The sequence below is a fragment of the Anolis sagrei genome, chromosome Y (genome assembly GCF_037176765.1).
Source record: "Anolis sagrei isolate rAnoSag1 chromosome Y, rAnoSag1.mat, whole genome shotgun sequence".
Classification (NCBI taxonomy): Eukaryota; Metazoa; Chordata; class Lepidosauria; order Squamata; family Dactyloidae; genus Anolis; species Anolis sagrei.
The window spans coordinates 62215513-62287341 of record NC_090035.1 but is presented as its reverse complement, the minus strand read 5'-3'; the positions used below and the strand labels follow the sequence as shown (position 1 = coordinate 62287341).

Here is a 71829-nt window from a genome sequence, read left to right as displayed (position 1 = left end):
AAAATTGTTACAACCACTGACTCCGGCCTCTGTGGCCCATTTCGCTTCAGCCTTTTATCTATAACACAGTGTATTTTGCTTTTGTGTTCACCCAAAGTTGTTACAACCACTTACTCCGGCCTCTGTGGCCCATTTCGCTCCAACCTTTCCTTATAACACAGTGTATTTGCTTTTGTGTTCAATCAAAATTGTTACAACCACTGTCTCCAGCCTCTGTGGCCCGTTTCGCTCCAGCCTTTCCTTATAACACAGTGTATTTTGCGTTTGTGTTCACTCAAAGTTGTTACAACCACTGACTCCAGCCTGTGTGGCCCATTTCGCTCCAGCCTTTCCTTATAACACAGTGTATTTTTCTTTTTTGTTCACTCAAAGTTGTTACAACCACTGACTCCGGCCTCTGTGGTCCATTTCGCTCCATCCGTTCCTTTTAACACAGTGTATTTGCTTTTGTGTTCACTCAAAGTTGTTACAACCACTGACTCCTGCCTCTGTGGCCCATTTCGCTCCAGCCGTTCCTTATAATACAGTGTATTTTGCTTTTGTGTTCACTCAAAGTTGTTACAACCACTGACTCCGGCCTCTGTGGCCCATTTCGCTCCATCCTTTCCTTATAACACAGTATATTTTGCTTTTGTGTTCACTGAAAGTTGTTACAACCACTGACTCCGGCCTCTGTGGCCCATTTCGCTCCAGCCTTTCCTTATAACACAGTGTATTTTGCTTTGGTGTTCACTCAGTGTTACGATCACTGACTCCGGTCTCTGTGGCCCTTTTCGCTCCAGCCTTTCCTTATAACACAGTATATTTTGCTTTTGTGTTCACTCAAAGTTGTTACAACCACTGACTCCTGCCTCTGTGGCCCATTTCGCTCCAGCCTTTGCTTATAACACAGTGTATTTTGCTTTTGTGTTCACTCAAAGTTGTTACAACCACTGACTCCTGCCTCTGTGGCCCATTTCGCTCCAGCCTTTCATTATAACACAGTGTATTTTGCTTTTGTGTACACTCAAAGTTGTTACAACCACTGACCCCGGCCTCTGTGGCCCATTTCGCTCCAGCTTTTCCTTATAAGACAGTCCATTTGCTTTTTTGTTCACTCAAAGTTGTTACAACCACTGACTCCAGCCTCTGTGGCCCGTTTTGCTCCAGAGTTTCCTAATAACACAGTGTATTTTGCTTTTGTGTTCACCCAAAGTTGTTACAACCACTGACTCCGGCCTCTGTGGCCCATTTCACTCCATCCTTTCCTTATAACACAGTGTATTTTGCTTTTGTGTTCACTCAAAGTTGTTACAACCACTGACTCCAGCCTCTGTGGCCCATTTCGCTCCAGCCTTTCCTTATAACACAGTGTATTTTGCTTTTGTGTTCACCCAATGTTGTTACAACCACTGACTCCAGCCTGTGTGGCCCATTTCGCTCCAGCTTTTCCTTATAAGACAGTCCATTTGCTTTTTTGTTCACTCAAAGTTGTTACAACCACTGACTCCAGCCTCTGTGGCCCGTTTTGCTCCAGAGTTTCCTAATAACACAGTGTATTTTGCTTTTGTGTTCACCCAAAGTTGTTACAACCACTGACTCCGGCCTCTGTGGCCCATTTCACTCCATCCTTTCCTTATAACACAGTGTATTTTGCTTTTGTGTTCACTCAAAGTTGTTACAACCACTGACTCCAGCCTCTGTGGCCCATTTCGCTCCAGCCTTTCCTTATAACACAGTGTATTTTGCTTTTGTGTTCACCCAATGTTGTTACAACCACTGACTCCAGCCTGTGTGGCCCGTTTTGCTCCAGCCTTTCCTTATAACACAGTGTATTTTGCTTTTGTGTTCACTCAAAGTTGTTACAACCACTGACTCCAGCCTGTGTGGCCCATTTCGCTCCAGCCTTTCTTTATAACACAGTGTATTTTGCTTTTGTGTTCACTCAAAGTTGTTACAACCACTGACTCCGGCCTCTGTGGCCCATTTCGCTCCAGCCGTTCCTTATAACACAGTGTATTTGCTTTTGTGTTCACTCAAAGTTGTTACAACCACTGACTCCCGTCTCTGTGGCCCATTTCGCTCCAGCCTTTCCTTATAACACAGTGTATTTTGCTTTTGTGTTCACTCAAAGTTGTTACAACCACTGACTCCGGCCTCTATGGCCCATTTCGCTCCAGCTTTTCCTTATAAGACAGTCCATTTGCTTTTTTGTTCACTCAAAGTTGTTACAACCACTGACTCCAGCCTCTGTGGCCCGTTTTGCTCCAGAGTTTCCTAATAACACAGTGTATTTTGCTTTTGTGTTCACCCAAAGTTGTTACAACCACTGACTCCGGCCTCTGTGGCCCATTTCACTCCATCCTTTCCTTATAACACAGTGTATTTTGCTTTTGTGTTCACTCAAAGTTGTTACAACCACTGACTCCAGCCTCTGTGGCCCATTTCGCTCCAGCCTTTCCTTATAACACAGTGTATTTTGCTTTTGTGTTCACCCAATGTTGTTACAACCACTGACTCCAGCCTGTGTGGCCCATTTCGCTCCAGCTTTTCCTTATAAGACAGTCCATTTGCTTTTTTGTTCACTCAAAGTTGTTACAACCACTGACTCCAGCCTCTGTGGCCCGTTTTGCTCCAGAGTTTCCTAATAACACAGTGTATTTTGCTTTTGTGTTCACCCAAAGTTGTTACAACCACTGACTCCGGCCTCTGTGGCCCATTTCACTCCATCCTTTCCTTATAACACAGTGTATTTTGCTTTTGTGTTCACTCAAAGTTGTTACAACCACTGACTCCAGCCTCTGTGGCCCATTTCGCTCCAGCCTTTCCTTATAACACAGTGTATTTTGCTTTTGTGTTCACCCAATGTTGTTACAACCACTGACTCCAGCCTGTGTGGCCCGTTTTGCTCCAGCCTTTCCTTATAACACAGTGTATTTTGCTTTTGTGTTCACTCAAAGTTGTTACAACCACTGACTCCAGCCTGTGTGGCCCATTTCGCTCCAGCCTTTCTTTATAACACAGTGTATTTTGCTTTTGTGTTCACTCAAAGTTGTTACAACCACTGACTCCGGCCTCTGTGGCCCATTTCGCTCCAGCCGTTCCTTATAACACAGTGTATTTGCTTTTGTGTTCACTCAAAGTTGTTACAACCACTGACTCCTGCCTCTGTGGCCCATTTCGCTCCAGCCGTTCCTTATAATACAGTGTATTTTGCTTTTGTGTTCACTCAAAGTTGTTACAACCACTGACTCCGGCCTCTGTGGCCCTTTTCGCTCCAGCCTTTCCTTATAACACAGTGTATTTTGCTTTTCTATTCACTCAAAGTTGTTACAACCACTGACTCCGGCCTCTGTGGCCCATTTGGCTCCAGCCTTTCCTTATAACACAGTGTATTTTGCTTTGGTGTTCACTCAGTGTTACGATCACTGACTCCGGTCTCTGTGGCCCATTTCGCTCCAGCCTTTCCTTATAACACAGTATATTTTGCTTTTGTGTTCACTCAAAGTTGTTACAACCACTGACTCCCGCCTCTGTTGCCCATTTCGCTCCAGCCTTACCTTATAACATAGTGTATTTTGCTTTTGTGTTCACTCAAAGTTGTTACAACCACTGACTCCGGCCTCTGTGGCCCATTTCGCTCCAGCCGTTCCTTATAACAAGGTGTATTTTGCTTTTGTGTTCACTCAAAGTTGTTACAACCACTGACTCCGGCCTCTGTGGCCCATTTTGCTCCAGCCTTTCCTTATAACACAGTGTATTTTGCTTTTGTGTTCACTCAAAGTTGTTACAACCACTGACTCCAGCTTCTGTGGCCCATTTCGCTCCAGTCTTTCATTATAACACAGTGTATTTTGCGTTTGTGTTCACTCAACGTTGTTACAACCACAGATTCCAGCCTCTGTGGCCCGTTTCGCTTAAGCCTTTCCTTATAACACAGTGTATTTTCCTTTTGTGTTCACTCAAAGTAGTTACAACCACTGACTCCGGCCTCTGTGGTCCATTTCGCTCCAGCCGTTCCTTATAACACAGTGTATTTGCTTTTGTGTTCACTCAAAGTTGTTACAACCACTGACTCCTGCCTCTGTGGCCCATTTCGCTCCAGCCGTTCCTTATAATACAGTGTATTTTGCTTTTGTGTTCACTCAGAGTTGTTACAACCACAGACTCCGGCCTATGTGGCCCATTTCGCTCCAGCCTTTCCTTATAACACAGTGTATTTGCTTTTGTGTTCAATCAAAATTGTTACAACCACTGACTCCGGCCTCTGTGGCCCATTTCGCTCCAGCCTTTCCTTATAACACAGTGTATTTGCTTTTGTGTTCAATCAAAATTGTTGCAATCACTGACTCCGGCCTCTGTGGCCCATTTCGCTCCATCGTTCCCTATAACACAGTGTATTTTGCTTTTGTGTTCACTCAAAGTTGTTACATCCACTGAGTCCTGCCTCTGTGGACCATTTCGCTTCAGCCTTTCCTTATAACACAGTGTATTTTGCTTTTGTGTTCACTCAAAGTTGTTACAACCACTGACTCCCGTCTCTGTGGCCCATTTCGCTCCAGCCTTTCCTTATAACACAGTGTATTTTGCTTTTGTGTACACTCAAAGTTGTTACAACCACTGACTGTGGCCTCTGTGGCCCATTTCGCTTCAGCCTTTTCTCTGTAACACAGTGTATTTTGCTTTTGTGTTCACCCAAAGTTGTTACAACCACTTACTCCAGCCTCTGTGGCCCATTTCGCTCCAGCCTTTCCTTATAACACAGTGTATTTGCTTTTGTGTTCAATCAAAATAGTTACAACCACTGACTCCGGCCTCTGTGGCCCGTTTCACTCCAGCCTTTCCTTATAACACAGTGTATTTTGCTTTTGTGTTCATTCAAAGTTTTTACAACCACTGACTCCTGCCTCTGTGGCCCATTTGGCTCCAGCCTTTCCTTATAACACAGTGTATTTTGCTTTTGTGTTCACTCAAAGTTGTTACAACCACTGACTCCGGCCTCTGTGGCCCGTTTCGCTCCAGCCTTTCCTTATAACACAGTGTATTTGCTTTTGTGTTCACTCAAAATTGTTACAACCACTGACTCCGGCCTCTGTGGCCCATTTCGCTTCAGCCTTTTATCTATAACACAGTGTATTTTGCTTTTGTGTTCCCTCAAAGTTATTACAACAATTGACTCCGGTTTCTGTGGCCCGTTTCGCTCCATCCTTTCCTTATAACACAGTGTATTTTGCTTTTGTGTTCACTCAAGGTTGTTACAACCACTGACTCCGGCCTCTGTGGTCCATTTCGCTCCAGCCGTTCCTTATAACACAGTGTATTTGCTTTTGTGTTCACTCAAAGTTGTTACAACCACTGACTCCTGCCTCTGTGGCCCATTTCGCTCCAGCCGTTCCTTATAATACAGTGTATTTTGCTTTTGTGTTCACTCAAAGTTGTTACAACCACTGACTCCGGCCTCTGTGGCCCATTTCGCTCCAGCCTTTCCTTATAACACAGTGTATTTTGCTTTTCTGTTCACTCAAAGTTGTTACAACCACTGACTCCTGCCTCTGTGGGCCATTTCGCTCCTGCCATTCCTTATAACACAGTGTATTTTGCTTTTGTGTTCACTCAAAGTTGTTACAACCACTGACTCCAGCCTCTGTGGCCCATTTCACTCCAGCCTTTCCTTATAACACAGTGTATTTGGCTTTTGTGTTCACTCAAAGTTGTTACAACCACTGACTCTGGCCTCTGTGGCCCATTTCGCTTCAGCCTTTTCTCTGTAATACAGTGTATTTTGCTTTTGTGTTCACCCAAAGTTGTTACCACCACTGACTCCGGCCTCTGTGGCCCATTTCGCTCCAGCCTTTCCTTATAACAGAGTGTATTTGCTTTTGTGTTCAATCAAAATTGTTACAACCACTGACTCCGGCCTCTGTGGCCCGTTTCGCTCCAGCCTTTTCTCTATAACACAGTGTATTTTGCTTTTGTGTTCACTCAAAGTTATTACAACCATTGACCCTGTCCTCTGTGGCTCTTTTCGCTCCATCCTTTCCTTATAACATAGTGTATTTTGCTTTTGTGTTCACTCAAAGTTGTTACAACTACTGACTCCTGCCTCTGTGGCCCATTTCGCTCGAGCCGTTCCTTATAACACAGTGTATTTTGCTTTTGTGTTCACTCAAAGTTGTTACAACCACTGACTCCGGCCTCTGTGGCCCATTTCGCTCCAGCCTTTCATTATAACACAGGGTATTTTGCTTTTGTGTACACTCAAAGTTGTTACAACCACTGACTCCGGCCTCTGTGGCCCATTTTGCTCCAGCCTTTCCTTATAACACAGTGTATTTTGCTTTTCTATTCACTCAAAGTTGTTACAACCACTGACTCCGGCCTCTGTGGCCCAATTGGCTCCAGCCTTTCCTTATAACACAGTGTATTTTGCTTTTGTGTTCACTCAAAGTGTTACGATCACTGACTCCGGTCTCTGTGGCCCATTTCGCTCCAGCCTTTCCTTATAACACAGTATATTTTGCTTTTGTGTTCACTCAAAGTTGTTACAACCACTGACTCCCGTCTCTGTGGCCCATTTCGCTCCAGCCTTTCCTTATAACAGAGTGCATTTTGCTTTTGTGTTCACTCAAAGTTGTTACAACCACTGACTCCTGCCTCTGTGGCCCATTTCGCTCCAGCCATTCCTTATAACACAGTGTATTTTGCTTTTGTGTTCACTCAAAGTTGTTACAACCACTGACTCCGGCCTCTGTGGCCCATTTTGCTCCAGCCTTTCCTTATAACACAGTGTATTTTGCTTTTGTGTTCACTCAAAGTTGTTACAACCACAGACTCCAGCCTCTGTGGCCCATTTCGCTCCAGTCTTTCATTATAACACAGTGTATTTTGCGTTTGTGTACACTCAAAGTTGTTACAACCACTGACTCCGGCCTCTGTGGCCCATTTCGCTCCAGCCTTTCCTTATAACACAGTGTATTTTGCTTTTCTATTCACTCAAAGTTGTTACAACCACGGACTCCCGCCTCTGTGGCCCATTTCGCTCCAGCCTTTCATTATAACATAGTGTATTTTGCTTTTGTGTTCACTCAAAGTTCTTACAACCACTGACTCCTGCCTCTGTGGCCCATTTCGCTCCAGCCGTTCCTTATAACACAGTGTATTTTGCTTTTTTGTTCACTCAAACTTGTTACAACCACTGACTCCGGCCTCTGTGGCCCATTTCGCTCCAGCCTTTCCTTATAACACAGTGTATTTTGCTTTTGTGTTCACTCAAAGTTGTTACAACCACTGACTGTGGCCTCTGTGGCCCATTTCGCTTCAGCCTTTTCTCTGTAACACAGTGCATTTGGCTTTTGTGTTCACCCAAAGTTGTTACAACCACTGACTCCTGCCTCTGTGGCCCATTTCGCTCCAGCCTTTCCTTATAACACAGTGTATTTTGCTTTTGTGTTCACTCAAAGTTGTTACAACCACTGACTCCTGCCTCTGTGGCCCATTTCGCTCCAGCCTTTCATTATAACACAGTGTATTTTGCTTTTGTGTACACTCAAAGTTGTTACAACCACTGACTCCGGCCTCTGTGGCCCATTTCGCTCCAGCCTTTCCTTATAACACAGTGTATTTTGCTTTTCTATTCACTCAAAGTTGTTACAACCACTGACTCCGGCCTCTGTGGCCCATTTGGCTCCAGCCTTTCCTTTTAAAACATTGTATTTTGCTTTTGTGTTCACTCAAAGTTGTTACGATCACTGGCTCCGGCCTCTGTGGCCCATTTCGCTCCAGCCTTTCCTTATAACACAGTATATTTTGCTTTTGTGTTCACTCAAATTTGTTACAACCACTGACTCCCGCCTCTGTGGCCCATTTTGCTCCAGCCTTTCCTTATAACATAGTGTATTTTGCTTTTGTGTTCACTCAAAGTGGTTACAACCACTGACTCCGGCCTCTATGGCCCATTTCGCTCCAGCTTTTCCTTATAAGACAGTCGATTTGCTTTTTTGTTCACTCAAAGTTTTTAAAACCACTGACTCCAGCCTCTGTGGCCCGTTTTGCTCCAGCCTTTCCTTATAACACAGTGTATTTTGCTTTTGTGTTCACCCAAAGTTGTTACAACCACTGACTCCGGCCTCTGTGGCCCATTTCACTCCATCCTTTCCTTATAACACAGTGTATTTTGCTTTTGTGTTCATTCAAAGTTGTTACAACCACTGACTCCAGCCTCTGTGGCCCATTTCGCTCCAGCCTTTCCTTATAACACAGTGTATTTTGCTTTTGTGTTCACCCAAAGTTGTTACAACCACTGACTCCGGCCTCTGTGGCCCATTTCGCTCCAGCCTATCCTTATAACACAGTGTATTTTGCTTTTGTGTTCACTCAAAGTTGTTACAACAACTGACTCCTGCCTCTGTGGCCCATTTCGCTCCAGCCGTTCCTTATAACACAGTGTATTTTGCTTTTGTGTTCACTCAAAGTTGTTACAACCACTGACTCCGGCCTCTGTGGCCCATTTCGCTCCAGCCTTTCCTTATAACACAGTGTATTTTGCTTTTGTGTTCACTCAAAGTTGTTACAACCACTGACTCCGGCCTCTGTGGCCCATTTCGCTCCAGCCTTTCCTTATAACACAGTGTATTTTGCTTTTGTGTTCACTCAAAGTTGTTACAACCACTGACTCTGGCCTCTGTGGCCTATTTCGCTTCAGCCTTGTCTGTATAACACAGTGTATTTTGCTTTTGTGTTCATTCAAAGTTGTTACAACCACTGATTCTGGCCTCTGTGGCCCATTTCGCTTCAGCCTTTTCTGTATAACACAGTGTATTTTGCTTTTGTGTTCACTCAAAATTGTTACAACCATGGATTCCGGCCTCTGTGGCCCGTTTCGCTCCAGCCTTTCCTTATAACACAGTGTATTTTGCTTTTGTGTTCACTCAAAGTTGTTACAACCACTGACTCCTGCCTCTGTGGCCCATTTCGCTCCAGCCTTTCATTATAACACAGTGTATTTTGCTTTTGTGTTCACTCAAAGTTGTTACAACCACTGACTCCGGCCTCTGTGGCCCATTTCGCTCCAGCCTTTCCTTATAACACAGTGTATTTTCCTTTTGTGTTCACTCAAAGTTGTTACAATCACTGACTCTGGCCTCTGTGGCCCATTTCCCTCCAGCCTTTCCTTATAATACAGTGTATTTTTCTTTTGTGTTCACTCAAAGTTGTTACGATCACTGACTCCGGCCTCTGTGGCCCATTTCGTTCCAGCCTTTCTTTATAACACAGTATATTTTGCTTTTGTGTTCACTCAAAGTTGTTACAACCACTGACTCCTGCCTCTGTGGCCCATTTGGCTCCAGCCTTTCCTTATAACACAGTGTATTTTGCTTTTGTGTTCACTCAAAGTTGTTACAACCACTGACTCCGGCCTCTGTGGCCCGTTTCGCTCCAGCCTTTCCTTATAACACAGTGTATTTTGCTTTTGTGTTCACTCAAAATTGTTACAACCACTGACTCCGGCCTCTGTGGCCCATTTCGCTTCAGCCTTTTATCTATAACACAGTGTATTTTGCTTTTGTGTTCACTCAAAGTTATTACAACAATTGACTCCGTTCTCTGTGGCCCGTTTCGCTCCATCCTTTCCTTATAACACAGTGTATTTTGCTTTTGTGTTCACTCAAAGTTGTTACAACCACAGATTCCAGCCTCTGTGGCCCATTTTGCTCCAGCCTTTCCTTATAACACAGTGTATTTTTCTTTTCTGTTCACCCAACGTTGTTACAACCACTGACTCCGGCCTCTGTGGCCCATTTCGCTCCAGCCGTTCCTTATAACACAGTGTATTTTGCTTTTGTGTTCACTCAAAGTTGTTACAACCACTGACTCCTGCCTCTGTGGCCCATTTCGCTCCAGCCGTTCCTTATAATACAGTGTATTTTGCTTTTGTGTTCACTCAAAGTTGTTACAACCACTGACTCTGGCCTCTGTGGCCCATTTCGCTCCAGCCTTTCCTTATAACACAGTGTATTTGCTTTTGTGTTCAATCAAAATTCTTACAACCACTGACTCCGGCCTCTGTGGCCCGTTTCGCTCCAGCCTTTCCTTATAACACATTGTATTTTGCTTTTGTGTTCACTCAAAGTTGTTACGATCACTGACTTCGGCCTCTGTGGCCCATTTCGCTCCAGCCTTTCCTTATAACACAGTGTATTTGCTTTTGTGTTCACTCAAAATTGTTACAACCACTGACTCCGGCCTCTGTGGCCCATTTCGCTTCAGCCTTTTCTCTATAACACAGTGTATTTTGCTTTTGTGTTCACTCAAAGTTATTACAACCATTGACTCCGTCCTCTGTGGCCCGTTTCGCTCCATCCTTTCCTTATAACACAGTGTATTTTGCTTTTGTGTTCACTCAAAGTTGTTACAACCACTGACTCCGGCCTCTGTGGTCCATTTCGCTCCAGCCGTTCCTTATAACACAGTGTATTTGCTTTTGTGTTCACTCAAAGTTGTTACAACCACTGACTCCTGCGTCTGTGGCCCATTTCGCTCCAGCCGTTCCTTATAATACAGTGTATTTTGCTTTTGTGTTCACTCAAAGTTGTTACAACCACTGACTCCGGCCTCTGTGGCCCATTTCGCTCCAGCCTTTCCTTATAACGCAGTGTATTTTGCTTTTCTGTTCACTCAAAGTTGTTACAACCACTGACTCCTGCCTCTGTGGCCCATTTCACTCCAGCCTTTCCTTATAACACAGTGTATTTTGCTTTTGTGTTCACTCAAAGTTGTTACAACCACTGACTCTGGCCTCTGTGGCCCATTTCGCTTCAGCCTTTTCTCTGTAATACAGTGTATTTTGCTTTTGTGTTCACCCAAAGTTGTTACCACCACTGACTCCGGCCTCTGTGGCCCATTTCGCTCCAGCCTTTCCTTATAACAGAGTGTATTTGCTTTTGTGTTCAATCAAAATTGTTACAACCACTGACTCCGGCCTCTGTGGCCCGTTTCGCTCCAGCCTTTTCTCTATAACACAGTGTATTTTGCTTTTGTGTTCACTCAAAGTTATTACAACCATTGACCCTGTCCTCTGTGGCTCGTTTCGCTCCATCCTTTCCTTATAACATAGTGTATTTTGCTTTTGTGTTCACTCAAAGTTGTTACAACCACTGACTCCTGCCTCTGTGGCCCATTTCGCTCCAGCCGTTCCTTATAACACAGTGTATTTTGCTTTTGTGTTCACTCAAAGTTGTTACAACCACAGATTCCAGCCTCTGTGGCCCATTTTGCTCCAGCCTTTCCTTATAACACAGTGTATTTTTCTTTTCTGTTCACCCAAAGTTGTTACAACCACTGACTCCGGCCTGTGTGGCCCATTTCGCTCCAGCCTATACTTATAACACAGTGTATTTTGCTTTTGTGTTCACTCAAAGTTGTTACAACCACTGACTCCTGCCTCTGTGGCCCATTTCGCTCCAGCCGTTCCTTTTAACACAGTGTATTTTGCTTTTGTGTTCACTCAAAGTTGTTACAACCACTGACTCCGGCCTCTGTGGCCCATTTCGCTCCAGCCGTTCCTTATAACACAGTGTATTTGCTTTTGTGTTCACTCAAAGTTGTTACAACCACTGACTCCTGCCTCTGTGGCCCATTTCGCTCCAGCCGTTCCTTATAATACAGTGTATTTTGCTTTTGTGTTCACTCAAAGTTGTTACAACCACTGACTCCGGCCTCTGTGGCCCATTTCGCTCCAGCCTTTCCTTATAACACAGTATATTTTGCTTTTGTGTTCACTCAAAGTTGTTACAACCACTGACTCTGGCCTCTGTGGCCCATTTCGCTCCAGTCTTTCCTTATACCACAGTGTATTTTGCATTTGTGTTCACTCAAAGTTGTTACATCCACTGAGTCCTGCCTCTGTGGCCCATTTCGCTCCAGCCTTTCCTTATAACACAGTGTATTTTGCTTTTGTGTTCACTCAAAGTTGTTACAACCACTGACTCCGGCCTCTGTGGTCCATTTCGCTCCAGCCGTTCCTTATAACACAGTGTATTTGCTTTTGTGTTCACTCAAAGTTGTTACAACCACTGACTCCTGCCTCTGTGGCCCATTTCGCTCCAGCCGTTCCTTATAACACAGTGTATTTTGCTTTTGTGTTCACTCAAATTTGTTACAACCACTGACTCCGGCCTCTGTGGCCAATTTTGCTCCAGCCGTTCCTTATAACACAGTGTATTTGCTTTTGTGTTCACTCAAAGTTGTTACAACCACTGACTCCTGCCTCTGTGGCCCATTTCGCTCCAGCCGTTCCTTATAATACAGTGTATTTTGCTTTTGTGTTCACTCAAAGTTGTTACAACCACTGACTCCGGCCTCTGTGGCCCATTTCGCTCCAGCCTTTCCTTATAACACAGTGTATTTTGCTTTTGTGTTCACTCAAAGTTGTTACAACCACTGACTCTGGCCTCTGTGGCCCATTTCGCTTCAGCCTTTTCTCTCTAATACAGTGTATTTTGCTTTTGTGTTCACCCAAAGTTGTTACCACCACTGACTCCGGCCTCTGTGGCCCATTTCGCTCCAGCCTTTCCTTATAACAGAGTGTATTTGCTTTTGTGTTCACTCAAAGTTGGTACAACCACTGACTCCAGCCTCTGTGGCCCGTTTCGCTCCAGCCTTTTCTCTATAACACAGTGTATTTTGCTTTTGTGTTCACTCAAAGTTATTACAACCATTGACCCTGTCCTCTGTGGCTCGTTTCGCTCCATCCTTTCCTTATAACATAGTGTATTTTGCTTTTGTGTTCACTCAAAGTTGTTACAACAATGACTCCTGCCTCTGTGGCCCATTTCGCTCCAGCCGTTCCTTATAACACAGTGTATTTTGCTTTTGTGTTCACTCAAAGTTGTTACAAACACAGATTCCAGCCTCTGTGGCCCATTTTGCTCCAGCCTTTCCTTATAACACAGTGTATTTTTCTTTTCTGTTCACCCAAAGTTGTTACAACCACTGACTCCGGCCTGTGTGGCCCATTTCGCTCCAGCCGTTCCTTATAACACAGTGTATTTGCTTTTGTGTTCACTCAAAGTTGTTACAACCACTGACTCCTGCCTCTGTGGCCCATTTCGCTCCAGCCGTTCCTTATAATACAGTGTATTTTGCTTTTGTGTTCACTCAAAGTTGTTACAACCACTGACTCTGGCCTCTGTGGCCCATTTCGCTTCAACCTTTTCTCTGTAACACAGTGTATTTTGCTTTTGTGTTCACCCAAAGTTGTTACAACCAGTGACTCCGGCCTCTGTGGCCCATTTCGCTCCAGCCTTTCCTTATAACACAGTGTATTTGCTTTTGTGGTCAATCAAAATTGTTACAATCACTGACTCCGGCCTCTGTGGCCCATTTCGCTCCAGCCTTTCCTTATACCACAGTGTATTTTGCATTTGTGTTCACTCAAAGTTGTTACATCCACTGACTCCTGCCTCTGTGGCCCATTTCGCTCCAGCCTTTCCTTATAACACAGTGTATTTTGCTTTTGTGTTCACTCAAAGTTGTTACAACCACTGACTCCAGCCTCTGTGGCCCATTTCGCTCCAGCCTTTCATTATAACACAGGGTATTTTGCTTTTGTGTACACTCAAAGTTGTTACAACCACTGACTCCGGCCTCTGTGGCCCATTTTGCTCCAGCCTTTCCTTATAACACAGTGTATTTTGCTTTTCTATTCACTCAAAGTTGTTACAACCACTGACTCCGGCCTCTGTGGCCCAATTGGCTCCAGCCTTTCCTTATAACACAGTGTATTTTGCTTTTGTGTTCACTCAAAGTGTTACGATCACTGACTCCGGTCTCTGTGGCCCATTTCGCTCCAGCCTTTCCTTATAACACAGTATATTTTGCTTTTGTGTTCACTCAAAGTTGTTACAACCACTGACTCCTGCCTCTGTGGCCCATTTCGCTCCAGCCGTTCCTTAGAACACAGTGTATTTTGCGTTTGTGTACACTAAAAGTTGTTACAACCACTGACTCCGGCCTCTGTGGCCAATTTCGCTCCAGCCTTTCCTTATAACACAGTGTATTTTGCTTTTCTGTTCACTCAAAGTTGTTACAACCACTGACTCCCGCCTCTGTGGCCCATTTCGCTCCAGCCTTTCCTTATAACATAGTGTATTTTGCTTTTGTGTTCACTCAAAGTTCTTACAACCACTGACTCCTGCCTCTGTGGCCCATTTCGCTCCAGCCGTTCCTTATAACACAGTGTATTTTGCTTTTGTGTTCACTCAAAGTTGTTACAACCACTGACTGTGGCCTCTGTGGCCCATTTCGCTCCAGCCTTTCCTTATAACACAGTGTATTTTGCTTTTGTGTTCACTCAAAGTTGTTACAACCACTGACTGTGGCCTCTGTGGCCCATTTCGCTTCAGTCTTTTCTCTGTAACACAGTGCATTTTGCTTTTGTGTTCACCCAAACTTGTTACAACCACTTACTCCGGCCTCTGTGGCCCATTTCGCTCCAACCTTTCCTTATAACACAGTGTATTTGCTTTTGTGTTCAATCAAAATTGTTACAACCACTGACTCCAGCCTCTGTGGCCCGTTTCGCTCCAGCCTTTCCTTATAACACAGTGTATTTTGCTTTTGTGTTCACTCAAAGTTGTTACAACCACTGACTCCTGCCTCTGTGGCCCATTTCGCTCCAGCCTTTCCTTATAACACAGTGTATTTTGCTTTTGTGTTCACTCAAAGTTGTTACAACCACTGACTCCTGCCTCTGTGGCCCATTTCGCTCCAGCCTTTCATTATAACACAGTGTATTTTGCTTTTGTGTACACTCAAAGTTGTTACAACCACTGACTCCGGCCTCTGTGGCCCATTTCGCTCCAGCCTTTCCTTATAACAGAGTGTATTTGCTTTTGTGTTCACTCAAAGTTGGTACAACCACTGACTCCAGCCTCTGTGGCCCGTTTCGCTCCAGCCTTTTCTCTATAACACAGTGTATTTTGCTTTTGTGTTCACTCAAAGTTATTACAACCATTGACCCTGTCCTCTGTGGCTCGTTTCGCTCCATCCTTTCCTTATAACATAGTGTATTTTGCTTTTGTGTTCACTCAAAGTTGTTACAACAATGACTCCTGCCTCTGTGGCCCATTTCGCTCCAGCCGTTCCTTATAACACAGTGTATTTTGCTTTTGTGTTCACTCAAAGTTGTTACAAACACAGATTCCAGCCTCTGTGGCCCATTTTGCTCCAGCCTTTCCTTATAACACAGTGTATTTTTCTTTTCTGTTCACCCAAAGTTGTTACAACCACTGACTCCGGCCTGTGTGGCCCATTTCGCTCCAGCCTATCCTTATAACACAGTGTATTTTGCTTTTGTGTTCACTCAAAGTTGTTACAACCACTGACTCCTGCCTCTGTGGCCCATTTCGCTCCAGCCGTTCCTTATAACACAGTGTATTTTGCTTTTGTGTTCACTCAAATTTGTTACAACCACTGACTCCGGCCTCTGTGGCCAATTTCGCTCCAGCCGTTCCTTATAACACAGTGTATTTGCTTTTGTGTTCACTCAAAGTTGTTACAACCACTGACTCCTGCCTCTGTGGCCCATTTCGCTCCAGCCGTTCCTTATAATACAGTGTATTTTGCTTTTGTGTTCACTCAAAGTTGTTACAACCACTGACTCCGGCCTCTGTGGCCCATTTCGCTCCAGCCTTTCCTTATAACACAGTATATTTTGCTTTTGTGTTCACTCAAAGTTGTTACAACCACTGACTCTGGCCTCTGTGGCCCATTTCGCTTCAGCCTTTTCTCTGTAACACAGTGTATTTTGCTTTTGTGTTCACCCAAAGTTGTTACAACCAGTGACTCCGGCCTCTGTGGCCCATTTCGCTCCAGCCTTTCCTTATAACACAGTGTATTTGCTTTTGTGGTCAATCAAAATTGTTACAATCACTGACTCCGGCCTCTGTGGCCCATTTCGCTCCAGCCTTTCCTTATACCACAGTGTATTTTGCATTTGTGTTCACTCAAAGTTGTTACATCCACTGAGTCCTGCCTCTGTGGCCCATTTCGCTCCAGCCTTTCCTTATAACACAGTATATTTTGCTTTTGTGTTCACTCAAAGTTGTTACAACCACTGACTCCTGCCTCTGTGGCCCATTTCGCTCCAGCCGTTCCTTATAACACAGTGTATTTTGCGTTTGTGTACACTAAAAGTTGTTACAACCACTGACTCCGGCCTCTGTGGCCCATTTCGCTCCAGCCTTTCCTTATAACACAGTGTATTTTGCTTTTCTGTTCACTCAAAGTTGTTACAACCACTGACTCCCGCCTCTGTGGCCCATTTCGCTCCAGCCTTTCCTTATAACATAGTGTATTTTGCTTTTGTGTTCACTCAAAGTTCTTACAACCACTGACTCCTGCCTCTGTGGCCCATTTCGCTCCAGCCGTTCCTTATAACACAGTGTATTTTGCTTTTGTGTTCACTCAAAGTTGTTACAACCACTGACTGTGGCCTCTGTGGCCCATTTCGCTCCAGCCTTTCCTTATAACACAGTGTATTTTGCTTTTCTGTTCACTCAAAGTTGTTACAACCACTGACTGTGGCCTCTGTGGCCCATTTCGCTTCAGTCTTTTCTCTGTAACACAGTGCATTTTGCTTTTGTGTTCACCCAAACTTGTTACAACCACTTACTCCGGCCTCTGTGGCCCATTTCGCTCCAACCTTTCCTTATAACACAGTGTATTTGCTTTTGTGTTCAATCAAAATTGTTACAACCACTGACTCCAGCCTCTGTGGCCCGTTTCGCTCCAGCCTTTCCTTATAACACAGTGTATTTTGCTTTTGTGTTCACTCAAAGTTGTTACAACCACTGACTCCTGCCTCTGTGGCCCATTTCGCTCCAGCCTTTCCTTATAACACAGTGTATTTTGCTTTTGTGTTCACTCAAAGTTGTTACAACCACTGACTCCTGCCTCTGTGGCCCATTTCGCTCCAGCCTTTCATTATAACACAGTGTATTTTGCTTTTGTGTACACTCAAAGTTGTTACAACCACTGACTCCGGCCTCTGTGGCCCATTTCGCTCCAGCCTTTCCTTATAACACAGTGTATTTTGCATTTCTATTCACTCAAAGTTGTTACAACCACTGACTCCGGCCTCTGTGGCCCATTTGGCTCCAGCCTTTCCTTATAACACATTGTATTTTGCTTTTGTGTTCACTCAAAGTTGTTACGATCACTGGCTCCGGCCTCTGTGGCCCATTTCGCTCCAGCTGTTCCTTATAACACAGTGTATTTGCTTTTGTGTTCAATCAAAATTGTTACAACCACTGAATCCGGCCTCTGCGGCCCATTTCGCTCCAGCCTTTCCTTATACCACAGTGTATTTTGCATTTGTGTTCACTCAAAGTTGTTACATCCACTGAGTCCTGCCTCTGTGGCCCATTTCGCTCCAGCCTTTCCTTATAACACAGTGTATTTTGCTTTTGTGTTCACTCAAAGTTGTTACAACCACTGACTCCGGCCTCTGTGGTCCATTTCGCTCCAGCCGTTCCTTATAACACAGTGTATTTGCTTTTGTGTTCACTCAAAGTTGTTACAACCACTGACTCCTGCCTCTGTGGCCCATTTCGCTCCAGCCTTTCCTTATAATACAGTGTATTTTGCTTTTGTGTTCACTCAAAGTTGTTACAACCACTGACTCCGGCCTCTGTGGCCCATTTCGCTCCAGCCTTTCCTTATAACACAGTGTATTTTGCTTTTCTGTTCACTCAAAGTTGTTACAACCACTGACTCCTGCCTCTGTGGGCCATTTCGCTCCTTCCGTTCCTTATAACACAGTGTATTTTGCTTTTGTGTTCACTCAAAGTTGTTACAACCACTGACTCCAGCCTCTGTGGCCCATATCACTCCAGCCTTTCCTTATAACAAAGTGTATTTTGCTTTTGTGTTCACTCAAAGTTGTTACAACCACTGACTCTGGCCTCTGTGGCCCATTTCGCTTCAGCCTTTTCTCTGTAATACAGTGTATTTTGCTTTTGTGTTCACCCAAAGTTGTTACCACCACTGACTCCGGCCTCTGTGGCCCATTTCGCTCCAGCCTTTCCTTATAACAGAGTGTATTTGCTTTTGTGTTCAATCAAAATTGTTACAACCACTGACTCCGGCCTCTGTGGCCCGTTTCGCTCCAGCCTTTTCTCTATAACATAGTGTATTTTGCTTTTGTGTTCACTCAAAGTTATTACAACCATTGACCCTGTCCTCTGTGGCTCGTTTCGCTCCATCCTTTCCTTATAACATAGTGTATTTTGCTTTTGTGTTCACTCAAAGTTGTTACAACCACTGACTCCTGCCTCTGTGGCCCATTTCGCTCCAGCCGTTCCTTATAACACAGTGTATTTTGCTTTTGTGTTCACTCAAAGTTGTTACAACCACTGACTCCGGCCTCTGTGGCCCATTTGGCTCCAGCCTTTCCTTATAACACATTGTATTTTGCTTTTGTGTTCACTCAAAGTTGTTACGATCACTGGCTCCGGCCTCTGTGGCCCATTTCGCTCCAGCTGTTCCTTATAACACAGTGTATTTGCTTTTGTGTTCAATCAAAATTGTTACAACCACTGAATCCGGCCTCTGCGGCCCATTTCGCTCCAGCCTTTCCTTATACCACAGTGTATTTTGCATTTGTGTTCACTCAAAGTTGTTACATCCACTGAGTCCTGCCTCTGTGGCCCATTTCGCTCCAGCCTTTCCTTATAACACAGTGTATTTTGCTTTTGTGTTCACTCAAAGTTGTTACAACCACTGACTCCGGCCTCTGTGGTCCATTTCGCTCCAGCCGTTCCTTATAACACAGTGTATTTGCTTTTGTGTTCACTCAAAGTTGTTACAACCACTGACTCCTGCCTCTGTGGCCCATTTCGCTCCAGCCTTTCCTTATAATACAGTGTATTTTGCTTTTGTGTTCACTCAAAGTTGTTACAACCACTGACTCCGGCCTCTGTGGCCCATTTCGCTCCAGCCTTTCCTTATAACACAGTGTATTTTGCTTTTCTGTTCACTCAAAGTTGTTACAACCACTGACTCCTGCCTCTGTGGGCCATTTCGCTCCTTCCGTTCCTTATAACACAGTGTATTTTGCTTTTGTGTTCACTCAAAGTTGTTACAACCACTGACTCCAGCCTCTGTGGCCCATATCACTCCAGCCTTTCCTTATAACAAAGTGTATTTTGCTTTTCTGTTCACTCAAAGTTGTTACAACCACTGACTCTGGCCTCTGTGGCCCATTTCGCTTCAGCCTTTTCTCTGTAATACAGTGTATTTTGCTTTTGTGTTCACCCAAAGTTGTTACCACCACTGACTCCGGCCTCTGTGGCCCATTTCGCTCCAGCCTTTCCTTATAACAGAGTGTATTTGCTTTTGTGTTCAATCAAAATTGTTACAACCACTGACTCCGGCCTCTGTGGCCCGTTTCGCTCCAGCCTTTTCTCTATAACATAGTGTATTTTGCTTTTGTGTTCACTCAAAGTTATTACAACCATTGACCCTGTCCTCTGTGGCTCGTTTCGCTCCATCCTTTCCTTATAACATAGTGTATTTTGCTTTTGTGTTCACTCAAAGTTGTTACAACCACTGACTCCTGCCTCTGTGGCCCATTTCGCTCCAGCCGTTCCTTATAACACAGTGTATTTTGCTTTTGTGTTCACTCAAAGTTGTTACAAACACAGATTCCAGCCTCTGTGGCCCATTTTGCTCCAGCCTTTCCTTATAACACAGTGTATTTTGCTTTTGTGTTCACTCAAAGTTGTTACGATCACTGGCTCCGGCCTCTGTGGCCCATTTCGCTCCAGCTGTTCCTTATAACACAGTGTATTTGCTTTTGTGTTCAATCAAAATTGTTACAACCACTGAATCCGGCCTCTGCGGCCCATTTCGCTCCAGCCTTTCCTTATACCACAGTGTATTTTGCATTTGTGTTCACTCAAAGTTGTTACATCCACTGAGTCCTGCCTCTGTGGCCCATTTCGCTCCAGCCTTTCCTTATAACACAGTGTATTTTGCTTTTGTGTTCACTCAAAGTTGTTACAACCACTGACTCCGGCCTCTGTGGTCCATTTCGCTCCAGCCGTTCCTTATAACACAGTGTATTTGCTTTTGTGTTCACTCAAAGTTGTTACAACCACTGACTCCTGCCTCTGTGGCCCATTTCGCTCCAGCCGTTCCTTATAATACAGTGTATTTTGCTTTTGTGTTCACTCAAAGTTGTTACAACCACTGACTCCGGCCTCTGTGGCCCATTTCGCTCCAGCCTTTCCTTATAACACAGTGTATTTTGCTTTTCTGTTCACTCAAAGTTGTTACAACCACTGACTCCTGCCTCTGTGGGCCATTTCGCTCCTTCCGTTCCTTATAACACAGTGTATTTTGCTTTTGTGTTCACTCAAAGTTGTTACAACCACTGACTCCAGCCTCTGTGGCCCATATCACTCCAGCCTTTCCTTATAACAAAGTGTATTTTGCTTTTGTGTTCACTCAAAGTTGTTACAACCACTGACTCTGGCCTCTGTGGCCCATTTCGCTTCAGCCTTTTCTCTGTAATACAGTGTATTTTGCTTTTGTGTTCACCCAAAGTTGTTACCACCACTGACTCCGGCCTCTGTGGCCCATTTCGCTCCAGCCTTTCCTTATAACAGAGTGTATTTGCTTTTGTGTTCAATCAAAATTGTTACAACCACTGACTCCGGCCTCTGTGGCCCGTTTCGCTCCAGCCTTTTCTCTATAACATAGTGTATTTTGCTTTTGTGTTCACTCAAAGTTATTACAACCATTGACCCTGTCCTCTGTGGCTCGTTTCGCTCCATCCTTTCCTTATAACATAGTGTATTTTGCTTTTGTGTTCACTCAAAGTTGTTACAACCACTGACTCCTGCCTCTGTGGCCCATTTCGCTCCAGCCGTTCCTTATAACACAGTGTATTTTGCTTTTGTGTTCACTCAAAGTTGTTACAAACACAGATTCCAGCCTCTGTGGCCCATTTTGCTCCAGCCTTTCCTTATAACACAGTGTATTTTTCTTTTCTGTTCACCCAAAGTTGTTACAACCACTGACTCCGGCCTGTGTGGCCCATTTCGCTCCAGCCTATCCTTATAACACAGTGTATTTTGCTTTTGTGTTCACTCAAAGTTGTTACAACCACTGACTCCTGCCTCTGTGGCCCATTTCGCTCCAGCCGTTCCTTATAACACAGTGTATTTTGCTTTTGTGTTCACTCAAAGTTGTTACAACCACTGACTCCGGCCTCTGTGGCCCATTTCGCTCCAGCCGTTCCTTATAACACAGTGTATTTGCTTTTGTGTTCACTCAAAGTTGTTACAACCACTGACTCCTGCCTCTGTGGCCCATTTCGCTCCAGCTGTTCCTTATAATACAGTGTATTTTGCTTTTGTGTTCCCTCAAAGTTGTTACAACCACTGACTCCGGCCTCTGTGGCCCATTTCGCTCCAGCCTTTCCTTATACCACAGTGTATTTTGCTTTTGTGTACTCTCAAAGTTGTTACAACCACTGACTACAGCGTCTGTGGCCCATTTCGCTCCAGCCTTTCCTTATAACATAGTGTATTTTGCTTTTGTGTTCACTCAAAGTTGTTACAACCACTGACTCCTGCCTCTGTGGCCCATTTCGCTCCAGCCGTTCCTTATAACAAAGTGTATTTTGCTTTTGTGTTCACTCAAAGTTGTTTCAAACACAGATTCCAGCCTCTGTGGCCCATTTTGCTCCAGCCTTTCCTTATAACACAGTGTATTTTTCTTTTCTGTTCACCCAAAGTTGTTACAACCACTGACTCCGGCCTGTGTGGCCCATTTCGCTCCAGCCTATCCTTATAACACAGTGTATTTTGCTTTTGTGTTCACTCAAAGTTGTTACAACCACTGACTCCTGCCTCTGTGGCCCATTTCGCTCCAGCCGTTCCTTATAACACAGTGTATATTGCTTTTGTGTTCACTCAAAGTTGTTACAAACACTGACTCCGGCCTCTGTGGCCAATTTTGCTCCAGCCGTTCCTTATAACACAGTGTATTTGCTTTTGTGTTCACTCAAAGTTGTTACAACCACTGACTCCTGCCTCTGTGGCCCATTTCGCTCCAGCCTTTCCTTATAACACAGTGATTTTTGCATTTGTGTTCACTCAAAGTTGTTACAACCACTGACTCTGGCCTCTGTGGCCCATTTCGCTTCAGCCTTTTCTCTGTAACACAGTGTATTTTGCTTTTGTGTTCACCCAAAGTTGTTACAACCAGTGACTCCAGCCTCTGTGGCCCATTTCGCTCCAGCCTTTCCTTATAACACAGTGTATTTGCTTTTGTGGTCAATCAAAATTGTTACAATCACTGACTCCGGCCTCTGTGGCCCATTTCGCTCCAGCCTTTCCTTATACCACAGTGTATTTTGCATTTGTGTTCACTCAAAGTTGTTACATCCACTGAGTCCTGCCTCTGTGGCCCATTTCGCTCCAGCCTTTCCTTATAACACAGTGTATTTTGCTTTTGTGTTCACTCAAAGTTGTTACAACCACTGACTCCAGCCTCTGTGGCCCATTTCGCTCCAGCCTTTCATTATAACACAGGGTATTTTGCTTTTGTGTACACTCAAAGTTGTTACAACCACTGACTCCGGCCTCTGTGGCCCATTTTGCTCCAGCCTTTCCTTATAACACAGTGTATTTTGCTTTTCTATTCACTCAAAGTTGTTACAACCACTGACTCCGGCCTCTGTGGCCCAATTGGCTCCAGCCTTTCCTTATAACACAGTGTATTTTGCTTTTGTGTTCACTCAAAGTGTTACGATCACTGACTCCGGTCTCTGTGGCCCATTTCGCTCCAGCCTTTCCTTATAACACAGTATATTTTGCTTTTGTGTTCACTCAAAGTTGTTACAACCACTGACTCCTGCCTCTGTGGCCCATTTCGCTCCAGCCGTTCCTTATAACACAGTGTATTTTGCGTTTGTGTACACTAAAAGTTGTTACAACCACTGACTCCGGCCTCTGTGGCCCATTTCGCTCCAGCCTTTCCTTATAACACAGTGTATTTTGCTTTTCTATTCACTCAAAGTTGTTACAACCACTGACTCCCGCCTCTGTGGCCCATTTCGCTCCAGCCTTTCCTTATAACATAGTGTATTTTGCTTTTGTGTTCACTCAAAGTTCTTACAACCACTGACTCCTGCCTCTGTGGCCCATTTCGCTCCAGCCGTTCCTTATAACACAGTGTATTTTGCTTTTGTGTTCACTCAAAGTTGTTACAACCACTGACTCCGGCCTCTGTGGCCCATTTCGCTCCAGCCGTTCCTTATAACACAGTGTATTTTGCTTTTGTGTTCACCCAAACTTGTTACAACCACTTACTCCGGCCTCTGTGGCCCATTTCGCTCCAACCTTTCCTTATAACACAGTGTATTTGCTTTTGTGTTCAATCAAAATTGTTACAACCACTGACTCCAGCCTCTGTGGCCCGTTTCGCTCCAGCCTTTCCTTATAACACAGTGTATTTTGCTTTTGTGTTCACTCAAAGTTGTTACAACCACTGACTCCTGCCTCTGTGGCCCATTTCGCTCCAGCCTTTCCTTATAACACAGTGTATTTTGCTTTTGTGTTCACTCAAAGTTGTTACAACCACTGACTCCTGCCTCTGTGGCCCATTTCGCTCCAGCCTTTCATTATAACACAGTGTATTTTGCTTTTGTGTACACTCAAAGTTGTTACAACCACTGACTCCGGCCTCTGTGGCCCATTTCGCTCCAACCTTTCCTTATAACACAGTGTATTTGCTTTTGTGTTCAATCAAAATTGTTACAACCACTGACTCCAGCCTCTGTGGCCCGTTTCGCTCCAGCCTTTCCTTATAACACAGTGTATTTTGCTTTTGTGTTCACTCAAAGTTGTTACAACCACTGACTCCTGCCTCTGTGGCCCATTTCGCTCCAGCCTTTCCTTATAACACAGTGTATTTTGCTTTTGTGTTCACTCAAAGTTGTTACAACCACTGACTCCTGCCTCTGTGGCCCATTTCGCTCCAGCCTTTCATTATAACACAGTGTATTTTGCTTTTGTGTACACTCAAAGTTGTTACAACCACTGACTCCGGCCTCTGTGGCCCATTTCGCTCCAGCCTTTCCTTATAACACAGTGTATTTTGCTTTTCTATTCACTCAAAGTTGTTACAACCACTGACTCCGGCCTCTGTGGCCCATTTGGCTCCAGCCTTTCCTTATAACACATTGTATTTTGCTTTTGTGTTCACTCAAAGTTGTTACGATCACTGGCTCCGGCCTCTGTGGCCCATTTTGCTCCAGCCGTTCCTTATAACACAGTGTATTTGCTTTTGTGTTCAATCAAAATTGTTACAACCACTGAATCCGGCCTCTGCGGCCCATTTCGCTCCAGCCTTTCCTTATACCACAGTGTATTTTGCATTTGTGTTCACTCAAAGTTGTTACATCCACTGAGTCCTGCCTCTGTGGCCCATTTCGCTCCAGCCTTCCCTTATAACACAGTGTATTTTGCTTTTGTGTTCACTCAAAGTTGTTACAACCACTGACTCCGGCCTCTGTGGTCCATTTCGCTCCAGCCGTTCCTTATAACACAGTGTATTTGCTTTTGTGTTCACTCAAAGTTGTTACAACTACTGACTCCTGCCTCTGTGGCCCATTTCGCTCCAGCCGTTCCTTATAATACAGTGTATTTTGCTTTTGTGTTCACTCAAAGTTGTTACAACCACTGACTCCGGCCTCTGTGGCCCATTTCGCTCCAGCCTTTCCTTATACCACAGTGTATTTTGCTTTTGTGTACTCTCAAAGTTGTTACAACCACTGACTCCAGCGTCTGTGGCCCATTTCGCTCCAGCCTTTCCTTATAACACATTGTATCTTGCTTTTGTGTTCATTCAAAGTTGTTACAACCACTGACTCCGGCCTCTGTAGCCCATTTTGCTCCAGCCTTTCCTTATAACCAGTGTATTTTGCTTTTGTGTTCACTCAAAGTTGTTACAACCACTGACTCCGGCCTCTGTAGCCCATTTTGCTCCAGCCTTTCCTTATAACACAGTGTATTTTGCTTTTGTGTTCACTCAAAGTTGTTACAACCACTGACTCCGGCCTCTGTGGCCCCTTTTCGCTCCAGCCTTTCTTTTTAAGACAGTGTATTTTGCATTCGTGTTCACTCACAGTTGTTACAACCACTGACTCCGGCCTCTGTGGCCCATTTCGCTCCAGCCTTTCCTTATACCACAGTGTATTTTGCTTTTGTGTTCACTCAAAGTTATTACAACCATTGACCCTGTCCTCTGTGGCTCGTTTCGCTCCATCCTTTCCTTATAACATAGTGTATTTTGCTTTTGTGTTCACTCAAAGTTGTTACAACCACTGACTCCTGCCTCTGTGGCCCATTTCGCTCCAGCCTTTCCTTATAACACAGTGTATTTTTCTTTTCTGTTCACCCAAAGTTGTTACAACCACTGACTCCGGCCTGTGTGGCCCATTTCGCTCCAGCCTATCCTTATAACACAGTGTATTTTGCTTTTGTGTTCACTCAAAGTTGTTACAACCACTGACTCCTGCCTCTGTGGCCCATTTCGCTCCAGCCGTTCCTTATAACACAGTGTATTTTGCTTTTGTGTTCACTCAAAGTTGTTACAACCACTGACTCCGGCCTCTGTGGCCCATTTCGCTCCAGCCGTTCCTTATAACACAGTGTATTTGCTTTTGTGTTCACTCAAAGTTGTTACAACCACTGACTCCTGCCTCTGTGGCCCATTTCGCTCCAGCTGTTCCTTATAATACAGTGTATTTTGCTTTTGTGTTCCCTCAAAGTTGTTACAACCACTGACTCCGGCCTCTGTGGCCCATTTCGCTCCAGCCTTTCCTTATACCACAGTGTATTTTGCTTTTGTGTACTCTCAAAGTTGTTACAACCACTGACTACAGCGTCTGTGGCCCATTTCGCTCCAGCCTTTCCTTATAACACAGTGTATCTTGCTTTTGTGTTCATTCAAAGTTGTTACAACCACTGACTCCGGCCTCTGTAGCCCATTTTGCTCCAGCCTTTCCTTATAACACAGTGTATTTTGCTTTTGTGTTCACTCAAAGTTGTTACAACCACTGACTCCGGCCTCTGTAGCCCATTTTGCTCCAGCCTTTCCTTATAACACAGTGTATTTTGCTTTTGTGTTCACTCAAAGTTGTTACAACCACTGACTCCGGCCTCTGTGGCCCCTTTTCGCTCCAGCCTTTCTTTTTAAGACAGTGTATTTTGCATTCGTGTTCACTCAAAGTTGTTACAACCACTGACTCCGGCCTCTGTGGCCCATTTCGCTCCAGCCTTTCCTTATAACACAGTGTATTTTGCTTTTCTGTTCACTCAAAGTTGTTACAACCACTGACTCTGGCCTCTGTGGCCCATTTTGATCCAGCCTTTTTTGAAAACACAGTGATTTTTGCTGTTGTGTTCACTCAAAGTTGTTACAACCACTGACTCCGGCTTCTGTGACCCATTTCGCTCCAGCCTTTCCTTATAACAGAGTGTATTTTGCATTTGTGTTCACTCAAAGTTGTTACAACCACTGACTCCGGCCTCTGTGGCCCATTTCGCACCAGCCTTTGCTTATAACACAGTGTATTTGCATTTGTGTTCACTCAAAGTTGTTACAACCACTGACTCCGGCCTCTGTGGCCCATTTCGCTCCAGCCTTTCCTTATACCACAGTGTATTTTGCTTTTGTGTACTCTCAAAGTTGTTACAACCACTGACTCCAGCGTCTGTGGCCCATTTCGCTCCAGCCTTTCCTTATAACACATTGTATCTTGCTTTTGTGTTCATTCAAAGTTGTTACAACCACTGACTCCGGCCTCTGTAGCCCATTTTGCTCCAGCCTTTCCTTATAACCAGTGTATTTTGCTTTTGTGTTCACTCAAAGTTGTTACAACCACTGACTCCGGCCTCTGTAGCCCATTTTGCTCCAGCCTTTCCTTATAACACAGTGTATTTTGCTTTTGTGTTCACTCAAAGTTGTTACAACCACTGACTCCGGCCTCTGTGGCCCCTTTTCGCTCCAGCCTTTCTTTTTAAGACAGTGTATTTTGCATTCGTGTTCACTCACAGTTGTTACAACCACTGACTCCGGCCTCTGTGGCCCATTTCGCTCCAGCCTTTCCTTATACCACAGTGTATTTTGCTTTTGTGTTCACTCAAAGTTATTACAACCATTGACCCTGTCCTCTGTGGCTCGTTTCGCTCCATCCTTTCCTTATAACATAGTGTATTTTGCTTTTGTGTTCACTCAAAGTTGTTACAACCACTGACTCCTGCCTCTGTGGCCCATTTCGCTCCAGCCTTTCCTTATAACACAGTGTATTTTTCTTTTCTGTTCACCCAAAGTTGTTACAACCACTGACTCCGGCCTGTGTGGCCCATTTCGCTCCAGCCTATCCTTATAACACAGTGTATTTTGCTTTTGTGTTCACTCAAAGTTGTTACAACCACTGACTCCTGCCTCTGTGGCCCATTTCGCTCCAGCCGTTCCTTATAACACAGTGTATTTTGTTTTGTGTTCACTCAAAGTTGTTACAACCACTGACTCCGGCCTCTGTGGCCCATTTCGCTCCAGCCGTTCCTTATAACACAGTGTATTTGCTTTTGTGTTCACTCAAAGTTGTTACAACCACTGACTCCTGCCTCTGTGGCCCATTTCGCTCCAGCTGTTCCTTATAATACAGTGTATTTTGCTTTTGTGTTCCCTCAAAGTTGTTACAACCACTGACTCCGGCCTCTGTGGCCCATTTCGCTCCAGCCTTTCCTTATACCACAGTGTATTTTGCTTTTGTGTACTCTCAAAGTTGTTACAACCACTGACTACAGCGTCTGTGGCCCATTTCGCTCCAGCCTTTCCTTATAACACAGTGTATCTTGCTTTTGTGTTCATTCAAAGTTGTTACAACCACTGACTCCGGCCTCTGTAGCCCATTTTGCTCCAGCCTTTCCTTATAACACAGTGTATTTTGCTTTTGTGTTCACTCAAAGTTGTTACAACCACTGACTCCGGCCTCTGTAGCCCATTTTGCTCCAGCCTTTCCTTATAACACAGTGTATTTTGCTTTTGTGTTCACTCAAAGTTGTTACAACCACTGACTCCGGCCTCTGTGGCCCCTTTTCGCTCCAGCCTTTCTTTTTAAGACAGTGTATTTTGCATTCGTGTTCACTCAAAGTTGTTACAACCACTGACTCCGGCCTCTGTGGCCCATTTCGCTCCAGCCTTTCCTTATAACACAGTGTATTTTGCTTTTCTGTTCACTCAAAGTTGTTACAACCACTGACTCTGGCCTCTGTGGCCCATTTTGATCCAGCCTTTTTTGAAAACACAGTGATTTTTGCTGTTGTGTTCACTCAAAGTTGTTACAACCACTGACTCCGGCTTCTGTGACCCATTTCGCTCCAGCCTTTCCTTATAACAGAGTGTATTTTGCATTTGTGTTCACTCAAAGTTGTTACAACCACTGACTCCGGCCTCTGTGGCCCATTTCGCACCAGCCTTTGCTTATAACACAGTGTATTTGCATTTGTGTTCACTCAAAGTTGTTACAACCACTGACTCCGGCCTCTGTGGCCCATTTCGCTCCAGCCTTTCCTTATAACACAGTGTATTTGCTTTTGTATTCACTCAAAGTTGTTACCATCACTGACTACGGTCTCTGTGGCCCGTTTCGCTCCAGCCTTTCCTTATAACACAGTGTATTTTGCTTTTGTGTTCACTCAAAGTTGTTACGATAACTGACACCGGCCTCTGTGGCCCATTTCGCCCCACCCTTTCCTTATAACACAGTGTATTTTGCTTTTGTGTTCACTCAAAGTTGTTACAACCACTGACTCCGGCCTCTGTGGCCCATTTCACTCCAGCCTTTCCTTATAACACAGTGTATTTTGCTGTTCTGTTCCCTCAAAGTTGTTACAACCAATGACTCCGGCCTCTGTGGCCCATTTCGCTCCAGCCTTTCCTTATAACACATTGTATCTTGCTTTTGTATTCACTCAAAGTTGTTACCATCACTGACTACTGTCTCTGTGGCCCGTTTCGCTCCAGCCTTTCTTTATAACACAGTGTATTTTGCTTTTGTGTTCACTCAAAGTTGTTACGATAACTGACACCGGCCTCTGTGGCCCATTTCGCTCCAGCCTTTCCTTATAACACAGTGTATTTTGCTTTTGTGTTCACTCAAAGTTGTTACAACCACTGACTCCGGCTTCTGTGGCCCATTTCACTCCAGCCTTTCCTTATAACACAGTGTATTTTGCTTTTGTGTTCACTCAAAGTTATTACAACCACTGACTCCGGCCTCTGTGGCCCATTTCGCTCCAGCCTTCCTTTTTAAGACAGTGTATTTTGCTTTTGTGTTCACTCAAAGTTGTTACAACCACTGACTCCGGCCTCTGTGGCCCATTTCGCTCCAGCCTTTCCTTATAACACAGTGTATTTTGCTTTTCTGTTCACTCAAAGTTGTTACAACCACTGACTCCGGCCTCTGGGGCCCATTTCGCTCCAGCCTTTCCTTATACCACAGTGTATTTTGCTTTTGTGTTCATTCAAAGTTGTTACAACCACTGACTCCGGCCTCTGTGGCCCATTTCGCTCCAGCCTTTCCTTATAACACATTGTATCTTACTTTTGTGTTCATTCAAAGTTGTTACAACCACTGACTCCGGCCTCTGTGACCCATTTCGCTCCAGCCTTTCTTTTTAAGACAATGTATTTTGCTTTTGTGTTCACTCAAAATTGTTACAACCACTGACTCCAGCCTCTGTGGCCCATTTCGCTCCAGCCTTTCCTTATAACACATTGTATCTTACTTTTGTGTTCATTCAAAGTTGTTACAACCACTGACTCCGGCCTCTGTGACCCATTTCGCTCCAGCCTTCCCTTATAACACAGTGTATTTTGCGTTTGTGTTCACTCAAAGTTGTTACAACCACTGACTCCAGCCTCTGTGGCCCATTTCGCTCCTGCCTTTACTTATAACACAGTGTATTTTGCTTTTGTGTTCACTCAAAGTTGTTACAACCACTGACTACGGACTCTGTGGCCCATTTCGCTCCAGCCTTTCCTTATAACACAGTGTATTTTGCTTTTGTGTTCACTCAAAGTTGTTACAACCACTGACTCGGGCCTCTGTGGCCCATTTTGATCCAGCCTTTTTTGAAAACACAGTGATTTTTGCTGTTGTCTTTACTCAAAGTTGTTACAACCACAGACTCTGGCCTCTGTGGCCCAATTTGATCCAGCCTTTCCTTATAACACATTGTATCTTGCTTTTCTGTTCACTCAAAGTTGTTACAACCACTGACTCCAGCCTCTGTGGCCCATTTTTCTCCAGCCTTTCCTTATAACACAGTGCATTTTGCTTTTCTGTTCACTCAAAGTTGTTACAACCACTGACTCCGGCCTCTGTGGCCCATTTAGCTTCAGCCTTTCCTTATAACACAGTGTATTTTGCTTTTGTGTTCACTCAAAGTTGTTACAACCACTGACTCCGGCTTCTGTGGCCCATTTCACTCCAGCCTTTCCTTATAACACAGTGTATTTTGCATTTGTGTTCACTCAAAGTTGTTACAACCAATGACTCCGGCCTCTGTGGCCCATTTCGCTCCAGCCTTTCCTTATAACACATTGTATCTTGCTTTTCTAATCACTCAAAGTTGTTACCATCACTGACTACTGTCTCTGTGGCCCGTTTCGCTCCAGCCTTTCCTTATAACACAGTGTATTTTGCTTTTGTGTTCACTCAAAGTTGTTACGATAACTGACACCGGCCTCTGTGGCCCATTTCGCTCCAGCCTTTCCTTATAACACAGTGTATTTTGCTTTTGTGTTCACTCAAAGTTGTTACAACCACTGACTCCGGCTTCTGTGGCCCATTTCACTCCAGCCTTTCCTTATAACACAGTGTATTTTGCTTTTGTGTTCACTCAAAGTTATTACAACCACTGATTCCGGCCTCTGTGGCCCATTTCGCTCCAGCCTTCCTTTTTAAGACAGTGTATTTTGCTTTTGTGTTCACTCAAAGTTGTTACAACCACTGACTCCAGCCTCTGTGGCCCATTTCGCTCCAGCCTTTCCTTATAACACATTGTATTTTGCTTTTCTGTTCACTCAAAGTTGTTACAACCACTGACTCCAGCCTCTGTGGCCCATTTCGCTCCAGCCTTTCCTTATAACACATTGTATTTTGCTTTTCTGTTCACTCAAAGTTGTTACAACCACTGACACCGGCCTCTGTGGCCCATTTCGCTCCAGCCTTTCCTTATAACACAGTGTATTTTGCTTTTGTGTTCACTCAAAGTTGTTACAACCACTGACTCCGGCTTCTGTGGCCCATTTCACTCCAGCCTTTCCTTATAACACAGTGTATTTTGCTTTTGTGTTCACTCAAAGTTATTACAACCACTGATTCCGGCCTCTGTGGCCCATTTCGCTCCAGCCTTCCTTTTTAAGACAGTGTATTTTGCTTTTGTGTTCACTCAAAGTTGTTACAACCACTGACTCCAGCCTCTGTGGCCCATTTCGCTCCAGCCTTTCCTTATAACACATTGTATTTTGCTTTTCTGTTCACTCAAAGTTGTTACAACCACTGACTCCGGCCTCTGGGGCCCATTTCGCTCCAGCCTTTCCTTATACCACAGTGTATTTTGCTTTTGTGTTCACTCAAAGTTGTTACAACCACTGACTCCGGCCTCTGTGGCCCATTTCGCTCCAGCCTTTCCTTATAACACATTGTATCTTACTTTTGTGTTCATTCAAAGTTGTTACAACCACTGACTCCGGCCTCTGTGACCCATTTCGCTCCAGCCTTCCCTTATAACACAGTGTATTTTGCTTTTGTGTTCACTCAAAGTTGTTACAACCACTGACTCCAGCCTCTGTGGCCCATTTCGCTCCTGCCTTTACTTATAACACAGTGTATTTTGCTTTTGTGTTCACTCAAAGTTGTTACAACCACTGACTACGGACTCTGTGGCCCATTTCGCTCCAGCCTTTCCTTATAACACAGTGTATTTTGCTTTTGTGTTCACTCAAAGTTGTTACAACCACTGACTACGGACTCTGTGGCCCATTTCGCTCCAGCCTATCCTTATAACACAGTGTATTTTGCTTTTGTGTTCACTCAAAGTTGTTACAACCACTGACTCCGGCCTCTGTGGCCCATTTCGCTCCAGCCTTTCCTTATAACACAGTGTATTTTGCTTTTGTGTTCACTCAAAGTTGTTACAACCACTGACTCCGGCCTCTGTGGCCCATTTCGCTCCAGCCTTTCCTTATAACACAGTGTATTTTGCTTTTGTGTTCACTCAAAGTTGTTACAACCACTGACTACGGACTCTGTGGCCCATTTCGCTCCAGCCTTTCCTTATAACACAGTGTATTTTGCTTTTGTGTTCACTCAAAGTTGTTACAACCACTGACTCCGGCCTCTGTGGCCCATTTCGCTCCAGCCTTTCTTTTTAAGACAATGTATTTTGCTTTTGTGTTCACTCAAAATTGTTACAACCACTGACTCCAGCCTCTGTGGCCCATTTCGCTCCAGCCTTTCCTTATAACACATTGTATCTTACTTTTGTGTTCATTCAAAGTTGTTACAACCACTGACTCCGGCCTCTGTGACCCATTTCGCTCCAGCCTTCCCTTATAACACAGTGTATTTTGCGTTTGTGTTCACTCAAAGTTGTTACAACCACTGACTCCAGCCTCTGTGGCCCATTTCGCTCCTGCCTTTACTTATAACACAGTGTATTTTGCTTTTGTGTTCACTCAAAGTTGTTACAACCACTGACTACGGACTCTGTGGCCCATTTCGCTCCAGCCTTTCCTTATAACACAGTGTATTTTGCTTTTGTGTTCACTCAAAGTTGTTACAACCACTGACTCGGGCCTCTGTGGCCCATTTTGATCCAGCCTTTTTTGAAAACACAGTGATTTTTGCTGTTGTCTTCACTCAAAGTTGTTACAACCACAGACTCTGGCCTCTGTGGCCCAATTTGATCCAGCCTTTCCTTATAACACATTGTATCTTGCTTTTCTGTTCACTCAAAGTTGTTACAACCACTTACTCCAGCCTCTGTGGCCCATTTTTCTCCAGCCTTTCCTTATAACACAGTGCATTTTGCTTTTCTGTTCACTCAAAGTTGTTACAACCACTGACTCCGGCCTCTGTGGCCCATTTAGCTTCAGCCTTTCCTTATAACACAGTGTATTTTGCTTTTGTGTTCACTCAAAGTTGTTACAACCACTGACTCCGGCTTCTGTGGCCCATTTCACTCCAGCCTTTCCTTATAACACAGTGTATTTTGCTTTTCTGTTCCCTCAAAGTTGTTACAACCAATGACTCCGGCCTCTGTGGCCCATTTCGCTCCAGCCTTTCCTTATAAAAGGCATGGCCAGACTCACCTGGCCAAAGAAGTTGCGGTGCTGGGCGTTCCCCACCGCCATTCTTGCCGGAGGGGGCTTCTTCCTCCCAGAAGCCCCCTCGGATGGCGGGAAGGTTTCCCGCCGGTGGGGCAGGGGGCCAATGGGGGCATCTGGCCACGCCCACCTCAGGTGAGGCCTGAGCTGGCCTCACCCTCCCGGGGGCAGCCTTTATAAGGCTGCCCCTGGCTCACAGGCAGGCACTCGGCCTGCAACAGCTGATTGGAGCTGATCAGCTGTTTTCGTGAGCGGGAGGAGGAACGCAGCAGCGGCAGCAGCGGCACAGCGGCAGCGACAGCACACCAGCGGAGGCAGCGGCATCCCCAGGCTTCAGGAGCACCATTCAAACGGTTGGCTAACTTCCCTCTGCTCCTCTGCTGGCAGGATGGCTCCCACGGGGCCCGGCTGGGCTCCTGCTGTGCCCGCCTTCTCCTCGGGGACCTTGCTCCTGCCGCGGGGCCAGGCCTTCTCTCTCAGGCCGACCCCCTCCCCTCGCCCCCAGCCTGCCCAGGACCGCTCCGATTGCCGGGTGCGCCCTCGCCGGGCCCTGCGCCAGACCGGAAGTGGCTAAGGCCTACTTCCGGCACGGCGCCGGGACGGCGGCCCCCTAACCTCCTGACTCCTTCGGAGGGGGGGGAACCCCCCCCCTCTTGCGTCCTGCCGGAGGATCGCTCCGGCAGGCCTGTGGGGCACCCGCAGGGCCCCGCTCTGCGCCGGAAGTGGCCGCGGCCTACTTCCGGCGGCGGCCCTGAGGCCGCCCCGCCGACTGCCTGCTCCGGTGGCGGGACCCTGCCTCCCGCTCTGTCGACCTGCCGGAGGATCGCTCCGGCAGGCCTGGGGGGGCCCTCGCCGGGCCTCGCACCGCGCCGGAAGTGGCCGCGGCCTACTTCCGGCGGCGGGCCCGAGGCCGCCCCGCCGCCTGCCCGCCCCGGAGGGGGGAACCCCATCTCCTGCTCCCGCGTCCGGCCGATGGATCGCTCCGGCAGGCCTGGGGGGGGCCCTCGCCGGGCCGCGTGCCGCGCCGGAAATGGCCGCGGCCTACTTCCGGCGGCGGGCCTGAGGCCTCCCCGCCGCCTGTCTCTTCCGGAGAGGGGGAACCCCGCCTCCCGCTCTCGCGTCCTGCCGGAGGATCGCTCCGGCAGGCCTGGGGGGGGACCTAAATCCCAGCAACTACAACCCCCTAATGTCTAGGTCTATTTTCCCCGAACTCCACCAGTGCTCACGTTTGGACATATGAGTATCTGTGCCAAGTTTGGTCAAGATCCATTATTGTTTGAGTCCACAGTGCTGTCTGGATGTAGGTGAACTACAACTCCAAAGCTCTAGGTCAATGCCCACCTCCCCACTCCAGTATTTGCTGTTGGCTATGGCTGTTCTGTGCAGGAAGTTTGGGCCAGTTCTTTCATTGGTGGAGTTCAGAATGCTCTTTGATTGCAAGTGAACCTAAATCCCAGCAACTATAACTCTCAACTGACAAAATCTACCCCCCGACCAGTATTCAAATTTGTGAGTAATGGGTATTTCCGCCAAAATTGGTCCAGTAAATTAAAATACATCCTGCGTATTGGAGATTCATATCACAATTCATAACAGTAGCAAAATTACAGTTCTGTAGTAGCAATGATAATAATTTTATGGTTGGGGGTCCCCACAACAGGAGGAACTGGCACATGCAAGCAAGCAAACACTGGCACATGCAAGCAAGCAAGCATCTAACAATCTAGTATTTCTTGCAATTGTTCTTTCCACAGCAGAGATTTTCAAACCCAACCCAGCAGCCTGCAGCTGGGCCGCTCCAGCGGAGAGCGTCATCCCTGATTTATCTTCCCTGCCGCCATGTTCCCTTATGCCAGTCGCCCAGCAGGGCTGAGCTAGCTGGCCGCTCAAGCGGAGGAGATGCGCTGGGCGGAGCTGCGCTGGGTCAACCCATTCGGCCACCTAGCTGGACAACTGCAGCCTGCAGTGGCAGCAGCCGTCCCTTATGGGCACTGCCATGTGTGCGCCTGCCCTCTGGGGCACTGTACCCCCCCCCTTTTTCATAGCTGCCGCTAAACGGTTGTGGTTTTTGTGCAGTTCTCTCCCATAGGACTCCATCCGCATGGCTCCTAAGAGGAAGTCGGCTACGAAGGCGGCTGAGACCTGGACAGCGGCGTTGGCTCCTGCACGGGCCACCAGGAGAAGCAAAGATGTGGAGACTTCAGGAGGGCAATCGGTGCCAGCTGGACCAGCAGCCACCCAGGCCCCTTCAGGGCGTGTGGCCAACCAGGAGGCCACTGTGCTGGAAGGGATCTCCCAAAACATGGAGGGGATCTCACAGAACATTGCCACCATTGTGGACAGGCTGGGTAAGCTTGAGTCTAGGGTGTATTCTCCACCAGGAACTGCATCTGTTTCCCAGCGGGGAGGGGACCACCAGCGGAGTAAGCGGAGGAGGCGCAAGGACACCGATGATAACACCTCAGCTGACTCGGGGCCCAGCGACCAGGCATCCAGCGATGCATCATACAGCGACGAGGGGGGAGAGGTTTCACCAGGTTCACGACAGCACCGTCGCAGGAGCAGGCCGAAAGCTAAGAGACGTAGGTCTTCCAAACGCTGTCACCACTACTCCTCAGACAGCGACTCTTCGGAGGGTGAGTATGCCCTGGCTGACTCGGTAGACAGGGATAATTACTGGAGGTCGGAGGCCCTCGTGCCGGGCCTCCCCGAGTGGGCCATCAAGTGTAGGTCAGAGACTAGCGACATCACAGACCCCCCGTGCAGGGCTTGCAAGTCCTCTGCCCCGGCCCTTCCCCCCCCCTTCCAGGACAATGAGGATCCGCCTGGCTCCCACCTCTCCCCGCGCCTCAGGAGTAAGATCCTGAAGGGCTACTACGTTGATATTTTCACCTTGTTAAAGCCTCCAGGGGAAGAGGGCCGGGAACCCCCTTCCAAGAGCAGGCATCAGAAGAGGGACAGGAGCAGGCCAGCTGAGCGGACTTTTGCCAACTGGGTGGCTGGATATACGGAGTTCGCAAGGGTGGTGACAGCAGCTTTTCCCGAGCGGGGATGGCACCTGCTCAATCACCTGCAGCACGTCACCAGGGCCAGAGAGCTGGCGGGCGATGCGGCAGCCTTCGCTTACGACTCAGCCTTCAGGAAGAGGGCATCCCAGAGTGCCAGAGCCAGATGGGACCTTATCAATCACGACATCTGGCTCACAGAGGTGGGGCCCAGCATTAGAGGTAAGCCGGAGTTTAGGAGGTCAGACAGGGCATGGGGCAGGCGGGACTCCAAGAGGGCAGTTTGCTGGGAGTTCAACATGGGGAAATGCCAGCGGGCCCGATGCCGTTTTGATCATGTCTGCGAATACTGCGCGGGAGGGCACACCAAGATGTCCTGCGGTAAGCAACCCGGCACGTTGCAGCCCTTTCGGGCAGGCCGGGCTGGGGCCCAGCCCGGCACCAGGAAGGATACTGGAGGAGCCACCACAGGACAGGGTAAGTGAACCCCTTTCCTGCCACTCTGCCCTAGCCAACACCCCCGTCTCACTCCCACCCATGGTTCCCTGGCTCAGGGCGTATCCCAACAGGAGGGCCGCATCCTTCCTCGAAGAGGGTTTCTCCTCTGGCTTTCGCATCCCTGCCATGGGACCTAGGAGGGCATGCACCTCGGGCAATTTAAAATCAGCGGCCCAGTTACCTGAGGTGCTCAGCGGTAAGATCGCTAAGGAACTCGCCGCAGGGAGAATCGCCGGCCCTTTCCATGCCCCCCCCTTGGACAATTTCAGGGTCTCCCCTCTTGGGGTGGTCCCCAAGAAGGCCCCAGGCGAGTTCCGTCTGATCCACCACCTTTCTTACCCAAAAGGGGCTTCGGTCAACGATGCCATCCCTCCTGAGCTTTGCTCAGTCAAGTACGCCTCCTTTGACCATGCTGTCAGCTTGGTGCAGACCAAGGGACCAGGGGCCCTGATGGCAAAATGCGACATTCAGTCAGCATTTCGGCTCCTCCCAGTCCACCCGGAGGACTTCAACCTCCTGGGATTCAAATTTAATGGCCTGTGGTACTATGACAAGGCCATGCCCATGGGCTGCGCAGTCAGCTGCGCAGCCTTCGAGACGTTCAGCACCTTCCTCGAATGGGTCACCAAGACCCTTACCCACTCCAGTTCTATCACACATTACCTGGATGACTTTCTCTTTGTGGGATCACGGGGTAGCGGGGAGTGCGCCCACCTGCTCAACACGTTCAAGGCATTGTCCAGGGTATTCGGCATCCCCCTAGCACAGGAAAAAACCGAGGGCCCCTCCACATCCCTGGTATTCCTTGGGATCCAGTTGGATTCTGTTCGGGGCCTGTCTTGCCTGCCGGCGGACAAACTGTCCGCGCTGCGGGCCCGCATCGAAGAGGCAGCCCGCAGCAAGAAGGTAACCCTGAAGGAGTTGCAGGCCCTCCTGGGCCACCTCAATTTCGCCTGCAGAGTGGTGTCCCCGGGTAGGCCCTTCTGCGCTCGTCTCGCACGGGCAACGGCTGGGGTGCGCGCCCCCCACCACAGGATCCGCGTGACGCAAGGTATGCGAGAGGATCTCAGGGTGTGGCTCCAGTTTCTGAAGGGGTTCAATGGGGTGTCCATGTGGCAGTCCAGGTGGGAGCTCGGGGCCGAGTTGCAGGTACATTCGGATGCAGCAGGGAGTATCGGTTTCGGGGTTTTCCTGCAAGGTCACTGGTGCGCTGCCAAATGGCCAGAGAGCTGGAGCAAGGGTAACATCCTCAGGGATCTCACTTTCCTCGAGTTTTTCCCTATCCTTGTGGCAGTGCGTATCTGGACCAACCTGTTCCGGGACAAGAGGGTGCGGTTCTGGTGTGACAACCAGGCGGTGGTTAGGGTAGTCAATCGGCAGTCTTCCAAATCGCCCAGGGTAATGAGGCTGGTCAGGCACTTTGTCTTAATATGTTTGGAGGCTAATATCACCTTCTCAGCGCAGTATATTCCAGGCGTGAACAATGAAGTAGCCGATGCATTGTCCCACTTCCAGGAGGACAGGTTTCGCTCCCTAGCACCAGACGCAGATGTCCTGCCCACAAGCTTCCCACCAGACCTGTGGACCCTTGGAGATGGGAAGCCTGGACAGGACTGATGGACTCCGTCGCGCCGGCGACGCAGAAGGCATACCGGGCAGCCATGGCAAAATTCACCAAGTTCAGGCTCGAAGTTGGATACGGCAGTAAGTGGCCAGCATCTGAGGACGAGGTCATACACTTCCTCATCCACCAGAAGAGAAACAACGTGACAGCACATTCCATGCGTCTCCAGTTGGCTGGGATTGCCTTCTACAGCAAAGCTGCCGGGTTTGGCGATCCATGCCAAGCATTCAGAGTCAGGAAGCTCCTCTGGAGTTGGAGGAAGCGCGCACCCAGGCAACGGGACACCAGGCGCCCCTTATCATACAAGACCCTCAAGCATATCGTCCAGGCCCTCAAGAGGATCTGCCCCTCCCGATATGAAGTTAAGTTATTCACTGCAGCCTTCACAACGGCTTTCTTCGGGGCCCTTCGGCTGGGGGAGGTGGTGGCCAATTCCAAAGCTGACGCCTCTAACAGGGCCCTGCAGCTCAGGGACATCTCAGTCCAGGACAACGCCCTGGCACTGAGGATCCGCAAGTCCAAGACTGACCAACTGGGAAAAGGGGTCTCACTGCACATACGGGGTTTGGAACCAGGACATTTGTGCCCCGTGCAGTCCCTTTCCAGGTTCCTGACCACGAGAGGCTCTACCCCTGGCTTCCTTTTCATACACCGAGACGGCAGCCCTCTCACACGTTACCAGTTCATGGCTGTTTTCCGAGGAGCCCTCCAGCATTTGGGCCTCCCTCGGACGGAATTTGGGGGGCACTCCTTTAGGATAGGAGCGGCCACCACAGCTGCTGCAGGTGGTGTCCCTGTCGAAGTAATAAAATCCATGGGGCGCTGGAAATCCTCAGCTTATGCATCCTATATCAGGCCGGGCCTTCTCCTTGAAGGAACCCGATCTGCCGGCTGTTCCTTTTCTTCCACCGACAGGTCAGCTATGGTCGAGAAAGAAGGAAGGAGTGATGCACGGAACGGGAGTGGAACGGCGGCAGTCAAGTGGCAGCAGGACTAGGATGCATGCTGAGGACTTGGTCGGTGAACGGAGGCGTGCGGGAAAGGACAACGGACGGCAGGAGGAAGGAGTTCCGCCCGCATTAGATGCAGCCCCCTGAGCAAGCAAGAACAGTACTGGATACTTTTTAGGACTGATGGCCAGTGTGGCATTTGGGCTACTTTATTGAGCAGGCTCTGGGGTTGGCGGCAAGGGGGGTGTGGTTCCCACCCCCCCACTTGTTGTGGCGTGGGGCATGGGCCCTGGATCTGGTTTGGTACCCCCCCCCTAGCGGTTAGGGGGGGACGCCCGGTGGTTCCAGGGGTGCCAGGTTGCGTTTGCCTGGTATTGTGCCGGCGGCACCCCTGATGTGTTTGGGATCGGGCAGTATTGGGCTGCCCGATCATGATCCAGGACCCATGCTTGGCTGCCAACCCCTTATCCTGTTATCAATAAATGAGTTGTGGCCATTGTTTTCCCCACATCTTGTGTGAGTGTCTTATTGGGTTGGCTGTGGGAGGCGTATCGCACGTGCACACGCAAAAGGCATGGCCAGACTCACCTGGCCAAAGAAGTTGCGGTGCTGGGCGTTCCCCACCGCCATTCTTGCCGGAGGGGGCTTCTTCCTCCCAGAAGCCCCCTCGGATGGCGGGAAGGTTTCCCGCCGGTGGGGCAGGGGGCCAATGGGGGCATCTGGCCACGCCCACCTCAGGTGAGGCCTGAGCTGGCCTCACCCTCCCGGGGGCAGCCTTTATAAGGCTGCCCCTGGCTCACAGGCAGGCACTCGGCCTGCAACAGCTGATCCACCCCACCCACCCTGCAATCAGTTTTGTTTTCTGTGGCAGTTTACTTGTGTTGTGTTTTCCTGTCAAGGTTACCTGTTTACTGTTACCTGTTTGTGGTATGCTCCTTGTCACAACTCCGTGTTGGCGTGGGGCATGGGCCCTGGATCTGGTTTGGTACCCCCCCCTAGCGGTTAGGGGGGGACGCCCGGTGGTTCCAGGGGTGCCAGGTTGCGTTTGCCTGGTATTGTGCCGGCGGCACCCCTGATGTGTTTGGGATCGGGCAGTATTGGGCTGCCCGATCATGATCCAGGACCCATGCTTGGCTGCCAACCCCTTATCCTGTTATCAATAAATGAGTTGTGGCCATTGTTTTCCCCACATCTTGTGTGAGTGTCTTATTGGGTTGGCTGTGGGAGGCGTATCGCACGTGCACACGCAACACATTGTATCTTGCTTTTCTATTCACTCAAAGTTGTTACCATCACTGACTACTGTCTCTGTGGCCCGTTTCGCTCCAGCCTTTCCTTATAACACAGTGTATTTTGCTTTTGTGTTCACTCAAAGTTGTTACAATAACTGACACCGGCCTCTGTGGCCCATTTCGCTCCAGCCTTTCCTTATAACACAGTGTATTTTGCTTTTGTGTTCACTCAAAGTTGTTACAACCACTGACTCCGGCTTCTGTGGCCCATTTCACTCCAGCCTTTCCTTATAACACAGTGTATTTTGCTTTTGTGTTCACTCAAAGTTGTTACAACCACTGACTCCGGCCTCTGTGGCCCATTTCGCTCCAGCCTTTCCTTATAACACAGTATATTTTGCTTTTGTGTTCACTCAAAGTTGTTACAACCACTGACTCTGGCCTCTGTGGCCCATTTCGCTTCAGCCTTTTCTCTGTAACACAGTGTATTTTGCTTTTGTGTTCACCCAAAGTTGTTACAACCAGTGACTCCGGCCTCTGTGGCCCATTTCGCTCCAGCCTTTCCTTATAACACAGTGTATTTGCTTTTGTGGTCAATCAAAATTGTTACAATCACTGACTCCGGCCTCTGTGGCCCATTTTGCTCCAGCCTTTCCTTATACCACAGTGTATTTTGCATTTGTGTTCACTCAAAGTTGTTACATCCACTGAGTCCTGCCTCTGTGGCCCATTTCGCTCCAGCCTTTCCTTATAACACAGTGTATTTTGCTTTTGTGTTCACTCAAAGTTGTTACAACCACTGACTCCAGCCTCTGTGGCCCATTTCGCTCCAGCCTTTCATTATAACACAGGGTATTTTGCTTTTGTGTACACTCAAAGTTGTTACAACCACTGACTCCGGCCTCTGTGGCCCATTTTGCTCCAGCCTTTCCTTATAACACAGTGTATTTTGCTTTTCTATTCACTCAAAGTTGTTACAACCACTGACTCCGGCCTCTGTGGCCCAATTGGCTCCAGCCTTTCCTTATAACACAGTGTATTTTGCTTTTGTGTTCACTCAAAGTGTTACGATCACTGACTCCGGTCTCTGTGGCCCATTTCGCTCCAGCCTTTCCTTATAACACAGTATATTTTGCTTTTGTGTTCACTCAAAGTTGTTACAACCACTGACTCCTGCCTCTGTGGCCCATTTCGCTCCAGCCGTTCCTTATAACACAGTGTATTTTGCGTTTGTGTACACTAAAAGTTGTTACAACCACTGACTCCGGCCTCTGTGGCCCATTTCGCTCCAGCCTTTCCTTATAACACAGTGTATTTTGCTTTTCTATTCACTCAAAGTTGTTACAACCACTGACTCCCGCCTCTGTGGCCCATTTCGCTCCAGCCTTTCCTTATAACATAGTGTATTTTGCTTTTGTGTTCACTCAAAGTTCTTACAACCACTGACTCCTGCCTCTGTGGCCCATTTCGCTCCAGCCGTTCCTTATAACACAGTGTATTTTGCTTTTGTGTTCACTCAAAGTTGTTACAACCACTGACTCCGGCCTCTGTGGCCCATTTCGCTCCAGCCTTTCCTTATAACACAGTGTATTTTGCTTTTGTGTTCACTCAAAGTTGTTACAACCACTGACTGTGGCCTCTGTGGCCCATTTCGCTTCAGCCTTTTCTCTGTAACACAGTGCATTTTGCTTTTGTGTTCACCCAAACTTGTTACAACCACTTACTCCGGCCTCTGTGGCCCATTTCGCTCCAACCTTTCCTTATAACACAGTGTATTTGCTTTTGTGTTCAATCAAAATTGTTACAACCACTGACTCCAGCCTCTGTGGCCCGTTTCGCTCCAGCCTTTCCTTATAACACAGTGTATTTTGCTTTTGTGTTCACTCAAAGTTGTTACAACCACTGACTCCTGCCTCTGTGGCCCATTTCGCTCCAGCCTTTCCTTATAACACAGTGTATTTTGCTTTTGTGTTCACTCAAAGTTGTTACAACCACTGACTCCTGCCTCTGTGGTCCATTTCGCTCCAGCCTTTCATTATAACACAGTGTATTTTGCTTTTGTGTACACTCAAAGTTGTTACAACCACTGACTCCGGCCTCTGTGGCCCATTTCGCTCCAGCCTTTCCTTATAACACAGTGTATTTTGCTTTTCTATTCACTCAAAGTTGTTACAACCACTGACTCCGGCCTCTGTGGCCCATTTGGCTCCAGCCTTTCCTTATAACACATTGTATTTTGCTTTTGTGTTCACTCAAATTTGTTACGATCACTGGCTCCGGCCTCTGTGGCCCATTTCGCTCCAGCCGTTCCTTATAACACAGTGTATTTGCTTTTGTGTTCAATCAAAATTGTTACAACCACTGAATCCGGCCTCTGCGGCCCATTTCGCTCCAGCCTTTCCTTATACCACAGTGTATTTTGCATTTGTGTTCACTCAAAGTTGTTACATCCACTGAGTCCTGCCTCTGTGGCCCATTTCGCTCCAGCCTTTCCTTATAAAACAGTGTATTTTGCTTTTGTGTTCACTCAAAGTTGTTACAACCACTGACTCCGGCCTCTGTGGTCCATTTCGCTCCAGCCATTCCTTATAACACAGTGTATTTGCTTTTGTGTTCACTCAAAGTTGTTACAACCACTGACTCCTGCCTCTGTGGCCCATTTCGCTCCAGCCGTTCCTTATAACACAGTGTATTTTGCTTTTCTGTTCACTCAAAGTTGTTACAACCACTGACTCCTGCCTCTGTGGGCCATTTCGCTCCAGCCTTTCCTTATAACACAGTGTATTTTGCTTTTCTGTTCACTCAAAGTTGTTACAACCACTGACTCCTGCCTCTGTGGGCCATTTCGCTCCTGCCGTTCCTTATAACACAGTGTATTTTGCTTTTGTGTTCACTCAAACTTGTTACAACCACTGACTCCAGCCTCTGTGGCCCATATCACTCCAGCCTTTCCTTATAACACAGTGTATTTTGCTTTTGTGTTCACTCAAAGTTGTTACAACCACTGACTCTGGCCTCTGTGGCCCATTTCGCTTCAGCCTTTTCTCTGTAATACAGTGTATTTTGCTTTTGTGTTCACCCAAAGTTGTTACCACCACTGACTCCGGCCTCTGTGGCCCATTTCGCTCCAGCCTTTCCTTATAACAGAGTGTATTTGCTTTTGTGTTCAATCAAAATTGTTACAACCACTGACTCCGGCCTCTGTGGCCCGTTTCGCTCCAGCCTTTTCTCTATAACACAGTGTATTTTGCTTTTGTGTTCACTCAAAGTTATTACAACCATTGACCCTGTCCTCTGTGGCTCGTTTCGCTCCATCCTTTCCTTATAACATAGTGTATTTTGCTTTTGTGTTCACTCAAAGTTGTTACAACCACTGACTCCTGCCTCTGTGGCCCATTTCGCTCCAGCCGTTCCTTATAACACAGTGTATTTTGCTTTTGTGTTCACTCAAAGTTGTTACAAACACAGATTCCAGCCTCTGTGGCCCATTTTGCTCCAGCCTTTCCTTATAACACAGTGTATTTTTCTTTTCTGTTCACCCAAAGTTGTTACAACCACTGACTCCGGCCTGTGTGGCCCATTTCGCTCCAGCCTATCCTTATAACACAGTGTATTTTGCTTTTGTGTTCACTCAAAGTAGTTACAACCACTGACTCCTGCCTCTGTGGCCCATTTCGCTCCAGCCGTTCCTTATAACACAGTGTATTTTGCTTTTGTGTTCACTCAAAGTTGTTACAACCACTGACTCCGGCCTCTGTGGCCCTTTTCGCTCCAGCCGTTCCTTATAACACAGTGTATTTGCTTTTGTGTTCACTCAAAGTTGTTACAACCACTGACTCCTGCCTCTGTGGCCCATTTCGCTCCAGCTGTTCCTTATAATACAGTGTATTTTGCTTTTGTGTTCACTCAAAGTTGTTACAACCACTGACTCCGGCCACTGTGGCCCATTTCGCTCCAGCCTTTCCTTATAACACAGTATATTTTGCTTTTGTGTTCACTCAAAGTTGTTACAACCACTGACTCTGGCCTCTGTGGCCCATTTCGCTTCAGCCTTTTCTCTGTAACACAGTGTATTTTGCTTTTGTGTTCACCCAAAGTTGTTACAACCAGTGACTCCGGCCTCTGTGGCCCATTTCGCTCCAGCCTTTCCTTATAACACAGTGTATTTGCTTTTGTGGTCAATCAAAATTGTTACAATCACTGACTCCGGCCTCTGTGGCCCATTTCGCTCCAGCCTTTCCTTATAACACAGTGTATTTTGCTTTTGTGTTCACTCAAAGTTGTTACAACCACTGACTCCGGCCTCTGTGGCCCAATTGGCTCCAGCCTTTCCTTATAACACAGTGTATTTTGCTTTTGTGTTCACTCAAAGTATTACGATCACTGACTCCGGTCTCTGTGGCCCATTTCGCTCCAGCCTTTCCTTATAACACAGTATATTTTGCTTTTGTGTTCACTCAAAGTTGTTACAACCACTGACTCCTGCCTCTGTGGCCCATTTCGCTCCAGCCGTTCCTTATAACACAGTGTATTTTGCGTTTGTGTACACTAAAAGTTGTTACAACCACTGACTCCGGCCTCTGTGGCCCGTTTCGCTCCAGCCTTTCCTTATAACACAGTGTATTTTGCTTTTCTATTCACTCAAAGTTGTTACAACCACTGACTCCCGCCTCTGTGGCCCATTTCGCTCCAGCCTTTCCTTATAACATAGTGTATTTTGCTTTTGTGTTCACTCAAAGTTCTTACAACCACTGACTCCGGCCTCTGTGGCCCATTTCGCTCCAGCCGTTCCTTATAACACAGTGTATTTTGCTTTTGTGTTCACTCAAAGTTGTTACAACCACTGACTCCGGCCTCTGTGGCCCATTTCGCTCCAGCCTTTCCTTATAACACAGTGTATTTTGCTTTTGTGTTCACTCAAAGTTGTTACAACCACTGACTGTGGCCTCTGTGGCCCATTTCGCTTCAGCCTTTTCTCTGTAACACAGTGCATTTTGCTTTTGTGTTCACCCAAACTTGTTACAACCACTTACTCCGGCCTCTGTGGCCCATTTCGCTCCAACCTTTCCTTATAACACAGTGTATTTGCTTTTGTGTTCAATCAAAATTGTTACAACCACTGACTCCAGCCTCTGTGGCCCGTTTCGCTCCAGCCTTTCCTTATAACACAGTGTATTTTGCTTTTGTGTTCACTCAAAGTTGTTACAACCACTGACTCCTGCCTCTGTGGCCCATTTCGCTCCAGCCTTTCCTTATAACACAGTGTATTTTGCTTTTGTGTTCACTCAAAGTTGTTACAACCACTGACTCCTGCCTCTGTGGCCCATTTCGCTCCAGCCTTTCATTATAACACAGTGTATTTTGCTTTTGTGTACACTCAAAGTTGTTACAACCACTGACTCCGTTCTCTGTGGCCCATTTCGCTCCAGCCTTTCCTTATAACACAGTGTATTTTGCTTTTGTGTTCACTCAAAGTTGTTACAACCACTGACTCCGGCCTCTGTGGCCCAATTGGCTCCAGCCTTTCCTTATAACACAGTGTATTTTGCTTTTGTGTTCACTCAAAGTATTACGATCACTGACTCCGGTCTCTGTGGCCCATTTCGCTCCAGCCTTTCCTTATAACACAGTATATTTTGCTTTTGTGTTCACTCAAAGTTGTTACAACCACTGACTCCTGCCTCTGTGGCCCATTTCGCTCCAGCCGTTCCTTATAACACAGTGTATTTTACGTTTGTGTACACTAAAAGTTGTTACAACCACTGACTCCGGCCTCTGTGGCCCGTTTCGCTCCAGCCTTTCCTTATAACACAGTGTATTTTGCTTTTCTATTCACTCAAAGTTGTTACAACCACTGACTCCCGCCTCTGTGGCCCATTTCGCTCCAGCCTTTCCTTATAACATAGTGTATTTTGCTTTTGTGTTCACTCAAAGTTCTTACAACCACTGACTCCGGCCTCTGTGGCCCATTTCGCTCCAGCCGTTCCTTATAACACAGTGTATTTTGCTTTTGTGTTCACTCAAAGTTGTTACAACCACTGACTCCGGCCTCTGTGGCCCATTTCGCTCCAGCCTTTCCTTATAACACAGTGTATTTTGCTTTTGTGTTCACTCAAAGTTGTTACAACCACTGACTGTGGCCTCTGTGGCCCATTTCGCTTCAGCCTTTTCTCTGTAACACAGTGCATTTTGCTTTTGTGTTCACCCAAACTTGTTACAACCACTTACTCCGGCCTCTGTGGCCCATTTCGCTCCAACCTTTCCTTATAACACAGTGTATTTGCTTTTGTGTTCAATCAAAATTGTTACAACCACTGGCTCCAGCCTCTGTGGCCCGTTTCGCTCCAGCCTTTCCTTATAACACAGTGTATTTTGCTTTTGTGTTCACTCAAAGTTGTTACAACCACTGACTCCTGCCTCTGTGGCCCATTTCGCTCCAGCCTTTCCTTATAACACAGTGTATTTTGCTTTTGTGTTCACTCAAAGTTGTTACAACCACTGACTCCTGCCTCTGTGGCCCATTTCGCTCCAGCCTTTCATTATAACACAGTGTATTTTGCTTTTGTGTACACTCAAAGTTGTTACAACCACTGACTCCGTTCTCTGTGGCCCATTTCGCTCCAGCCTTTCCTTATAACACAGTGTATTTTGCTTTTCTATTCACTCAAAGTTGTTACAACCACTGACCCCGGCCTCTGTGGCCCATTTGGCTCCAGCCTTTCCTTATAACACATTGTATTTTGCTTTTGTGTTCACTCAAAGTTGTTACGATCACTGGCTCCGGCCTCTGTGGCCCATTTCGCTCCAGCCGTTCCTTATAACACAGTGTATTTGCTTTTGTGTTCAATCAAAATTGTTACAACCACTGAATCCGGCCTCTGCGGCCCGTTTCGCTCCAGCCTTTCCTTATACCACAGTGTATTTTGCATTTGTGTTCACTCAAAGTTGTTACATCCACTGAGTCCTGCCTCTGTGGCCCATTTCGCTCCAGCCTTTCCTTATAACACAGTGTATTTGGCTTTTGTGTTCACTCAAAGTTGTTACAACCACTGACTCCGGCCTCTGTGGCCCATTTCGCTCCAGCCTTTCCTTATAACACAGTGTATTTTGCTTTTCTATTCACTCAAAGTTGTTACAACCACTGACTCCGGCCTCTGTGGCCCATTTGGCTCCAGCCTTTCCTTATAACACATTGTATTTTGCTTTTGTGTTCACTCAAAGTTGTTACGATCACTGACTCCGGCCTCTGTGGCCCATTTCGCTCCAGCCTTTCCTTATAACACAGTGTATTTTGCTTTTCTGTTCACTCAAAGTTGTTACAACCACTGACTCCTGCCTCTGTGGGCCATTTCGCTCCTGCCGTTCCTTATAACACAGTGTATTTTGCTTTTGTGTTCACTCAAAGTTGTTACAACCACTGACTCCAGCCTCTGTGGCCGATATCACTCCAGCCTTTCCTTATAACACAGTGTATTTTGCTTTTGTGTTCACTCAAAGTTGTTACAACCACTGACTCTGGCCTCTGTGGCCCATTTCGCTTCAGCCTTTTCTCTGTAATACAGTGTATTTTGCTTTTGTGTTCACCCAAAGTTGTTACCACCACTGACTCCGGCCTCTGTGGCCCATTTCGCTCCAGCCTTTCCTTATAACAGTGTGTATTTGCTTTTGTGTTCAATCAAAATTGTTACAACCACTGACTCCGGCCTCTGTGGCCCGTTTCGCTCCAGCCTTTTCTCTATAACACAGTGTATTTTGCTTTTGTGTTCACTCAAAGTTATTACAACCATTGACCCTGTCCTCTGTGGCTCGTTTCGCTCCATCCTTTCCTTATAACATAGTGTATTTTGCTTTTGTGTTCACTCAAAGTTGTTACAACCACTGACTCCTGCCTCTGTGGCCCATTTCGCTCCAGCCGTTCCTTATAACACAGTGTATTTTGCTTTTGTGTTCACTCAAAGTTGTTACAAACACAGATTCCAGCCTCTGTGGCCCATTTTGCTCCAGCCTTTCCTTATAACACAGTGTATTTTTCTTTTCTGTTCACCCAAAGTTGTTACAACCACTGACTCCGGCCTGTGTGGCCCATTTCGCTCCAGCCTATCCTTATAACACAGTGTATTTTGCTTTTGTGTTCACTCAAAGTTGTTACAACCACTGACTCCTGCCTCTGTGGCCCATTTCGCTCCAGCCGTTCCTTATAACACAGTGTATTTTGCTTTTGTGTTCACTCAAAGTTGTTACAACCACTGACTCCGGCCTCTGTGGCCCATTTCGCTCCAGCCGTTCCTTATAACACAGTGTATTTGCTTTTGTGTTCACTCAAAGTTGTTACAACCACTGACTCCTACCTCTGTGGCCCATTTCGCTCCAGCCGTTCCTTATAATACAGTGTATTTTGCTTTTGTGTTCACTCAAAGTTGTTACAACCACTGACTCCGGCCTCTGTGGCCCATTTCGCTCCAGCCTTTCCTTATAACACAGTGTATTTTGCTTTTGTGTTCACTCAAAGTTGTTACAACCACTGACTCCAGCCTCTGTGGCCCATTTCGCTCCAGCCTTTCATTATAACACAGGGTATTTTGCTTTTGTGTTCACTCAAAGTTGTTACAACCACTGACTCCAGCCTCTGTGGCCCATTTCGCTCCAGCCTTTCATTATAACACAGGGTATTTTGCTTTTGTGTACACTCAAAGTTGTTACAACCACTGACTCCGGCCTCTGTGGCCCATTTTGCTCCAGCCTTTCCTTATAACACAGTGTATTTTGCTTTTCTATTCACTCAAAGTTGTTACAACCACTGACTCCGGCCTCTGTGGCCCAATTGGCTCCAGCCTTTCCTTATAACACAGTGTATTTTGCTTTTGTGTTCACTCAAAGTGTTACGATCACTGACTCCGGTCTCTGTGGCCCATTTCGCTCCAGCCTTTCCTTATAACACAGTATATTTTGCTTTTGTGTTCACTCAAAGTTGTTACAACCACTGACTCCTGCCTCTGTGGCCCATTTCGCTCCAGCCGTTCCTTATAACACAGTGTATTTTGCGTTTGTGTACACTAAAAGTTGTTACAACCACTGACTCCGGCCTCTGTGGCCCATTTCGCTCCAGCCTTTCCTTATAACACAGTGTATTTTGCTTTTCTATTCACTCAAAGTTGTTACAACCACTGACTCCCGCCTCTGTGGCCCATTTCGCTCCAGCCTTTCCTTATAACATAGTGTATTTTGCTTTTGTGTTCACTCAAAGTTCTTACAACCACTGACTCCTGCCTCTGTGGCCCATTTCGCTCCAGCCGTTCCTTATAACACAGTGTATTTTGCTTTTGTGTTCACTCAAAGTTGTTACAACCACTGACTCCGGCCTCTGTGGCCCATTTCGCTCCAGCCTTTCCTTATAACACAGTGTATTTTGCTTTTGTGTTCACTCAGTGTTACGATCACTGACTCCGGTCTCTGTGGCCCATTTCGCTCCACCCTTTCCTTATAACACAGTGTATTTTGCTTTTGTGTTCACTCAAAGTTGTTACAATCACTGACTGTGGCCTCTGTGGCCCATTTCGCTTCAGCCTTTTCTCTGTAACACAGTGTATTTTGCTTTTGTGTTCACTCAAAGTTGTTACAACCACTGACTGTGGCCTCTGTGGCCCATTTCGCTTCAGCCTTTTCTCTGTAACACAGTGCATTTTGCTTTTGTGTTCACCCAAACTTGTTACAACCACTTACTCCGGCCTCTGTGGCCCATTTCGCTCCAACCTTTCCTTATAACACAGTGTATTTGCTTTTGTGTTCAATCAAAATTGTTACAACCACTGACTCCAGCCTCTGTGGCCCGTTTCGCTCCAGCCTTTCCTTATAACACAGTGTATTTTGCTTTTGTGTTCACTCAAAGTTGTTACAACCACTGACTCCTGCCTCTGTGGCCCATTTCGCTCCAGCCTTTCCTTATAACACAGTGTATTTTGCTTTTGTGTTCACTCAAAGTTGTTACAACCACTGACTCCTGCCTCTGTGGCCCATTTCCCTCCAGCCTTTCATTATAACACAGTGTATTTTGCTTTTGTGTACACTCAAAGTTGTTACAACCACTGACACCGGCCTCTGTGGCCCATTTCGCTCCAGCCTTTCCTTATAACACAGTGTATTTTGCTTTTCTATTCACTCAAAGTTGTTACAACCACTGACTCCGGCCTCTGTGGCCCATTTGGCTCCAGCCTTTCCTTATAACACATTGTATTTTGCTTTTGTGTTCACTCAAAGTTGTTACGATCACTGGCTCCGGCCTCTGTGGCCCATTTCGCTCCAGCCGTTCCTTATAACACAGTGTATTTGCTTTTGTGTTCAATCAAAATTGTTACAACCACTGAATCCGGCCTCTGCGGCCCGTTTCACTCCAGCCTTTCCTTATAACACAGTGTATTTTGCTTTTGTGTTCACTCAAAGTTGTTACAACCACTGACTCTGGCCTCTGTGGCCCATTTCGCTTCAGCCTTTTCTCTGTAACACAGTGTATTTTGCTTTTGTGTTCACTCAAAGTTGTTACAACCACTGACTCCAGCCTCTGTGGCCCATTTCGCTCCCGCCTTTCCTTATAACACAGTGTATTTTGCTTTTCTATTCACTCAAAGTTGTTACAACCACTGACTCCCGCCTCTGTGGCCCATTTCGCTCCAGCCTTTCCTTATAACATAGTGTATTTTGCTTTTGTGTTCACTCAAAGTTCTTACAACCACTGACTCCTGCCTCTGTGGCCCATTTCGCTCCAGCCTTTCCTTATAACACAGTGTATTTTGCTTTTGTGTTCACTCAAAGTTGTTACAACCACTGACTGTGGCTTCTGTGGCCCATTTCGCTTCAGCCTTTTCTCTGTAACACAGTGCATTTTGCTTTTGTGTTCACTCAAAGTTGTTACAACCACTGACTCCTGCCTCTGTGGCCCATTTCGCTCCACCCTTTCCTTATAACACAGTGTATTTTGCTTTTGTGTTCACTCAAAGTTGTTACAACCACTGACTGTGGCCTCTGTGGCCCATTTCGCTTCAGCCTTTTCTCTGTAACACAGTGTATTTTGCTTTTGTGTTCACTCAAAGTTGTTACAACCACTGACTCCTGCCTCTGTGGCCCATTTCGCTCCACCCTTTCCTTATAACACAGTGTATTTTGCTTTTGTGTTCACTCAAAGTTGTTACAACCACTTACTCCGGCCTCTGTGGCCCATTTCGCTCCAACCTTTCCTTATTACACAGTGTATTTGCTTTTGTGTTCAATCAAAATTGTTACAACCACTGACTCCAGCCTCTGTGGCCCGTTTCGCTCCAGCCTTTCCTTATAACACAGTGTATTTTGCTTTTGTGTTCACTCAAAGTTGTTACAACCACTGACTCCTGCCTCTGTGGCCCATTTCGCTCCAGCCTTTCCTTATAACACAGTGTATTTTGCTTTTGTGTTCACTCAAAGTTGTTACAACCACTGACTCCTGCCTCTGTGGCCCATTTCGCTCCAGTCTTTCATTATAACACAGTGTATTTTGCTTTTGTGTACACTCAAAGTTGTTACAACCACTGACTCCGGCCTCTGTGGCCCATTTCGCTCCAGCCTTTCCTTATAACACAGTGTATTTTGCTTTTCTATTCACTCAAAGTTGTTACAACCACTGACTCCGGCCTCTGTGGCCCATTTGGCTCCAGCCTTTCCTTATAACACATTGTATTTTGCTTTTGTGTTCACTCAAAGTTGTTACGATCACTGGCTCCGGCCTCTGTGGCCCATTTCGCTCCAGCCGTTCCTTATAACACAGTGTATTTGCTTTTGTGTTCAATCAAAATTGTTACAACCACTGAATCCGGCCTCTGCGGCCCGTTTCACTCCAGCCTTTCCTTATAACACAGTGTATTTTGCTTTTGTGTTCACTCAAAGTTGTTACAACCACAGACTCTGGCCTCTGTGGCCCATTTCGCTTCAGCCTTTTCTCTGTAACACAGTGTATTTTGCTTTTGTGTTCACCCAAAGTTGTTACGATCACTGGCTCCGGCCTCTGTGGCCCATTTCGCTCCAGCCTTTCCTTATAACGCAGTGTATTTGCTATTGTGTTCAATCAAAATTGTTACAATCACTGACTCCGGCCTCTGTGGCCCATTTCGCTCCAGCCTTTCCTTATAACACAGTGTATTTGCTTTTGTGTTCACTCAAAGTTGTTACAACCACTGACTCTGGCCTCTGTGGCCCATTTCGCTTCAGCCTTTTCTCTGTAATACAGTGTATTTTGCTTTTGTGTTCACCCAAAGTTGTTACCACCACTGACTCCGGCCTCTGTGGCCCATTTCGCTCCAGCCTTTCCTTATAACAGAGTGTATTTGCTTTTGTGTTCAATCAAAATTGTTACAACCACTGACTCCGGCCTCTGTGGCCCGTTTCGCTCCAGCCTTTTCTCTATAACACAGTGTATTTTGCTTTTGTGTTCACTCAAAGTTATTACAACCATTGACCCTGTCCTCTGTGGCTCGTTTCGCTCCATCCTTTCCTTATAACATAGTGTATTTTGCTTTTGTGTTCACTCAAAGTTGTTACAACCACTGACTCCTGCCTCTGTGGCCCATTTCGCTCCAGCCGTTCCTTATAACACAGTGTATTTTGCTTTTGTGTTCACTCAAAGTTGTTACAAACACAGATTCCAGCCTCTGTGGCCCATTTTGCTCCAGCCTTTCCTTATAACACAGTGTATTTTTCTTTTCTGTTCACCCAAAGTTGTTACAACCACTGACTCCGGCCTGTGTGGCCCATTTCGCTCCAGCCTATCCTTATAACACAGTGTATTTTGCTTTTGTGTTCACTCAAAGTTGTTACAACCACTGACTCCTGCCTCTGTGGCCCATTTCGCTCCAGCCGTTCCTTATAACACAGTGTATTTTGCTTTTGTGTTCACTCAAAGTTGTTACAACCACTGACTCCGGCCTCTGTGGCCCATTTCGCTCCAGCCGTTCCTTATAACACAGTGTATTTGCTTTTGTGTTCACTCAAAGTTGTTACAACCACTGACTCCTGCCTCTGTGGCCCATTTCGCTCCAGCCGTTCCTTATAATACAGTGTATTTTGCTTTTGTGTTCACTCAAAGTTGTTACAACCACTGACTCCGGCCTCTGTGGCCCATTTCGCTCCAGCCTTTCCTTATAACACAGTATATTTTGCTTTTGTGTTCACTCAAAGTTGTTACAACCACTGACTCTGGCCTCTGTGGCCCATTTCGCTTCAGCCTTTTCTCTGTAACACAGTGTATTTTGCTTTTGTGTTCACCCAAAGTTGTTACAACCAGTGACTCCGGCTTCTGTGGCCCATTTCGCTCCAGCCTTTCCTTATAACACAGTGTATTTGCTTTTGTGGTCAATCAAAATTGTTACAATCACTGACTCCGGCCTCTGTGGCCCATTTCGCTCCAGCCGTTCCTTATACCACAGTGTATTTTGCATTTGTGTTCACTCAAAGTTGTTACATCCACTGAGTCCTGCCTCTGTGGCCCATTTCGCTCCAGCCTTTCCTTATAACACAGTGTATTTTGCTTTTGTGTTCACTCAAAGTTGTTACAACCACTGACTCCAGCCTCTGTGGCCCATTTTGCTCCAGCCTTTCATTATAACACAGGGTATTTTGCTTTTGTGTACACTCAAAGTTGTTACAACCACTGACTCCGGCCTCTGTGGCCCATTTTGCTCCAGCCTTTCCTTATAACACAGTGTATTTTGCTTTTCTATTCACTCAAAGTTGTTACAACCACTGACTCCGGCCTCTGTGGCCCAATTGGCTCCAGCCTTTCCTTATAACACAGTGTATTTTCCTTTTGTGTTCACTCAAAGTGTTACGATCACTGACTCCGGTCTCTGTGGACTATTTCGCTCCAGCCTTTCCTTATAACACAGTATATTTTGCTTTTGTGTTCACTCAAAGTTGTTACAACCACTGACTCCTGCCTCTGTGACCCATTTCGCTCCAGCCGTTCCTTATAACACAGAGTATTTTGCGTTTGTGTACACTAAAAGTTGTTACAACCACTGACTCCGGCCTCTGTGGCCCATTTCGCTCCAGCCTTTCCTTATAACACAGTGTATTTTGCTTTTCTATTCACTCAAAGTTGTTACAACCACTGACTCCCGCCTCTGTGCCCCATTTCGCTCCAGCCTTTCCTTATAACACAGTGTACTTTGCTTTTGTGTTCACTCAAAGTTCTTACAACCACTGACTCCTGCCTCTGTGGCCCATTTCGCTCCAGCCGTTCCTTATAACACAGTGTATTTCGCTTTTGTGTTCACTCAAAGTTGTTACAACCACTGACTCCGGCCTCTGTGGCCCATTTCGCTCCAGCCTTTCCTTATAACACAGTGTATTTTGCTTTTGTGTTCACTCAAAGTTGTTACAACCACTGACTGTGGCCTCTGTGGCCCATTTCGCTTCAGCCTTTTCTCTGTAACACAGTGCATTTTGCTTTTGTGTTCACCCAAACTTGTTACAACCACTTACTCCGGCCTCTGTGGCCCATTTCGCTCCAACCTTTCCTTATAACACAGTGTATTTGCTTTTGTGTTCAATCAAAATTGTTACAACCACTGACTCCAGCCTCTGTGGCCCGTTTCGCTCCAGCCTTTCCTTATAACACAGTGTATTTTGCTTTTGTGTTCACTCAAAGTTGTTACAACCACTGACTCCGGCCTCTGTGGTCCATTTCGCTCCAGCCGTTCCTTATAACACAGTGTATTTGCTTTTGTGTTCACTCAAAGTTGTTACAACCACTGACTCCTGCCTCTGTGGCCCATTTCGCTCCAGCCGTTCCTTATAATACAGTGTATTTTGCTTTTGTGTTCACTCAAAGTTGTTACAACCACTGACTCCGGCCTCTGTGGCCCATTTCGCTCCAGCCTTTCCTTTTAACACAGTGTATTTTGCTTTTCTGTTCACTCAAAGTTGTTACAACCACTGACTCCTGCCTCTGTGGGCCATTTCGCTCCTGCCGTTCCTTATAACACAGTGTATTTTGCTTTTGTGTTCACTCAAAGTTGTTACAACCACTGACTCCAGCCTCTGTGGCCCATATCACTCCAGCCTTTCCTTATAACACAGTGTATTTTGCTTTTGTGTTCACTCAAAGTTGTTACAACCACTGACTCTGGCCTCTGTGGCCCATTTCGCTTCAGCCTTTTCTCTGTAATACAGTGTATTTTGCTTTTGTGTTCACCCAAAGTTGTTACCACCACTGACTCCGGCCTCTGTGGCCCATGTCGCTCCAGCCTTTCCTTATAACAGAGTGTATTTGCTTTTGTGTTCAATCAAAATTGTTACAACCACTGACTCCGGCCTCTGTGGCCCGTTTCGCTCCAGCCTTTTCTCTATAACACAGTGTATTTTGCTTTTGTGTTCACTCAAAGTTATTACAACCATTGACCCTGTCCTCTGTGGCTCGTTTCGCTCCATCCTTTCCTTATAACATAGTGTATTTTGCTTTTGTGTTCACTCAAAGTTGTTACAACCACTGACTCCTGCCTCTGTGGCCCATTTCGCTCCAGCCGTTCCTTATAACACAGTGTATTTTGCTTTTGTGTTCACTCAAAGTTGTTACAACCACTGACTCCTGCCTCTGTGGCCCATTTCGCTCCAGCCGTTCCTTATAACACAGTGTATTTTGCTTTTGTGTTCACTCAAAGTTGTTACAACCACTGACTCCGGCCTCTGTGGCCCATTTTGCTCCAGCCTTTCCTTATAACACAGTGTATTTTTCTTTTCTGTTCACCCAAAGTTGTTACAACCACTGACTCCGGCCTGTGTGGCCCATTTCGCTCCAGCCTATCCTTATAACACAGTGTATTTTGCTTTTGTGTTCACTCAAAGTTGTTACAACCACTGACTCCTGCCTCTGTGGCCCATTTCGCTCCAGCCGTTCCTTATAACACAGTGTATTTTGCTTTTGTGTTCACTCAAAGTTGTTACAACCACTGACTCCGGCCTCTGTGGCCCATTTCGCTCCAGCCGTTCCTTATAACACAGTGTATTTGCTTTTGTGTTCACTCAAAGTTGTTACAAACACTGACTCCTGCCTCTGTGGCCCATTTCGCTCCAGCCGTTCCTTATAATACAGTGTATTTTGCTTTTGTGTTCACTCAAAGTTGTTACAACCACTGACTCCGGCCTCTGTGGCCCATTTCGCTCCAGCCTTTCCTTATAACACAGTATATTTTGCTTTTGTGTTCACTCAAAGTTGTTACAACCACTGACTCTGGCCTCTGTGGCCCATTTCGCTTCAGCCTTTCCCTGTAACACAGTGTATTTTGCTTTTGTGTTCACCCAAAGTTGTTACAACCAGTGACTCCGGCTTCTGTGGCCCATTTCGCTCCAGCCTTTCCTTATAACACAGTGTATTTGCTTTTGTGGTCAATCAAAATTGTTACAATCACTGACTCCGGCCTCTGTGGCCCATTTCGCTCCAGCCGTTCCTTATACCACAGTGTATTTTGCATTTGTGTTCACTCAAAGTTGTTACATCCACTGAGTCCTGCCTCTGTGGCCCATTTCGCTCCAGCCTTTCCTTATAACACAGTGTATTTTGCTTTTGTGTTCACTCAAAGTTGTTACAACCACTGACTCCTGCCTCTGTGGCCCATTTCGCTCCAGCCGTTCCTTATAATACAGTGTATTTTGCTTTTGTGTTCACTCAAAGTTGTTACAACCACTGACTCCGGCCTCTGTGGCCCATTTTGCTCCAGCCTTTCCTTATAACACAGTGTATTTTGCTTTTCTATTCACTCAAAGTTGTTACAACCACTGACTCCGGCCTCTGTGGCCCAATTGGCTCCAGCCTTTCCTTATAACACAGTGTATTTTCCTTTTGTGTTCACTCAAAGTGTTACGATCACTGACTCCGGTCTCTGTGGCCCATTTCGCTCCAGCCTTTCCTTATAACACAGTATATTTTGCTTTTGTGTTCACTCAAAGTTGTTACAACCACTGACTCCTGCCTCTGTGGCCCATTTCGCTCCAGCCGTTCCTTATAACACAGTGTATTTTGCGTTTGTGTACACTAAAAGTTGTTACAACCACTGACTCCGGCCTCTGTGGCCCATTTCGCTCCAGCCTTTCCTTATAACACAGTGTATTTTGCTTTTCTATTCACTCAAAGTTTTTACAACCACTGACTCCCGCCTCTGTGCCCCATTTCGCTCCAGCCTTTCCTTATAACATAGTGTATTTTGCTTTTGTGTTCACTCAAAGTTCTTACAACCACTGACTCCTGCCTCTGTGGCCCATTTCGCTCCAGCCGTTCCTTATAACACAGTGTATTTCGCTTTTGTGTTCACTCAAAGTTGTTACAACCACTGACTCCGGCCTCTGTGGCCCATTTCGCTCCAGCCTTTCCTTATAACACAGTGTATTTTGCTTTTGTGTTCACTCAAAGTTGTTACAACCACTGACTGTGGCCTCTGTGGCCCATTTCGCTTCAGCCTTTTCTCTGTAACACAGTGCATTTTGCTTTTGTGTTCACCCAAACTTGTTACAACCACTTACTCCGGCCTCTGTGGCCCATTTCGCTCCAACCTTTCCTTATAACACAGTGTATTTGCTTTTGTGTTCAATCAAAATTGTTACAACCACTGACTCCAGCCTCTGTGGCCCGTTTCGCTCCAGCCTTTCCTTATAACACAGTGTATTTTGCTTTTGTGTTCACTCAAAGTTGTTACAACCACTGACTCCTGCCTCTGTGGCCCATTTCGCTCCAGCCTTTCCTTATAACACAGTGTATTTTGCTTTTGTGTTCACTCAAAGTTGTTACAACCACTGACTCCTGCCTCTGTGGCCCATTTCGCTCCAGCCTTTCATTATAACACAGTGTATTTTGCTTTTGTGTACACTCAAAGTTGTTACAACCACTGACTCCGGCCTCTGTGGCCCATTTCGCTCCAGCCTTTCCTTATAACACAGTGTATTTTGCTTTTCTATTCACTCAAAGTTGTTACAACCACTGACTCCGGCCTCTGTGGCCCATTTGGCTCCAGCCTTTCCTTATAACACATTGTATTTTGCTTTTGTGTTCACTCAAAGTTGTTACGATCACTGGCTCCGGCCTCTGTGGCCCATTTCGCTCCAGCCGTTCCTTATAACACAGTGTATTTGCTTTTGTGTTCAATCAAAATTGTTACAACCACTGAATCCCTCCTCTGCGGCCCGTTTCACTCCAGCCTTTCCTTATAACACAGTGTATTTTGCTTTTGTGTTCACTCAAAGTTGTTACAACCACTGACTCTGGCCTCTGTGGCCCATTTCGCTTCAGCCTTTTCTCTGTAACACAGTGTATTTTGCTTTTGTGTTCACCCAAAGTTGTTACAACCAGTGACTCCGGCCTCTGTGGCCCATTTCGCTCCAGCCTTTCCTTATAACACAGTGTATTTTGCATTTGTGTTCACTCAAAATTGTTACAATCACTGACTCCAGCCTCTGTGGCCCATTTCGCTCCAGCCTTTCCTTATAACACAGTGTATTTTGCTTTTGTGTTCACTCAAAGTTGTTACAACCACTGACTCCAGCCTCTGTGGCCCATTTCGCTCCAGCCTTTCATTATAACACAGGGTATTTTACTTTTGTGTACACTCAAAGTTGTTACAACCACTGACTCCGGCCTCTGTGGCCCATTTTGCTCCAGCCTTTCCTTATAACACAGTGTATTTTGCTTTTCTATTCACTCAAAGTTGTTACAACCACTGACTCCGGCCTCTGTGGCCCAATTGGCTCCAGCCTTTCATTATAACACAGTGTATTTTGCTTTTGTGTTCACTCAAAGTGTTACGATCACTGACTCCGGTCTCTGTGGCCCATTTCGCTCCAGCCTTTCCTTATAACACAGTATATTTTGCTTTTGTGTTCACTCAAAGTTGTTACAACCACTGACTCCTGTCTCTGTGGCCCATTTCGCTCCAGCCTTTCCTTATAACATAGTGTATTTTGCTTTTGTGTTCACTCAAAGTTGTTACAACCACTGACTCCGGCCTCTGTGGCCCATTTTGCTCCAGCCTTTCCTTATAACACAGTGTATTTTACTTTTGTGTTCACTCAAAGTTGTTACAACCACTGACTCCAGCCTCTGTGGCCCATTTCGCTCCAGTCTTTCATTATAACACAGTGTATTTTGCGTTTGTGTACACTAAAAGTTGTTACAACCACTGACTCCGGCCTCTGTGGCCCATTTCGCTCCAGCCTTTCCTTATAACACAGTGTATTTTGCTTTTCTATTCACTCAAAGTTGTTACAACCACTGACTCCCGCCTCTATGTCCCATTTCGCTCCAGCCTTTCCTTATAACATAGTGTATTTTGCTTTTGTGTTCAATCAAAGTTCTTACAACCACTGACTCCTGCCTCTGTGGCCCATTTCGCTCCAGCCGTTCCTTATAACACAGTGTATTTTGCTTTTGTGTTCACTCAAAGTTGTTACAACCACTGACTCCTGCCTCTGTGGCCCATTTCGCTCCAGCCTTTCATTATAACACAATGTATTTTGCTTTTGTGTACACTCAAAGTTGTTACAACCACTGACTCCGGCCTCTGTGGCCCATTTCGCTCCAGCCTTTCCTTATAACACAGTGTATTTTGCTTTTCTATTCACTCAAAGTTGTTACAACCACTGACTCCGGCCTCTGTGGCCCATTTGGCTCCAGCCTTTCCTTATAACACATTGTATTTTGCTTTTGTGTTCACTCAAAGTTGTTACGATCACTGGCTCCGGCCTCTGTGGCCCATTTCGCTCCAGCCGTTCCTTATAACACAGTGTATTTGCTTTTGTGTTCAATCAAAATTGTTACAACCACTGAATCCGGCCTCTGCGGCCCGTTTCACTCCAGCCTTTCCTTATAACACAGTGTATTTTGCTTTTGTGTTCACTCAAAGTTGTTACAACCACTGACTACGGACTCTGTGGCCCATTTCGCTTCAGCCTTTTCTCTGTAACACAGTGTATTTTGCTTTTGTGTTCACCCAAAGTTGTTACAACCAGTGACTCCGGCCTCTGTGGCCCATTTCGCTCCAGCCTTTCCTTATAACACAGTGTATTTGCTTTTGTGTTCAATCAAAATTGTTACAATCACTGACTCCGGCCTCTGTGGCCCATTTCGCTCCAGCCTTTCCTTATACCACAGTGTATTTTGCATTTGTGTTCACTCAAAGTTGTTACATCCACTGAGTCCTGCCTCTATGGCCCATTTCGCTCCAGCCTTTCCTTATAACACAGTGTATTTTGCTTTTGTGTTCACTCAAAGTTGTTACAACCACTGACTCCAGCCTCTGTGGCCCATTTCGCTCCAGCCTTTCATTATAACACAGGGTATTTTACTTTTGTGTACACTCAAAGTTGTTAAAACCACTGACTCCGGCCTCTGTGGCCCATTTTGCTCCAGCCTTTCCTTATAACACAGTGTATTTTGCTTTTCTATTCACTCAAAGTTGTTACAACCACTGACTCCGGCCTCTGTGGCCCAATTGGCTCCAGCCTTTCCTTATAACACAGTGTATTTTGCTTTTGTGTTCACTCAAAGTGTTACGATCACTGACTCCGGTCTCTGTGGCCCATTTCGCTCCAGCCTTTCCTTATAACACAGTATATTTTGCTTTTGTGTTCACTCAAAGTTGTTACAACCACTGACTCCTGTCTCTGTGGCCCATTTCGCTCCAGCCTTTCCTTATAACATAGTGTATTTTGCTTTTGTGTTCACTCAAAGTTGTTACAACCACTGACTCCGGCCTCTGTGGCCCATTTTGCTCCAGCCTTTCCTTATAACACAGTGTATTTTGCTTTTGTGTTCACTCAAAGTTGTTACAACCACTGACTCCAGCCTCTGTGGCCCATTTCGCTCCAGTCTTTCATTATAACACAGTGTATTTTGCGTTTGTGTACACTAAAAGTTGTTACAACCACTGACTCCGGCCTCTGTGGCCCATTTCGCTCCAGCCTTTCCTTATAACACAGTGTATTTTGCTTTTCTATTCACTCAAAGTTGTTACAACCACTGACTCCCGCCTCTATGTCCCATTTCGCTCCAGCCTTTCCTTATAACATAGTGTATTTTGCTTTTGTGTTCACTCAAAGTTCTTACAACCACTGACTCCTGCCTCTGTGGCCCATTTCGCTCCAGCCGTTCCTTATAACACAGTGTATTTTGCTTTTGTGTTCACTCAAAGTTGTTACAACCACTGACTCCGGCCTCTGTGGCCCATTTCGCTCCAGCCTTTCCTTATAACACAGTGTATTTTGCTTTTGTGTTCACCCAAACTTGTTACAACCACTTACTCCGGCCTCTGTGGCCGATTTCGCTCCAACCTTTCCTTATAACACAGTGTATTTGCTTTTGTGTTCAATCAAAATTGTTACAACCACTGACTCCAGCCTCTGTGGCCCATTTCGCTCCAGCCTTTCCTTATAACACAGTGTATTTTGCTTTTGTGTTCACTCAAAGTTCTTACAACCACTGACTCCTGCCTCTGTGGCCCGTTTCGCTCCAGCCTTTCCTTATAACACAGTGTATTTTGCTTTTGTGTTCACTCAAAGTTGTTACAACCACTGACTCCTGCCTCTGTGGCCCATTTCGCTCCAGCCTTTCCTTATAACACAGTGTATTTTGCTTTTGTGTTCACTCAAAGTTATTACAACCACTGACTCCTGCCTCTGTGGCCCATTTCGCTCCAGCCTTTCATTATAACACAGTGTATTTTGCTTTTGTGTACACTTAAAGTTGTTGCAACCACTGACTCCGGCCTCTGTGGCCCATTTCGCTCCAGCCTTTCCTTATAACACAGTGTATTTTACTTTTGTGTTCACTCAAAGTTGTTACAACCACTGATTCTGGCCTCTGTGGCCCACTTCCCTCCAGCCTTTCCTTATAAGACAGTGTATTTTGCTTTTGTGTTCACTCAAAGTTGTTACAACCACTGACTCCTGCCTCTGTGGCCCATTTCGCTCCAGCCTTTCATTATAACACAGTGTATTTTGCTTTTGTGTACACTCAATGTTGTTACAACCACTGACTCCAGCCTCTGTGGCCCATTTCGCTCCAGCTTTTCCTTATAACACAGTGTATTTTGCTTTTCTATTCACTCAGAGTTGTTACAACCACTGACTCCGGCCTCTGTGGCCCATTTGGCTCCAGCCTTTCCTTATAACACATTGTATTTTGCTTTTGTGTTCACTCAAAGTTGTTACGATCACTGACTCCGGCCTCTATGGCCCATTTCGTTCCAGCCTTTCCTTATAACACAGTATATTTTGCTTTTGTGTTCACTCAAAGTTGTTACAACCACTGACTCCCGCCTCTGTGGCCCATTTCGCTCCAGCCTTTTCTGTATAACACAGTGTATTTTTGCTTTTGTGTTCACTCAAAGTTGTTACAACCACTGACTCCGGCCTCTGTGGCCCATTTCGCTCCAGCCTTTCCTTATAACACAGTATATTTTGCTTTTGTGTTCACTCAAAGTTGTTACAACCACTGACTCCAGCCTCTGTGGCCCGTTTCGCTCCAGCCTTTCCTTATAACACAGTGTATTTTTCTTTTGTGTTCACTCAAAGTTGTTACAACCACTGACTCCTGCCTCTGTGGCCCATTTCGCTCCAGCCTTTCATTATAACACAGTGTATTTTGCTTTTGTGTTCACTCAAAGTTTTTACAACCACTGATTCCGGCCTCTGTGGCCCATTTGGCTCCAGCCTTTCCTTATAACACATTGTATTTTGCTTTTGTGTTCACTCAAAGTTGTTACGATCACTGACTCCGGCCTCTATGGCCCATTTCGTTCCAGCCTTTCCTTATAACACAGTATATTTTGCTTTTGTGTTCACTCAAAGTTGTTACAACCACTGACTCCCGCCTCTGTGGCCCATTTCGCTCCAGCCTTTTCTGTATAACACAGTGTATTTTTGCTTTTGTGTTCACTCAAAGTTGTTACAACCACTGACTCCGGCCTCTGTGGCCCATTTCGCTCCAGCCTTTCCTTATAACACAGTATATTTTGCTTTTGTGTTCACTCAAAGTTGTTACAACCACTGACTCCAGCCTCTGTGGCCCGTTTCGCTCCAGCCTTTCCTTATAACACAGTGTATTTTTCTTTTGTGTTCACTCAAAGTTGTTACAACCACTGACTCCTGCCTCTGTGGCCCATTTCGCTCCAGCCTTTCATTATAACACAGTGTATTTTGCTTTTGTGTTCACTCAAAGTTTTTACAACCACTGATTCCGGCCTCTGTGGCCCATTTCGCTCCAGCCTTTCCTTATAACACAGTGTATTTTGCTTTTGTGTTCACTCAAAGTTGTTACAACCACTGACTCCGGCCTCTGTGGCCCATTTCCCTCCAGCCTTTCCTTATAACACAGTGTATTTTGCTTTTCTATTCACTCAAAGTTGTTACAACAACTGACTCATGCCTCTGTGCCCATTTCGCTCCAGCCGTTCCTTATAACACAGTGTATTTTGCTTTTGTGTTCACTCAAAGTTGTTACAACCACTGACTCCGGCCTCTGTGGCCCATTTCGCTCCAGCCTTTCCTTATAACACAGTGTATTTTGCTTTTGTGTTCACTCAAAGTTGTTAGAACCACTGACTCCGGCCTCTGTGGCCCATTTCGCTCCAGCCTTTCCTTATAACACAGTGTATTTTGCTTTTGTGTTCACTCAAAGTTGTTACAACCACTGACTCTGGCCTCTGTGGCCTATTTCGCTTCAGCCTTGTCTGTATAACACAGTGTATTTTGCTTTTGTGTTCATTCAAAGTTGTTACAACCACTGATTCTGGCCTCTGTGGCCCATTTCGCTTCAGCCTTTGCTGTATAACACAGTGTATTTTGTTTTTTGTTCACTCAAAATTGTTACAACCATGGACTCCGGCCTCTGTGGCCCGTTTCGCTCCAGCCTTTCCTTATAACACAGTGTATTTTGCTTTTGTGTTCACTCAAAGTTGTTACAACCACTGACTCCGGCCTCTGTGGCCCATTTCGCTCCAGCCTTTCCTTATAATACAGTGTATTTTCCTTTTGTGTTCACTCAAAGTTGTTACAACCACTGACTCTGGCCTCTGTGGCCCATTTCCCTACAGCCTTTCCTTATAAGACAGTGTATTTTGCTTTTGTGTTCACTCAAAGTTGTTACAACCACGGACTCCTGCCTCTGTGGCAATTTCGCTCCAGCCTTTCATTATAACACAGTGTATTTTGCTTTTGTGTACACTCAATGTTGTTACAACCACTGACTCCAGCCTCTGTGGCCCATTTCGCTTCAGCTTTTCCTTATAACACAGTGTATTTTGCTTTTCTATTCACTCAGAGTTGTTACAACCACTGACTCCGGCCTCTGTGGCCCATTTGGCTCCAGCCTTTCCTTATAACACATTGTATTTTGCTTTTGTGTTCACTCAAAGTTGTTACGATCACTGACTCCGGCCTCTGTGGCCCATGTCGTTCCAGCCTTTCCTTATAACACAGTATATTTTGCTTTTGTGTTCACTCAAAGTTGTTACAACCACTGACTCCCGCCTCTGCGGCCCATTTCGCTCCAGCCTTTCCTTATAACATAGTGTATTTTGCTTTTGTGTTCACTCAAAGTGGTTACAACCACTGACTCCGACCTCTGTGGCCCATTTCGCTCCAGCCTTTCCTTATAACATAGTGTATTTTGCCTTTGTGTTCACTCAAAGTGGTTACAACCACGGACTCTGGCCTCTGTGGCCCATTTCGCTCCAGCCTTTCTTTATAACACAGTGTATTTTGCTTTTGTGTTCACTCAAAGTTGTTACAACCACTGGCCACTGTGGCCCATTTCGCTTCAGCCTTTTCTGTATAATACAGTGTATTTTGCTTTTGTTTTCATTCAAAGTTGTTACAACCACTTACTCCGGCCTCTGTGGCCCATTTCGCTCCAACCTTTCCTTATAACACAGTGTATTTGCTTTTGTGTTCAATCAAAATTGTTACAACCACTGACTCCAGCCTCTGTGGCCCGTTTCGCTCCAGCCTTTCCTTATAACACAGTGTATTTTGCTTTTGTGTTCACTCAAAGTTGTTACAACCACTGACTCCTGCCTCTGTGGCCCATTTCGCTCCAGCCTTTCCTTATAACACAGTGTATTTTGCTTTTGTGTTCACTCAAAGTTATTACAACCACTGACTCCTGCCTCTGTGGCCCATTTCGCTCCAGCCTTTCATTATAACACAGTGTATTTTGCTTTTGTGTACACTTAAAGTTGTTGCAACCACTGACTCCGGCCTCTGTGGCCCATTTCGCTCCAGCCTTTCCTTATAACACAGTGTATTTTACTTTTGTGTTCACTCAAAGTTGTTACAACCACTGATTCTGGCCTCTGTGGCCCACTTCCCTCCAGCCTTTCCTTATAAGACAGTGTATTTTGCTTTTGTGTTCACTCAAAGTTGTTACAACCACTGACTCCTGCCTCTGTGGCCCATTTCGCTCCAGCCTTTCATTATAACACAGTGTATTTTGCTTTTGTGTACACTCAATGTTGTTACAACCACTGACTCCAGCCTCTGTGGCCCATTTCGCTCCAGCTTTTCCTTATAACACAGTGTATTTTGCTTTTCTATTCACTCAGAGTTGTTACAACCACTGACTCCGGCCTCTGTGGCCCATTTGGCTCCAGCCTTTCCTTATAACACATTGTATTTTGCTTTTGTGTTCACTCAAAGTTGTTACGATCACTGACTCCGGCCTCTATGGCCCATTTCGTTCCAGCCTTTCCTTATAACACAGTATATTTTGCTTTTGTGTTCACTCAAAGTTGTTACAACCACTGACTCCCGCCTCTGTGGCCCATTTCGCTCCAGCCTTTTCTGTATAACACAGTGTATTTTTGCTTTTGTGTTCACTCAAAGTTGTTACAACCACTGACTCCGGCCTCTGTGGCCCATTTCGCTCCAGCCTTTCCTTATAACACAGTATATTTTGCTTTTGTGTTCACTCAAAGTTGTTACAACCACTGACTCCAGCCTCTGTGGCCCGTTTCGCTCCAGCCTTTCCTTATAACACAGTGTATTTTTCTTTTGTGTTCACTCAAAGTTGTTACAACCACTGACTCCTGCCTCTGTGGCCCATTTCGCTCCAGCCTTTCATTATAACACAGTGTATTTTGCTTTTGTGTTCACTCAAAGTTTTTACAACCACTGATTCCGGCCTCTGTGGCCCATTTGGCTCCAGCCTTTCCTTATAACACATTGTATTTTGCTTTTGTGTTCACTCAAAGTTGTTACGATCACTGACTCCGGCCTCTATGGCCCATTTCGTTCCAGCCTTTCCTTATAACACAGTATATTTTGCTTTTGTGTTCACTCAAAGTTGTTACAACCACTGACTCCCGCCTCTGTGGCCCATTTCGCTCCAGCCTTTTCTGTATAACACAGTGTATTTTTGCTTTTGTGTTCACTCAAAGTTGTTACAACCACTGACTCCGGCCTCTGTGGCCCATTTCGCTCCAGCCTTTCCTTATAACACAGTATATTTTGCTTTTGTGTTCACTCAAAGTTGTTACAACCACTGACTCCAGCCTCTGTGGCCCGTTTCGCTCCAGCCTTTCCTTATAACACAGTGTATTTTTCTTTTGTGTTCACTCAAAGTTGTTACAACCACTGACTCCTGCCTCTGTGGCCCATTTCGCTCCAGCCTTTCATTATAACACAGTGTATTTTGCTTTTGTGTTCACTCAAAGTTTTTACAACCACTGATTCCGGCCTCTGTGGCCCATTTCGCTCCAGCCTTTCCTTATAACACAGTGTATTTTGCTTTTGTGTTCACTCAAAGTTGTTACAACCACTGACTCCGGCCTCTGTGGCCCATTTCCCTCCAGCCTTTCCTTATAACACAGTGTATTTTGCTTTTCTATTCACTCAAAGTTGTTACAACAACTGACTCATGCCTCTGTGCCCATTTCGCTCCAGCCGTTCCTTATAACACAGTGTATTTTGCTTTTGTGTTCACTCAAAGTTGTTACAACCACTGACTCCGGCCTCTGTGGCCCATTTCGCTCCAGCCTTTCCTTATAACACAGTGTATTTTGCTTTTGTGTTCACTCAAAGTTGTTAGAACCACTGACTCCGGCCTCTGTGGCCCATTTCGCTCCAGCCTTTCCTTATAACACAGTGTATTTTGCTTTTGTGTTCACTCAAAGTTGTTACAACCACTGACTCTGGCCTCTGTGGCCTATTTCGCTTCAGCCTTGTCTGTATAACACAGTGTATTTTGCTTTTGTGTTCATTCAAAGTTGTTACAACCACTGATTCTGGCCTCTGTGGCCCATTTCGCTTCAGCCTTTGCTGTATAACACAGTGTATTTTGTTTTTTGTTCACTCAAAATTGTTACAACCATGGACTCCGGCCTCTGTGGCCCGTTTCGCTCCAGCCTTTCCTTATAACACAGTGTATTTTGCTTTTGTGTTCACTCAAAGTTGTTACAACCACTGACTCCGGCCTCTGTGGCCCATTTCGCTCCAGCCTTTCCTTATAATACAGTGTATTTTCCTTTTGTGTTCACTCAAAGTTGTTACAACCACTGACTCTGGCCTCTGTGGCCCATTTCCCTACAGCCTTTCCTTATAAGACAGTGTATTTTGCTTTTGTGTTCACTCAAAGTTGTTACAACCACGGACTCCTGCCTCTGTGGCAATTTCGCTCCAGCCTTTCATTATAACACAGTGTATTTTGCTTTTGTGTACACTCAATGTTGTTACAACCACTGACTCCAGCCTCTGTGGCCCATTTCGCTTCAGCTTTTCCTTATAACACAGTGTATTTTGCTTTTCTATTCACTCAGAGTTGTTACAACCACTGACTCCGGCCTCTGTGGCCCATTTGGCTCCAGCCTTTCCTTATAACACATTGTATTTTGCTTTTGTGTTCACTCAAAGTTGTTACGATCACTGACTCCGGCCTCTGTGGCCCATTTCGTTCCAGCCTTTCCTTATAACACAGTATATTTTGCTTTTGTGTTCACTCAAAGTTGTTACAACCACTGACTCCCGCCTCTGCGGCCCATTTCGCTCCAGCCTTTCCTTATAACATAGTGTATTTTGCTTTTGTGTTCACTCAAAGTGGTTACAACCACTGACTCCGACCTCTGTGGCCCATTTCGCTCCAGCCTTTCCTTATAACATAGTGTATTTTGCCTTTGTGTTCACTCAAAGTGGTTACAACCACGGACTCTGGCCTCTGTGGCCCATTTCGCTCCAGCCTTTCTTTATAACACAGTGTATTTTGCTTTTGTGTTCACTCAAAGTTGTTACAACCACTGGCCACTGTGGCCCATTTCGCTTCAGCCTTTTCTGTATAATACAGTGTATTTTGCTTTTGTTTTCATTCAAAGTTGTTACAACCACTTACTCCGGCCTCTGTGGCCCATTTCGCTCCAACCTTTCCTTATAACACAGTGTATTTGCTTTTGTGTTCAATCAAAATTGTTACAACCACTGACTCCAGCCTCTGTGGCCCGTTTCGCTCCAGCCTTTCCTTATAACACAGTGTATTTTGCTTTTGTGTTCACTCAAAGTTGTTACAACCACTGACTCCTGCCTCTGTGGCCCATTTCGCTCCAGCCTTTCCTTATAACACAGTTTATTTTGCTTTTGTGTTCACTCAAAGTTGTTACAACCACTGACTCCTGCCTCTGTTGCCCATTTCGCTCCAGCCTTTCATTATAACACAGTGTATTTTGCTTTTGTGTACACTCAAAGTTGTTACAACCACTGACTCCGGCCTCTGTGGCCCATTTCGCTCCAGCCTTTCCTTATAACACAGTGTATTTTGCTTTTCTATTCACTCAAAGTTGTTACAACCACTGACTCCGGCCTCTGTGGCCCATTTGGCTCCAGCCTTTTCTTATAACACATTGTATTTTGCTTTTGTGTTCACTCAAAGTTGTTACGATCACTGGCTCCGGCCTCTGTGGCCCATTTCGCTCCAGCCTTTCCTTATAACACAGTATATTTTGCTTTTGTGTTCACTCAAATTTGTTACAACCACTGACTCCCGCCTCTGTGGCCCATTTTGCTCCAGCCTTTCCTTATAACATAGTGTATTTTGCTTTTGTGTTCACTCAAAGTGGTTACAACCACTGACTCCGGCCTCTATGGCCCATTTCGCTCCAGCTTTTCCTTATAACACAGTGTATTTTGCTTTTGTGTTCACTCAAAGTTGTTACAACCACTGACTCCAGCCTGTGTGGCCCATTTCGCTCCAGCCTTTCCTTATAACACAGTGTATTTTGCTTTTGTGTTCACCCAAAGTTGTTACAACAACTGACTCCTGCCTCTGTGGCCCATTTCGCTCCAGCCGTTCCTTATAAAACAGTGTATTTTGCTTTTGTGTTCACTCAAAGTTGTTACAACCACTGACTCCGGCCTCTGTGGCCCATTTCGCTCCAGCCTTTCCTTATAACACAGTGTATTTTGCTTTTGTGTTCACTCAAAGTTGTTACAACCACTGACTCTGGCCTCTGTGGCCTATTTCGCTTCAGCCTTGTCTGTATAACACAGTGTATTTTGCTTTTGTGTTCATTCAAAGTTGTTACAACCACTGATTCTGGCCTCTGTGGCCCATTTCGCTTCAGCCTTTTCTGTATAACACAGTGTATTTTGCTTTTGTGTTCACTCAAAATTGTTACAACCATGGACTCCGGCCTCTGTGGCCCGTTTCGCTCCAGCCTTTCCTTATAACACAGTGTATTTTGCTTTTGTGTTCACTCAAAGTAGTTACAACCACTGACTCCTGCCTCTGTGGCCCATTTCGCTCCAGCCTTTCATTATAACACAGTGTATTTTGATTTGTGTTCACTCAAAGTTGTTACAACCACTGACTCCGGCCTCTGTGGCCCATTTCGCTCCAGCCTTTCCTTATAACACAGTGTATTTTCCTTTTGTGTTCACTCAAAGTTGTTACAACCACTGACTCTGGCCTCTGTGGCCCATTTCCCTACAGCCTTTCCTTATAAGACAGTGTATTTTGCTTTTGTGTTCACTCAAAGTTGTTACAACCACTGACTCCTGCCTCTGTGGCCCATTTCGCTCCAGCCTTTCATTATAACACAGTGTATTTTGCTTTTGTGTACACTCAATGTTGTTACAACCACTGACTCCAGCCTCTGTGGCCCATTTCGCTTCAGCTTTTCCTTATAACACAGTGTATTTTGCTTTTCTATTCACTCAGAGTTGTTACAACCACTGACTCCGGCCTCTGTGGCCCATTTGGCTCCAGCCTTTCCTTATAACACATTGTATTTTGCTTTTGTGTTCACTCAAAGTTGTTACAACCACTGACTCCGGCCTCTGTGGCCCATTTCGCTCCAGCCTTTCATTATAACACAGTGTATTTTGCTTTTGTGTACACTCAAAGTTGTTACAACCACTGACTCCGGCCTCTGTGGCCCATTTCGCTCCAGCCTTTCCTTATAACACAGTGTATTTTGCTTTTGTGTTCACTCAAAGTTGTTACAACCACTGACTCCGGCCTCTGTGGCCCATTTCGCTCCAGCCTTTCCTTATAACACAGTGTATTTTCCTTTTGTGTTCACTCAAAGTTGTTACAACCACTGACTCTGGCCTCTGTGGCCCATTTCCCTACAGCCTTTCCTTATAAGACAGTGTATTTTGCTTTTGTGTTCACTCAAAGTTGTTACAACCACTGACTCCTGCCTCTGTGGCCCATTTCGCTCCAGCCTTTCATTATAACACAGTGTATTTTGCTTTTGTGTACACTCAATGTTGTTACAACCACTGACTCCCGCCTCTGTGGCCCATTTCGCTTCAGCTTTTCCTTATAACACAGTGTATTTTGCTTTTCTATTCACTCAGAGTTGTTACAACCACTGACTCCGGCCTCTGTGGCCCATTTGGCTCCAGCCTTTCCTTATAACACATTGTATTTTGCTTTTGTGTTCACTCAAAGTTGTTACGATCACTGACTCCGGCCTCTGTGGCCCATTTCGTTCCAGCCTTTCCTTATAACACAGTATATTTTGCTTTTGTGTTCACTCAAAGTTGTTACAACCACTGACTCCCGCCTCTGTGGC

General features: G+C 46.0%; 1 protein-coding gene across 1 annotated transcript; it reads left to right on the top strand.

The window, feature by feature from the left end:
* Positions 1 to 34500: 34500 nt before the first annotated feature.
* LOC137095531 (uncharacterized) lies at positions 34501 to 40121 on the top strand. The gene is made up of 2 exons (XM_067462303.1): positions 34501 to 36092; positions 38475 to 40121. The coding sequence occupies exons 1-2, from the start codon at positions 35558 to 35560 to the stop codon at positions 39578 to 39580; spliced, it is 1641 nt and encodes a 546-aa protein (XP_067318404.1). The 5' UTR covers positions 34501 to 35557; the 3' UTR covers positions 39581 to 40121.
* Positions 40122 to 71829: the final 31708 nt, after the last annotated feature.

Bases quoted from the DNA above. Each gene is read 5' to 3' on its own strand.
- LOC137095531 (XM_067462303.1), top strand. From the start codon at position 35,558: ATGGCTCCTAAGAGGAAGTCGGCTACGAAGGCGGCTGAGACCTGGACA. The intron at 36,093-38,474 runs GTGAGTATGCCC...TCCCACTTCCAG, and splicing joins AGACAGCGACTCTTCGGAGG to GAGGACAGGTTTCGCTCCCT.